Genomic DNA, 70,557 nt, shown 5'->3' on the forward strand with positions numbered 1-70,557 from the left:
TTCTGGAAGGACATGGAAGCATGGTATCTACACAAGCATCTACTGGACGTAGTAGAGAAATCTCCCACAGGGGGCAATTCTGAAAGAGGAAAAGGGCAGATTTCTGAGCAAAAGTACCAAGTTTGACCCAAGGCCAAAAATCACTTAATATGGAGTCAGTGTCAAAACCTGAATTGTGGGCAGGAATTTCTTGACCACAAGCATCAGGATTTGCATCATCATCAGTCCCCTCCCTTTCCTCTGGGACAAGAAGACAGTGAAACTCCCAAGAAAACAATGAAACTCCCAAGAAAAGACTCCTGCTACAGGAAGGGAATCTGAAGGAATCTTGATGGGGAGTTTGTTTCATTCTGTTCTAGCAGACCTGCGGTCTCCATAGCATCCTCATGCTGCTAGCTCCACATTCATGGCACTTGAAATGTCCCATTTGAGTCGTGCAACACACCTGTGGAGAATGGACTATCATCATTCCCATTTAACAGATGAGGAAATTGAGACTGTGAACAATTAGGAGGATCCACCCACTAGTAAGTGTAAAAGGACCTGAATCCAGATTTTCCTAAATTTAAGTCGAGTACAGCACAGCAGAGTAGAATTCTCCTGCCCAAATTATTTCTACAAGATAACACAATAGGTCGGCCGAAAGGTTAATACATCTTATCATACATTTGCATGGAAAACCTCTAAGCAGACAGAGCAAATGACAAACTGGTAGTGTTGTGTTTCTTCCTATTTTTCAACTCTTGGTGTGCTCCCTGCCTCCCACAGAGATGACATCACACCGCCATCCCCCTTAGGGTCAACTGGGTCTGTGACCGCTCCCCTGCCTGGGACCTTGGGACCTTTAGCTTCAGTCCCAAAGCTGGGTCTATCTCAAGATTCTACCACCTAGAATTTTGCTCTAATATCTCTTATGTTCCTCATGCTCTCAAACTCACAGGATCAAGCAATTAATTTCCCAGCTGTATTACTGAGACAATCACATGCCAAAGTCTGTGGATATTAAAACCTATTAAGATCATGAGGTTTTTTTTTTTTAAGCAATAGGCCCAAACCTTTGCTCAGGAAGGAGAAATTACAAACTCATTTTCCTCATCACCTAACAATGGGGAAACCAGGAATAAGATGATTGTTTGCAAGAAGCTCCTACAGCTCTGACTAGTCCTGAAGGGCTGGGACGATTCCCCCCCCCCCCAACTTTGTGTTGAAGGCAATATGATAGCAAGGGTGAGGCAACTAGGACATTGGCCCTGATGTTTAGAGAGCCCTGCCAGCATCATTTAGGAGCGTGCCCAGCCCGCCCGTGAGCACCGACCCTATCGTTGTCTCCAAATCTCAAACTGTCCTTGGGCATACTTTCTTCTCCCCCTCATTGGCTGTGTCCCAGCTGGTCCTGTCACTTGGTTATGCTAGAGAAAAGAAAGAAGGAAGGAAGGGAGGAAGGGAGGGAGGGAGGAAGGAAGGAAGGAAGGAAGGAAGGAAGGAAGGAAGGAAGGAAGGAAGGAAGGGAGGGAGGGAGGGAGGGAGGGAGGAAGAAGAGGAGAGGAGGGGAGGGGAGGGGAGGGGAGGGGAGGGGAGGGAAATTTCAATTGGGTTTAAAGGTCCCTGTTGGTCTTCTGGCTAGAAGCTTGACAGTGTCAAAGTTCTGTTCAAAGTGTCTTCAGGTGGGCCCTTGATTAAAGAGTCATTGTGTGAAGCCACTTTAATTCTTATTGACAAGGGTGACATCCAAGGGACTACTTGAGGCAAGATAAACAGGATACACACCAGAAAACCAGCTTCTTGGGAAAGAGAAAACATCATTTCAAAGACAAAACTCCATCAGACAAAGTCCAAGGAGGTTCCTTTGCTTCTGAAGAGTCAAGTTTTGGGGGTCTTTCTTCAGAGAAGCATCCCTGCCACATCAATTTATCAGGGAAAAGCTAAAGTCTGGCAAACTACCAATGTTCTGCCCAACTTCGTCCTCCTTCACTGGTGTAAAGACCCCAAAAAGACATCTCCAGATGTTGATACACTTATTAAGTGCCTTTGGTCAATAAACTCTTATTGTGAGCCTACTGTATGCTGGGCAGGCTGCTCAGTGCTGAGGGTTTAGAAACAAAAGTGGGTGGGTGAAACACAGGACAGCCAACCTCGGGAGTCAGAATCCTGAAGGACACCTGAGAGTAAAGTTAGATGTGAAAGGGTGCCAAGTGGTGATGAAGGGAATATCCTACCATCTGACAATGTAAGGGCTTAAAAATTACTTGGAGGGCAGCTAGGTGGCGCAGTGGATAGAGCACCGGCCCTGGAGTCAGGAGGACCTAAGTTCAAATGTGTTCTCAGACACTTAATAATTACCTAGCTGTGTGGCCTTGGGCAAGCCACTTAACCCCATTTGCCTTGCAAAAAGAAAACTAAATTAAAAAAAAAAAATTACTTGGTGAAGTGATTCATTCACTGACTGATAGAAATCATATCATCAGAGCTCTGAGGTTGACAATGAGCTTCACCCACATTATCCCATCTGACCCTCATGATAAATGGTGAGCTGGGTGCCAGGATCCCCAGGGGAGGCAACAAAGACACAGGAAAATGAAACTGCTGCTGTTCAGTTGTATCTGACTCTTCATGACCCATTCTCTTGACAAAGACCCTAGAGGGGTTTGCCTTTTCCTTCTCCAGCTCATTTTATAGATGAGGAAACTGAGGCAAAACAAGCTAAGCAATTTGCCCAGGATCACACAGCTAACAAGTGTCTGGGATCCTATTTGAACTCAGGAAGATAAGTCTAGCTCTCTGTCTTCTATACCATACAGCCAACCAAAGTTAAAATAATGACCATTTAGTAGACCCCTACCAATCTGGTTGTCTTTCTTAGCACAAATAGGCAGACATTCATCCTTCTCTCACATTCCACATGCTTCCCCCCCCCATAATGAAATAATTTGTTTAACCAAATTACTCTGAACAAAAATGCTAAAAAAACATGCTGGCAAATAGGAAGCCAGCATTGGCAGCAATCTGTGTAGGAATGCCCCAAATCCTGTGGCTATTTTGCAAAGACTATGGGATGAAGCCCAGAAAGTTACCTTGGAGACCACCTAGAACCATGCTCTCATCTTACAACTAGGGAAATGAAGGACCAGAGAGTGACCTTATGGGTAGTAAAAGTCAGGCTCTAGAATTGAATCTCCCCATGGACCCTTCTGTTAAGCTTCATCTCATTCCAGATGCTACCTGGGGCAGGTTCCCTTCTTGGAACTGGAATCAGGGCTGAGGGGACAAGTGCAGCCTCCCTAATAAAGTGTAATGAACAGCCATTGGCATGCCCAATATTTCAATCACCTCTCTGTTGCTTGTGCCTAATCTTTGGACCTCTCTGCTAAATCACCAGTAGGTTTAAGTGAAAAACCACAAGAAAAAGCAGGGTTTGGCAGCAAGGGATTAGTCCAGGGTGGCAAATTTCAAGGCTATCTACAACACATTCCCAAGATACTCTTACTCTTCTATGTAGTCTGACTCCTAGTCAAGACTTTATCTTGAAATCTTTCTCCTTTCAACAACCTAGAATTCTCAAGTGTTTTATAACTGTAGTTTTATATAGTTTTATAGGCATTTGCCCTACCCCAATCACAGCACCCACAGTGCAGCATTCTCCCCCACCCTAAAGTGACCAGTCCTATAATAGAATAGAAACTGCAGTGTCCACTATACACTAGATGAACCTCATACTGCTGTGTACACACATACACACACACACACATACACACACACACCACCAAGGCATAACTACCAATTGTTGGACCTGTCAAAGAGTGTGTGTTTGTGTGTGTGTGTGTGTGTGTGTGTGTGTGTGTGTGTGTGTGTGTGAGAGAGAGAGAGAGAGAGAGAGAGAGAGAAGGAAGGGTAGAGAGAGAGAAGCAAGCAAACAAAGCCAATAGGCAGTTGGAGAAATCTCTTTAGATTATTGAGTTGTAAAAGAGCTCAGGACAGATTTTGTTCAGTTCAGTAAGGTTTTTGAGGCACCCATTTTTGAATAAGGTGCCAAAAAGTGACATGGGAAACACCAGTTAATATAAAAAAAAAAAACCTCACAAGACTGTTAGCCCCAAAGGAAGCCTCATGGGCCTCAGAAACCCTGGGAGTTCACAGGCTAACTGTAGATCCACCCTCAAGAAAAAAAATTGTGCCCTCATCCAAACAAATCCAACCTCCCACATAAGGCTCATCATTGGGCTATTAAAAATATCAGCACTTATCCAAGTCGTATGATGGAAAATACCATCTGCTCGATTAATGCCAATTAACAAACTACTACTTTTCATAGATGCATTGAATGTCAAAGCTGAATGTGACCTTGGATATCATTTAACCTGAGGTCATCATTTAACAGATGAGGAAACTGAGGCCAAAAGACAGGAAAGGGCTCCTCTAAGGAATGCTTTTAAAATGCACAAACAACTTAAAAGGGAAAGTCTCCAATGTGAGTACACAGCCATGGCTGTCATCTCCTCAAAGACTTAGTTAAAATGATGGCTTTGGAATTCTACAGGTCAAAAGGCTCGTACCCATAGTCTACTACATTCCAGACTTGAGAGCCTCATAAGAAAGAATGCTTTGAGACTAATTCTCTGGGGGACTGAACAGGAGAGTTTAGCAGCAAACCTCCTGACCTCGGGTAATGATCTAGAGAGGTTTCATTTCTCTCCACATCCAATATTCATTCACTCAATTTAGGGGATATGGAGGTTAGTCTGCTGGTAGAAAGTACAATCGTGTCGACTCAGGTGATGGGTCCTGGCTGACTGAGTGAGAGCTTCTGGACACATGGGACAGAGATCCCTATCTTCCCAGGAAATGGTCAAGAAAGAATTAATAAGAGAGAATCAGAGATCTCAAGACCAGAGACCTAGAACTGGCAGGAAACCCAGACCTGAGTCATCGAACAAAGAAGATCATGCAAAACCAGTTGTAAAACTAGGACTTTGTTCACCATCTCTTGATTGATTCCCCCTTACACAAAGAAAGTGCAGGGTGGGGAATTTGAGATCTCTGGGTTCAAATCCCACATCAGCTATGGGACCCTGGGAAAATCATTTCATGTCTCAGCTTCCTCATAGGAAGTTTCAGATAGCAGTAGCCTTTCCATGAAAGAGGTGGTGAGAGGTTTAAAAAAGATCAAATGGATAAAGCATTTCCAAACCTTATTAAACCTGTCTTCATAACCATTCCCTCCATAGCCCACCTCATGCCTCTCCCTCAAAGGAGGGAGCAAGGGATAGAACTAAAAACACTGATTGTCATCATCTATGTAATCAGAGACAATGTAGAACAGATATAAGGACCCCAATGTAGAACAGAGATAAGAGTTCTATCCTGTGGCAGCATTCCACTTGTGGAAAGGAATCCTGGGGTTAAATCTTGATGCTAGCACTAGTCTTGTGTCTCTAGAAAAGTTCCCTGATCTCATATTCCTCATCTGTGAAATGGCTGGGATGAACGAGATGACTCTGAAGTCCTGCCAGCCCTAGATTCAAAATCAGAATCTGAAGAATACTTTGAATTTCCAGGACAATACATTTCAGAATGAAGTATTCTATCAAAAATCACCACAATGGCACTAAGAATATTCTCCAGAAAGTTGAGGTTCTTGGTCAGTTCTGACTCAGTTAAAAGAGCTCAGATATTTGTCCTTCACTGAATATCTAATCACCCTTTGATTTCTGACCAATCCAATCTTGGTCATGACCATTTTATAAAACCCCCCTGCCTTTCCTAGCTCAGCTGTTCAGCTTTGAGAATTCTCTACCCATGGAGCATTTCAGAAGATCCAGTCTAGATGGCTTATCCCAAAGAGAAGTCTCCCATCCTGCAGCAGCATCTGAGAGTGAGCCATGTTGGGAGATCCACATTTCTCTCAACTTTTATTTTGTTAGCAAAAAAGGTGCTAATCGAATGTCGCTTGTAATATAGGTCTTCATAACACCAAGAGAGAAAATTAAGGAAACAATTATGAATGCCATTTTCACAGTAGCCAGTGATATACAGCTCCAATTTAAACCACTGCCCTCCCTCTGAAGAGGCGGCATTTCTAACTTACCCATTATTCTCATTTTGTGGAGAAAAACCCTTCCTGGAGTTCATGTAAGTTACAAACACATGTATTCATGAAGACTGTCTCCCTTCTGAAAGGAAATAGGGCTGGACCATGGTCAAGTTCATGCAGGATTCTGAGAATGAGACCCAAAACCCAGCTGCCCATCTAACCTTCCATCCATAAGCCAAGGCCTGTAAGCAGACATTGGGGGCCATTTGGGGACTCCTGAACTCAGCAATGTTAGGGAGTGATCGTGTCACTTAACTCACACAGATAAATTTGGGGGAATGGAATGGTAAGGCAGTCGTGACCCACCAGTCTCCATTGAAACCATCCCCAAATGTGCCTCCCTCTGTCTTCCAGGGCTCCAAAGCATTTACAATCTGCTGTTTCCACCACTTTGCTTCCTGTAGGGATGGCAATGGATGTTAAGAACATTCATTAGCTCTTCTGCTGAATGCAAAAAGGATTTAATCAAAAATCAAGGTCCCGTGAGTATTTTGCTGAAGCGTTGCTAGCGGACCTGTTGACAGTCCAAGTTGAGAAATCCAAAGTCAGAATCGCTTCTCCAGGATCATTTGCCAAAGGATTCCATCCAAAGAAAAGAAAAACTTCCTTAAGCATGAGTGCTGGCTCAGGGGGAAGGGGCTGCCTTGGGAAGAGATGGGCTACCCCCTCCATGGGGGTTTCCACAGCCCTAGGCTGGGATGGTAGAAAAGGGATGGTGGTATGGTTGGCTATAGGATGGAACCCAGGTTTTGGAGGTTCCCTCCATCTCTGGGATTCTAATTCCACATGAATAAATGGAGAAGGTGTCCAAAAGTCTCCATCATGGGATCCCACTGAAACAAGAGAGCTTGAAATAAGAGCAGGGAAGAGACTGTTTCACTTCTAACACAAATAATGACTGTCTAGAAGTTTCCCTGAAGGAGGAGTTAGACACTTGACTCCTGCAAGCAGTCAAAAAGTGTTTGTGGATATCAGGATCCCTAGTCGGTCCACATTAACTGATGAAATGTCTCCACTGGCTAAAATCTCCCTGACTTTTCCCAGCCACAGGCAACATACATAGACAAGCCCTATCTAATTTTCCCAGTCATTTATTTGCATAGAAATCTAGCAAAAATCATTTGCAATGTATTCAATGAAGAGTATCTCTTAAGCCCTTAGACTATCCTAGGCACTATGCTGGATCCCTAGGATCCAGAGACAAAAGTGAAGCGGCCCCTGCCCCCCGGTGACCTGCACTCCTCCCCCACCTCTCTTTGGGGATCTCCACTCAGAGACTCCTCCACTGGAAGCAATCTTGCCCAGCTTCATTCATCCTCATGCACCTTCCCAAGATCCCTCCTTTGCTCACACCCATCCTCAACATCTCCTTAATTCTGGGCGTGACCTGTCCCCCAAAACCCCTTGAGGATGGAAGCTGCCATAGTTCTCATGACCCTGTCTGCATTACAGTGGAAATTTGATTTCAAGGGATATTGATGGTGAATTAAAATCAGCATCAGAAAGTTCAAAGTTTGGATTATTGCAGCACTATTTATCTGGAAGTGTTACTGTGGAGGAGGCAGAGGTGGGCTGTGTCAAGGCAGGGGACAGGATCACCCAGAACACAAAACAAAATCCACAGCCACCTGAGCATTCGAAGCAAGAGTTTCCATTGATCAGCCACACACACAGAGGAGTCTGGAACCCTCGGCTTCATTCTACCACTTACGCTATCTGTGGCCTTAGACTGTTTTCTTTTTAATAAAGTCCAAACTTCAAAATGGAACTGGGAGGGTCAGGAAGGAGAGGGTCAACTGTTTTCTTTGCCTTGATTTTCAAAGACTGCAGCAAGTACATGTGACCATAGGTAAATGTGAAGCCACGTTCCCTATTCATGTAAAGCATCAAAGTCTATAAAGCATTATCTTCTCCACATCTCGGTAAGCTCCCATTTCATAGGTGATAAAACCAAGACTCAGAGGAAGTGGGAAGCCCTGACCAGCAAGTGTCAATGATGAAATTCAGACTCAGGTCTCTTGATGTTCAAGCTCACTTCCCTCCTAACATCACTCTACTATCCTACATGCAATGGCTGCAAGTCATGAAAACCAAGTCAGGGCAAAAAACATGTATAAAACAGCTGAGGGGTACCTGGGCCTGGAAGCAGGAAAATTTGAGTGCAAATCCTGCCTCAGGTGCTTAACAATTATGGGAATCTGGGCAAATCACTTCACCTCTGCCTACCTCGGATCCTTCACATGTGAAGCAGGGTTAATGGTAGTACTGCTTCTGAGAGTAGTTGGGGTGCAAGTGAGATGTAAATCATTTAGCACAGGGCCTAACCTGTAGTAGATGTTATGTAAATGTTGGCTATAATTATTCTGAATCTCCTATCGTGAGGGCTGGAGCTACCAGAGAAGGCGAAAAAGAATCCCTGCTCTCAAGGAGCTACTGAACTAAAGGGCAATCAACTCTTACAAATAAGATAGATGCAGGATGACCTGGAAAGTAGTCAGCAGAAGGAAGGCATGGAGTTAGGGGGATGACAAAGATGCCCTTGAAGAAGGTGGATGTGATCTGACTCATGAAGGAAGCCAGGAAGGAGAGACACAGGAGGAAGAGAAAGATGGAGCTGGTTCTTACTTTTCCTACTAATTGAGGCTCTGCTCTTCTGTGGCCATTCACCACCCTCAGCCATATACCAACTTCAGTCTTTGCTCCCCACATGATCAAATTCTTGAAAGCAGGAAGGGTCGATCCCAACATAAAATCACAGTTGTTAGTCAAATTTTAAATATGAATTCCAGCTCTGTCACTTACTGCCTGGATGGCCTTGACCAAATTTCCTCATCTCCTGAGACCTCCCTCCCTCAATTTCCCCAACTATAAAATGAGAGGATTAGACTCAATGGCCCCCAACAGTGTCTCTCCTAGTACAATGATCCTATGACCAAATGAATCCCTTCCAGTTTTAAATTGAAGAATGAGAAAGAACTTTTTTTTAATACTTCTTCTGGTTTATGTTTGTAGAAAAAAATATTTTTGTTAGAGGAAAAGACCATTTAAGTCATGTAAAACCAAAACAAAATGAGTTATTAAAAGCCTAAAATTATTATTTTCAATCAACTCTCCAACATTGGCTTTTCCATCAGTGATTTTTGACCACCAAGGGTCTTGTTCCTGGGGAGCTCTTGATGCTAATGCTTTCCATGTTGCTTGCTTTGCATCTGTTCATTCCAGTCGGGGTCAAAAGGTAGGCATTAGGACTTCCTTGGGGTAGAGAGAGGAACAAATCGACACACTCTGAAACCTCAATCCTGCCCAGGGCTTAAGGGGTTACCCTGTAGGGAAGTGGGAGTGAGCACATGGGCAGGGATGAAGCTTGGAAGGAATGGGGTGGGGGGAAGCAGAGTTGGGGGGCTGGGGGAGTCTTTGTATCATAAACACCAATATGGTCTCACTGTCATCTTTCACAAAAGGAGAATGAATTCCTCCCACTGTCTTCCAGTCAGTCTTCTTCTAACAGGTTCTTTCTTTCCCATGGATGTCCTGCAACAATGACTTAGCTTGTTGCCTTGGATGAAGAGTTCATTTGTCTTTTCTTTTTCTTCCTGTCCCCTCCTTCTCTGCCCCACCCCCTTTCATAACGGAATAAACTTGCCTAACTTCTGGTACAAAATCAGCTCACAAACTTTTCCCGTTTTTATTTGTCCCAGTTGTAATCCCCAAAGTGCTGCCATGTTTCTTTAACATCTGGGGCTCATCTCATCTCCGCTAATGACTCACTCGTCTGCAGAAGAGGCCTGCTGAGGGCCAGATGCGCCACGTCACGCGGGCTTAATGGGATGCAAAGGATCCAAATAAAAGGTACGTGTTAACGATTAAGAGGGGAGGGGGCCACATGCTGCTTGGATGGAGGGGGCTGTCTGACATTCTGTCTTGAGAAAAACTAGGCCTTCAAGAGCTAAAACCTGGGGGGGGCGGGTCTCGCTTGGGGAATTCCATAAATTTTACCATTTTAGGGGGTTGGGAATAGGAAGGAACTGCTCTTGTGGATGCCGAGATAAATTAAGATAAAAAGCTTGCCCACCACTCCTAGTTTCCAGAGACATCACCCCGTCCCTTAAGGACCATGATTGACCTACACAAATAGTTTCCACTTGGATGAGCTGACAAATATATGAATAACTTAGATGTTTTCTAGCTTCTTCAGGCATAAGGACCTGTATTCAAATCCTACAGAGCTCCCTATGTGGCAGACCATGGTTTACTGCTTTGGAAAATGAGGTTAAATCAGGTGAGCTTTACAACTTTTCTCTAATTTTTTAATGCTTAAATTCTAACCATCCTCAGGGCGGCTAGGTAACATAGTGGATAGAGCACTGGCCCTGAAGTCAGGAGTACTTGGGTTCAAATCCGGCCTCAGACACTTAATAATTACCTAGCTGTAAGACCTTGGGCAAGCCACTTAACCCTATTGCCTTGCAAAAACCTAAAAAAAATTCTAACCACTCTCGACTCAAATTGTCTTATCTAAATGACACATAATGACATAGAAATTCATCTTTTCCCCTCTCTTATCTTTCCCAGTTGCTGCAGTGAAAAAAACCTACAAGTGTCCAGGAACTACCAGCCCTGACACAAACATTCATTCTTTATTCAAAGTCAACTCTCCTTTTGAAAAGATGGTTTTCTTTCTGAGAAGATGATCTGTATGGAGAGGGGTCCTGGCTTATCAGTAGCTCTCTGTATGGATGAAATTACTGGTCTAATTTAAAAATGAAGGAAAAGATTTTGAGTTTGGAATCTTGGAGAAGAATCCAGATTAGATCCCAGCTCAGTTGAAGTCTTTCCTCCAAGCCTCTGTTTCCTCATCTGCAAAATGAATGGACTGCTATTCCCATCCTCATGTTGTAAGAATCAGATGCCATTATTTATTTAGTTTTATTTTTTCAAGGCAATAAGGTTAAATGACTTACCCAAGATCACACAGCTATGTATTAAGTGTCTGAGATCAAATCTGAACTCAGGTCCTCCTGACTCCAGGGCTGATGTTCTATGCACTGTGCCACATGCAATCATTTATGTGAAAGGTTTTAATCCTAAAATGTTGGGGAAATGTCAAGTCTCTTCATTTTTAAATTAGACAAGTTATTTCATTCACAGAGAGAACTACTGATAAGGCAGTCGTAACTCTCTCCATACAGATCTTCTCAGAAAGAAAGAAAATCAATTTTAAAGAGTTTCCAGGAACCCCAAGTAACTAAATCCCAGTCATTCTGCCAGTCTTTGTCAGAATCAAGACATGAAGCCAGGTGTTTCTGAAGGACTCTGAAGCTGGTTTTCTGCCCACTCTACCTGTTACCTCAAGGGGGAATTACCTAGTAATTATGGTTGCTGTTGTAGTTCTCCTTTCCTCCACAGGGCAGTCAGATGCCAGAGTGGACAGAGCACTGGCCTTGGATTCAAGAGGACAGGAGTTCAAATTTGACCTTAAGACACTTGCCACTTATTAGCTGTGTGACCTTGGGCAAGTCACTTCACCCCAATTTCTTGGCATCCAGTGCCATCTCCAGTCATCCTAATTCATATCTGGTCACTGGCTCCAGATGGCTCTGGAGGAGACAGTGAGGCTGGTGACTTAGCACAGCCCCCTTCATTCAAATCCAATTCACATGTTTGTCATGGTATCACCTCCCTGATGTCATGATCTTCTTTGAAAATGAAGGGCAGGGGGGCAGAGCCAAGATGGCGACAAGAGTGGAGGGTGTCCTAGGAGCTCTCTCATAAATCTCTGAAACTAAGGACTTTAACTAAATTTTCAAGAGACAGAACCCACAGAGGGACCCAGTGAGGCAGTGCTCCTACTCAAGGTAACCTGGAAAAAAGCAGAAAGGCTCTGCTCCCCGGGGCTGGCGGGGTGGCCCGCTGGAGGGGTGGCTGGCTAGAGCAAAAGAACTTCAGCCTCCTGGAGGCAGCCCCAGGGTGCTGGGAGCCACTGCTCCCAGCAGCATGGGAGTTTCATGACCTGCGCCCTGGGGAGCACGGGGCACAAAGTGGGGGAGCAGCGAGGGACCTCTGCCAGAGCAAGCACGTGGAGCCCAGCCCTCAGGGCACACGGCAAGCTGCCTGGCCACTGCATTCCAGATCCAGTAAACAGAAGCAGGTGGAGCTGGTAAGCAGGAGCCCCCAGGACATGAGTCCATTGAACTGAGGGAGGGGAGTGAAAAGAGAGAGAGGAGCTCTGTCCTCCGCCCCTGGAACAGGACTCTGGGGCTCTGACATAATTCAGATCCTGATTGCAGTCTAGGCCCCCCCAATAGAACAACAGGGCCCCCCCACCTCAGCCCCGTGGCAGAGGGGGGCGCTTATGGTCATTCACAGACCAGGAGGGAGGACAGAGCCTCACACACTGAGACCCTTGTGGGAGTGCCCCAAAAGCTCAGGAAGCACGCCAAAACAGGCACAGGCTGGGAAAAATGAGCAAGCAGAGAAAAAAGAGGAACACAATTGAGAAATATTTTTCAAATGAGCCCAAGAAGGATCAAAACACTCAGTCTGAAGATGAGGAAGCACAAGCTCCTACATCTAAAGACTCCAAGAAAAACAGAAATTGGGCTCAGGCTATGACAGAGATTAAAAAAGACTTTGAAAATCAAATGAGGGAGTTAGAAGAAAAACTGGGAAAAGAAATGAGAGAGATGCAAGAAAAACATGAAAATGAAGTCAGCAGCCTAGTCAAGGAAATCCAAAAAAATGCTGAAGAAAATGGTATGCTAAAAACCAGCTTAGGTCAAATGGATAAAACAGTTCAAAAAGTTATGGAGGAGAAGAATGCTTTAAAAATCAGAATGGACCAGATGGAAAAAGAGGTTAGAAAACTCTCTGAGGAGAACAAATCCTTCAGACAAAGAATAGAATTCAGGGAGATTGATGAATTTGCCAGAAACCAGGAATCAATACTTCAAAACCAAAAAAAATGAAAAATTAAAAGAAAATGTGAACTATCTCATTGAAAATACAACTGATATGGAAAACAGACTTAGGAAAGATAATTTAAAAATTATTAGAATACCTGAAAGTCATGATCAGGAAAAGAATCTTGACATCATTTTCAAAGAATTACTACAGGAAAATTGCCCTGATATCCTAGAAGCAGAGGGCAATATAGAAATGGAGAGAATCCACCAATCACCCTGAGAAAGAGATCCCAAAAAACCAACCCCTAGGAATATCATAGCCAAGTTCCAGAACTCCCAAGTCAAAGAGAAAATATCACAAGCAGCCAGAAGGACATAGTTCAAATATCATGGAGCTGCAGTCAGGATCACACAGGACTTAGCAGCAGCTACATTGGAAGCTCGTAGGGCTTGGAATACAATATACCAGAAGGCAAAAGAGCTTAGAATGCAGCCAAGAATGAACTACCCAGCAAGGCTGAATGTCCTCTTCTAGGGAAAAAGATGGACTTTCAATGAACCAGAGGAATTTCAAAGGTTCCTTTTGGAATGGCCAGAGCTGAACAGAAGGTTTGATCTTCAGATACAGGACTAGGGTGAAGCATGGAGATTGGAGGAGAAGGGGAAAATATGAGGGACTTAATGATGATGAACTGCATGTATTCCTGTATAGAAAAGTGACACTGATAATACTCATATGAACCTTCTCAGTTAATAGAGCAGGTAGAGGGAGCTTTTATAGTTGAAGCACAGGAGAAAGCTGAATTTGAAGATATAATGTGGTGTAAAAATGGAGTCAATAGAAAAAAAGGGAAATGGAATGGTAGAAAGAAAAAGGAGAGGGGAATAGGCCAAGATATTTCATATAATAAGATTTTTCTTTATTATAATGAGCTATTGCAATGATATGGAATGGGGGGGAGGCAAGGGGGAACAAGGGAATCTTCGCCCTTATAAGAGGTGGCTAGGAGATGAAACAGCATATATACTCAATGGGGTATGGGCATTTGGAGTAAGAAGGGGGGGACAGGGGGAAGGGGGGGATGTGAGTGATGGAGGAGAGGATGGACCATGGGGGGAGAGTGGTCAGATATAGCACATTTTCTTTTTTACTTATTGCAAGGGGCTGGGATTGGATGGCCTGTCCAGGACCATAGGGCCAGGTGGATGCTGGGCCTAAGGGGTGGTATGGGGGCTCGGGGCTTCTTGGCCCCAGGACCAGGGATCTGTCTGCTGCGCCACTCAGCGACCCTACAGCAGAGTCAGAGTGAAAGGAGAGAGAAAATAGAGTACATGGTAGCGGAGGAATAAGAAAGGAGGGAGTTGCAATCAGCAATGGCAATGCTGGAAAAATATGGAAGTAACTTTTGTGATGGACTTATCTTAAAGAATGTGATCCACCGGCAACAGAGTTGTTGGTGTTGGAACAAAGACTCAAGCACATCTTTTGTTATTATTATTTGGGGGAGGGTGCAGGGCAAGTGGGGCTGGGTGGCCTGCCTGGGGCCACATAGCAGGGTGATCCTTGGGTGTCTGAGGCCGGATTTGGCCCCAGGTTCTCCTGGCTCAAGGGCCAATGCTCTGTCTGCCACCCAGCTGCCCCTACTATTATTACTATTTTATTTTATTTTGGGTCTTTTTTTCTTTTTTTTTTTTTTTTTTTTGGTTTTTGCAGGGCAGTGGGGTTCAGGCGGCTTGCATGTCACACGGCTGGGTGATTGTTGGGTGTACGGGGCCAGATGTGGGCTCGGGTGCTCGTGGCTCCAGGGCTGGTGCTCCGTCCATTGCTCCACCTGGCCATACCTACAATTATTACTATTATTTTTTTAATTTTAATTTTTTTCTCTCCCCTTTACTTTATCACTGAAGCAAGTCTATATTTATGGGGGAAGGGGTATCTCGTTCACTCTTAAACAAGAATATTTTACTAATGTAAAATAACATTAATTGTACAAAATGAGAATAATTATTAAATTAAAAAAAAAGAAAAAAGAAAGAAAATGAAGGACAGGGAGCAGCTAGGTGGCACCAAGTCAGGAGGACCTAAGTTCAAATATGACCTCAAACACTTAGCAATTACCTAGCTGTGTGGCCTTGGGCAAGTCATTTAACCCCCATTGCCTTGCAAAAAAAAATATTTTTTTTCAAAAATGAAGGACAAATATTTCCCCCATACCCCTCCAGTTCCCAGTACCCTTCTGTCTTCTCTAGTCTATCTGTTTGACTGGTTTCTCAGACTTTCCTTCACAAAAGATATAAATGGTGTTGGTTAAGGCTAACAATGGACAGTTTAAAGAGAAGTATTTCCATTTTCATAGTGCCCAGAGTCTTAATTAAGCACAAATTAGAGAATTTCAGCAGATGAGAGAAGGATCCTCAGGCCTTCATGACTCCTCTGAATTCCTGGGTCAGGTCAGACTTGTAGGCCATCTAAGGGCTGTGGTTTCTGGGACAACACTCATCTTTGTCTTAAAAGCATCAAAGGCTTAATGAAAACCAAGACCTCCATTGGTTCAGTGAGTTACCCAAGTCGCACAGGTGGAAGGGGCAGGATCTTCCAACTGGTTTATGCTTTATTCATCTCATTGTGGTTTTGTAGGCTCAGTTTGGCTAATGTCTGAAAACTCTGGGATGAAATTAGAAATTCTGATCCCAATTATGAGTTTGACTCATTAATATGTGCAAGACACAATAGAAGATTAGAAATACACAAAGTATCAACTAACAAAGTTCATGGAATATGGTGGAGGAATATTAATATTGATTGATCGACTTTTCATTGGCATCAAGTAAACGTTTCAGAATCACCAAGCTATTTGGCCATAAGATTGCCCCAATAGTCCCAACTTCTTTCCTTGATGTGAATCAAACATCTTTGCAACTTGAATAAGCCCGTTCTGATCAAAACTGTGTTATGTCCTACAATTCAAGTGGAGGAATGCTATCAGAGAATAACCTGCTCAACTCAGTCCCTCTTCAAAGAAAGGGAGCTCCAAGACTGGGGAGGCCAACCAGACTTGACCACAAAGCCCTTCTATAGCAGCAGTTGCTCAGACTATCCATATGCATCTATTAGACACCTTTGGTGTGCCAGGCTCTATGGGAGATTCTGGTGATTCACTAACTGATGTGATGCATTTCCTGCCCATCTTTCATCACCAACTGTTCCAAGGGTCTGATTCCTGACTACTCCCTCTGATAACCCAACACCAACCTGGACTTGAGTCAGATGTTACTGGTGTGCCATCTTAGAGGTGACGGGGCCACCTAGCTCTGGGCAAAGAGAGCCCCCAGGCTCCAGTGGCATGAGACTTCCTAGGAAGGGTGATGTCCTTGGTGACACATGAATGACATCATGGGTGACAGTGGGGGGACAGAAGACAGCTATCCTTTCTCTGGTGGCTGCTTGGCATGCTGGGCAGTGACAGATGGTAACTGTACAAACACCCTGGAAAGGACAAGAATTCTAAGGCTAGTCCTGTTCAGAAAATCACTCACATGAGAATTTGCTTCTTGCTCAGAGTCCAAAAGGATGGACATTCCTCCAAGACCATGTAGCCTCTCCCACAGAAGAAACCTCTCAGAGTCAACCCTTCACCTGATGAAATGACCACAAAACTCTTCATGATTGCTATCGTTTTTTGCTATTAACATCGTCATTATTATCATTTCTTTAAGGAGCTGAGTACTTGAAATCGATTTTTAATCCATTGAAAGGAGGGACTGGCATTTTCCTCTCTTTGCATACCCAGCTCTTTTCACAAAATCTGACACAATTAATAACTATTATTGATTGATTGACCAAAGATTCCTTTGGCAAAAATGACTAGATCTGATTGAAAATCCTCTTCAGGATGTGCTCTCTGGTCCAGTGGATATCCATGAGTCTCAAGCTCCCATGAGGAAATGGAAAACTTGGTTCATATTTGTCATTGGAAACCTAGCATCCACTCCCCTCTGTCCAATCATGCCTGTCCTCTCAGATGAATGTAGATGCCACCTTGATACCCCCAATCACAGCCTGAGCAAGGGGTACCTTTTAGGAGATGGACAGACTTCTTTCTATCTGAACAGACTCCCTTCTCTCTGGAGACATACTTAACTTATTTCTGCAGCATAAAGATGTTGATCTGAGAGTTCTCCTATGCATTAGAAACTGAAATTATAAACCAAATAATAGTGCCAATAGCCCTTTAAAAGTTACGTTAAATATACATTTTAGAAATAAGACTTCTACCTTGAAAGTGGAAGAAAAGTTGAAAAGAAAAAACAACTATTGAGTATCTACCATGTTCAAAGGAGTAAAAAGAAGGAATTTCCTCTCAAATAAAAGATGAATTTTATTGCTACAAACTGATCCAATTTTGCATTCCTTTTTTTCCCCTATAAAAAATATGAATCTGACCATTGTATGCATTAAAGCCAAACAGCAGGAACATCCTTTAGACTATAAACTCCTTCAGGGCAGAGACTGCCTTTTGCTTCTTTTTTGTATCCGCAAACATAGAACAGTGACTTGCCCAGGGTCATATGACTGAAACTTGTCTGAGTGCAGATTTCAACTTGGGTCTTCCTGACCCCAAGCCCAAAGCTCTATAAACTAAGCTACTTAGTTGTTCTTAGTGATTAATAAATGCTAACTGATTTATTATTATTACTGATTGAACATCCTGACAAAACAACATCTGATTAGTTTTTTAATCAAACTACCTTGTTAAAAAAAAAAAAAAGCAGCCTTCATAATGGAGATAATACATACCAGGTTGCCCTGGCACCTTCCAAGGAGACCAAAGACTTGTCCATGTTTTGTGGAGAGTAGATGAAATTGGGTCAGTTTAGAAAGCCCTGCTTCCCTGGTCATCTCCAGAAATCTCCTCTTCCTCCATCCCTAAGTTCCTTGTCCCTTGATGACACAACAGATGGCCAAGATGGCAGCCAATGGTGCTCCTCTTGCCAACCTCCAAGGAGAGTAAGGCCCACAGCAATGCCAAGGGAGGCTCTTTCCATCCCCAGTTTTTCCCTTCTAAAGATCATTTGCCAAGCTTGACTTCTCCATTTCCCCTGGGGACCCAGGGCTGTCTTCTAAACTGACAAGTCCCAATTTTGGAGGATGCTGATTTCTCCAGAGAAAGACAAATGCTCACCTGGAGGCCCGACGAAACTTCTCAGCCATGGGAGGAGGCTGCCCCAGGAAAAACCTTTCAGAAGTAGTTACAGCAGGAGTCAAACCAACTAGTCTCTTATGATTTCATTTAATTTGACTGTAACTTTTCCCTGGCAAGAGTGATTAGAATTCTGACTTTTACTAGAATTCATGCAGACTTTTTTTAATGTCATTTTATAAAGGTACAGTCGTTCAGAAAGAACATTTTCATTAGCAACTTATAATGAGAAGCTAGGTACACAGACAAGTTTGGATTTTGTCCTGGGAAAGTGCATGGTTACCTCTGAGTGGAAGAGGTCGAGACCTGGGAAGTCAGGATATCTGAGATCATTTACTAGTTGGATGATCATGCCTCAGTTTCCTTATCTATAGCATGAGGGGGAATGAAATAGGCCAGAGGAGTCCCTTCTAGCTTTAAATTTCAGATCTAACAGCACTGGTGCTTAATATGTGCTGGTATTTAGCATATAGTAGGTGCTTAATAGTCAGACTGGGAATGCAAAGATTGGTTTTCTTTTTCTTTTCCTTTTTTTCAGGTTAATATCCTCTGCCCTCCAAGTGCTTACAACCAACCACAGCTGATAAGGACACATCACAAATAAGTAAGAGTCAGGTAAAATGAGCTCAGAACCAAGGAGAGATCAAACAAAATGCTCTGGGAAGTCTAAGGGGGCCAGCTGAAACCATTTATTCATTCATTCATTCATTCATTCAATGAGTATCTTTATTTCATTTGGCATGATGATCCATTAAAAACCCTAAATTGTTTTATAAATTCAGAAAACACTTAACAATTAAGAAAATTATTATTTACAAAACAATTCTGAAAATTTAACATTAACAAAACAACCTCTGAAACAATTAAGAAAATGTTGATAATACTGTCAAAGAAATGTCAAAATTAAGCAAATTTCTAAATCTCCTATCAATAAATAAACAGTCAGATAGTGTGGATGATAAGAGTACTGGGTCTGGAATCAGAAAGACTTGAGTTCAGATATCACCTCAGACACCAGCTATGTGACCCTGAACAAGTCACTTCTGCTTGTCTTAATATCCTAAACTATACCACTGTGCTTTAGACTTTTACACCATGCCCCTGAATGACCTTCATCTCCAGTACCCATGCTTTGCAGCTTCCATTTAGGCATTGTTTTCCCAAATAGAATGTAAGCATCTTGAGGGCAGAGATTATCTTTCTTTTTACTTATATCTTTGAAAAATGTATAAACTACAGTAATGAACACTATTACACTTAATTGTACAGCCTTGGGTAAGTCACATTAGCCTTTGTTTGCCTCAGTTTCCTCAAATTACAAAATAGTGCCTATCTCCCAGGGTTATTGTGCCGATCAAATGAGATCATCTTTGTAAAAGACATAGCACAGTTTTTGTTACTTAATAATTTTTCAGTAGTGTCCAACTCTTCATGACCTCATTTGGGATTTTCTTGGTAAAGATACTGACATGATTTGCCATTTCCTTCTCCAACACATTTTATAAATGAAAAAAAAAAAAAAACAGGCAAACAGGTGAAGTGACTTGTCCAGGATCACACAGCTAGTCAGTGTCTGAGGCGAGATTGAAATTCAGGCAGAGGAGTCTTGCTGACTCCAATTCTGGCACTCTACCCACTCTGTCACTTAGCAGACAAGCAAGAGAAGTCATCCTGTCAAGTCAGGGAAAAAGAGGAAAAGAGCACCTGGTCTGGCACTAGAGGATCCGGGTTCAAATTCTGCAGCTGCCTCTCATTAGGGTGCACTGTGAGGTAGGGCCCACAGTGAAGTAGGGTCCGCAGTGAGGTAGGGCCCACTATGTGGTAGGGCCAACTGTGAGGTAAGGCGCACTGTGAGATAGGACCCACTGTGAAGTATGCCCAATTGACCATCTGGCCAGAGCCATGGGCACAGTCAAAGGATAAATCTAACTACTCTCTGTTCTAACTACTTTACTGCAGAGATTCTGTCACCTGTCCTCTCCCCTCTTTCCTAGAAATCTTTCATTTAGATTTTTTAAGAATGGGGAAAATTACCAATAATTAGTAGCACTCTCACATTTCTGTATCACCATGAGACTTACAATTTTATAATAGCAACAGTGATAGAGCAAATATTACTGTGATCTCCATTTTACAGATAAAAAACAGGTTCAGAGAGATAAAGGGATTTGTTCAAAAGACAATAATAATTTTTGGTGGATGAGAAAAAGGAGACAGAAAATCTTGCCACAGAATACAACACCAAATAGACCAACAAATGGTCTAGTTATTCTGAAAAACAATTTAGAATTATGCGGACAATATTGCTAACATATCCATGCTAACTCAGAGATTCCATGACTGGAAATACACTCTAAAGATAAAAAAAGAACAAATGATAGCATATATCCCCTTTGAGTGGTGGTAAAGAAATGGAAAGTAGATGCCCATCAGTTGTAGAAGGCTAAACAAATTGTGGCCCATGAATACAATGGAATATTACTAAGACATATGAAATGGTGATTATGAAGAAGTCAGAGAAGCAAAAAAAAACTTATATGAACTGATGCAAGTTAAAGTCAGTAGACACAGGAGAACAGGTTGACTCAAAGGAAGGGGAAAGAGCAATACTGGCTTGGTAGGAAAAGTCCTTGTTCTAGAGTCAAAGGTCATCCATTCAAATTCTTCCTTTGCTTCTCATTGTTCATATAACCTCAGGCAAGTCAGGAAACCAACCTGAATCTTGATTATTAAATTATCCTTGAGGCCCTTTCTAGCTCTTGGGTGTGAGTCTTTGAAACTAAACATTGGGTAACTACAATGATCGAGAGAAGAGATAAGAAACTGGACCTCTCTACCTTACTAGGTGGGGTGAGGAATGATTGGTGTGGAATGTTCCATGGCACAGCAGAAGGTCTTGCTTTCTTTTTATAATCTTTATCAGGAAAACTGTACTGGGTAGTGATGGTAAGGGTTGTGTAGACATACATCTGAACACACACACACACACACACACACACACACACACACACACACACACATACACATACACAAGATAATGCTTGTCCAGAAGACTATGACATCGGGGAGATGTTGCCATGTCAATCCCATGAATTGGATTTGAGTGAAGGTGGTCTGTGCTAAATCACTAGTCTCACTTTTTCCTCCATTGCCATCTGGGTCCAGAGACCACATATGAATCAAGATGATAGCAGATGCTCATCACAATTCAACTTAGATCAATTCATACTCTGGGAATGATGTAAAGACTAACAAACTGCCTTCTATGGGGGGTGGGGGAAAGGAAGCAAGATTGGGGGAAAATTGTAAAACTCAAAATAAAACATTTATAAAATTTAAAAAAAGATGACAGCAGATGGCCCTGGATGTGAGGCAGTGAGGGTAAAATGACTTGCCCAAGGTCACACAGTAGTGTCAAGTGTCTGAGGTAGGATTTGAACTCCCAGCCTCCTGATTCTATCCCCTGCACCACTTAGCTGCCCACACATATTCAAAAGTGAATGTAATATAAAAGCAAAGGTATCAGTAAAACTTTAAAAAATGGCATAATCTTTCCCCTGAAATCAAGGCTCAGAGGAGTGGTCAGTTCAGAAGCAAATTTCTTAAGGGCATGAACTACCCCTATTGCTGAACCAGAGACTATTGATTAAGATATGATGGGGGATGACAACAGCTTATGTTCATAGAGTATGTTAAGGTTTCCTTACAAAAACTCCCGCATTTCCGTAACCCTTTAAAGGCAGACAATATAAGTATAATATCCCCTATTTTACAGATGGGAAAACTGAGGTTCAGGGAGATAAAGTGGCTTTTCTAAGGTCACATAGCAAGAAACAAAGTCAAGACATGAACTCAAGTCTTCTAGTTTCAACACCCAAATTTGGAAATCTTTGTCAAGTGATCAATGAACTGTAAACTGATACAGACTTTCCAGAAAATCCCTTTTCTCTGTGTAAGTCTGAGAAGCAGAAGAAAGCCTTGTAGAGAAGAATCATGCAGGAAAAGAAGATTCCATACTGGGAAGATCACAGATGGATCCGAGGATGAGATTCCTTGGATTTGTCATGCAGAAAAAAAAACATTAATCCCAATTTATCCATACTCCAATATTTATCACCAATAGAATGTTGGAGCAGACCAGTGCCCTAGAATTCCATGCTCCTACCCTCATATGGAAGGAAATGCACAAAACTGATGTTGTAACCCATAACTGTAAGAATAAAAAGACAAAGGATGGATAAAATCAGACCAAATGAAAAAAAATCAGTCTTTGGATGCTGAAGCTTGTTCTAGAAAAAAATGGAACTCAATGTAAACCAAAAAGTTGTTCCCATATTTGGATTTATGAGCTGGAAATTATTCTTCTCATACTCCTTCACTCTCCTGAGCCACCATGACCCAAGTCCCAAAGGACTCAGCTGAAAATATCCAAAGCACCAAAGATTCCCCAAAGGGTCTATTCCTTCCAGACTAGTATTGGACTTTGTGATAAAGCAGCGGTGTCCAATTCCTATGAGCTGCATATTGCCTTTAAAAACCACAAATTAACATTAGCCATGCTGTGGTGCGTTTTTATTTATTTGGTGAAATATTTGCCAGTGACTTTTTAATCTGGTTGGGTCTGAGAGTTTTGCTTCTGAGAATTTGATATCTCTGCAAAGGAGACTGAAAAGATTCAGCCTTCTCTTCATCTCCGCACCATACCTTAAGAAGAAGCTACAATGCTTGGCTTCCCAAACCAAATTTTCTCCTAGAGGATTGACAGATCTTTCAGGTGTCAATATGTCCACTTAAACCAGGAGTTCTTAACTTTTTTGGGTCCTAGACACCATCACCAATCAGCCTGGTGAAGTCTCTGAATTCCATCTCATAATAATGCTTTTAAATTCACAAAATGAAATATTTAGAATGACAAAGGAGGTCAAAGGCTAATAAAAAATAGATATATAGATATATTTATATATAAATAAAAATATATAAGTAAATAAAAATAAAGATATATATACCATCCAAGTTAATGAACCCCCTGAAATCTCTTCATGGATTACTTGGGGGATAGGACTTCTGGTGAAAACTACTGTTTTAAAAAGACCAAACAAAATTTGTAAAGGTCTCAGATTATGTGGGGAATGAATAGAAAAATCTAATACCACTCCAGGACCCTTATTAGAATGGAAGGATATTTAGTTACCCTAGACATTTCATTCTAGACTGTCACATATTTAGTAACCCAATCTCTCTAAGGGCTCCTGATCCATCCCCTGAACCTGGGCATCAAAACCAAAGTGAGCCTTACTACAGTAAGAGAAGAATTGAAGAAACACAGAATTACAAAAATATAAGAGACCACCTCATATCCAATTAGGAATTCCCCTGCTAAAGTCTCCAGAATTGTTCCATGATTCTTAGAGGTCAAAATGGACAAAAGATGCAAAATGCTTGGGGTTTCAAAGGGCCATCTAAAGTTTAACTTTCAGCACAACCTCTAAAATGTCACACATGTCTCCTGCCCTCTGCTGAGTCACACCATCATGGAGGTGAAGTAAACAATTAGTATTTTCCTCTGATCCATTTCCATTCAACCTTGGGGGAAAACAAGTCTCTCTACCCAGATGGGTGTTGCTTGGAATAGCACTTTTATGTGAATTTAAGCTGGTCTATTAATGCAAGAAAAACCCCACTGTCTTTAGCACATCCACTTGAGATGTCCAGAGGGAGTAGTCAATTAAAATTAATTGACGCCACCCTTAAAGATATCGAATTACGACATCCGAGGTTAAAAACAACAACCTGAGTCTCTTAATGAAAAAGTTTCCACTCCCTGCAAAGCAAGTCTGTCCTCACAAAGGTCCCCAGCCAAAAAAGGTCTCATTTATACTTTCCCCCCCTGCCCTTGCCCTTCCATCAGAAAGCCCCCAATACTTTCTCCAAGTCCATTGACTCATGTTGCTGTGAAAGTGACCCTGGGTTCTCAGAAGGTTCCCTGGTGGAGAGAAACCTCAATTTAGGCCAAATGACAGCCTGGCCGTCTTCTAACAAAAAATACACCTTACAAAGGAGAGGGAAGCTTATGGGCAGGCTGGTCAGGGGGTCATGCATTCTCTGACCACAGCAACCCATTGCTGAGCACTTACAATGAATTTGCAAGACCATGCCAGGTACCAATTCCACGTGGCAAAAGAGTATCATAGGATCCTGAGTCAGAAAAAAACTTAAAAAATCATCTACTCTCTGGACCCCCAAACTTGATTTAAAAAAAAATTCTAATAACTATTTCAATGTAATTGGTTTCCCTTCATTTTATGCTTTGAAAAATAAGATTCTGAGAAGGGGTCTCCAGGTTTTACCAAATTTCCAAGAGAACTAATCACATCACATCTTCAACTAGTCTCCTCCACTTATTTTTACAGATGAGGAAACTGAGGCTTACATAGGCTGTCACTTGGGAAAAGACACACTAATAATACAAAGTAGACTAAGAATTTGAATCCAAAAATCATTCCTTGCACCAAAACAACAGAAAAAGTGCTAAAGTTGAAGTCAGAGGACACAAGTTTCAATCTTCTCTTTGTCCTGTATGACCCTGGGCAAGTGGTTTAAACCCTTCTGAGCTCCACTTTCTCATTTGTCAAAGCCATAATCCTTCTTGGCTCATGCTTCCCTTTCTTCTCCTCTTCCCTACAGCATCAGGTGTGACCCTCTCCCCAAGACCAGGTAGAGAGCTGCCCACTTGTTTGTAGGTCTGCCAGATTGTGGACCCAGATGGTAAATGAGGTGATTTTGGACATCCTTTCTAGTTCAGATTCTAAAAACAGAAGCCTTGAGGTAAAAAGCACTCCTACATATCCTTAGAGATCCCCCTATACCCCTAGAAAAGATGATGGAAAGTATTCTATTGGGTAAATAGATCAAGTCAGGCTAAGAAGGGGTCAATTTATTTTGTTTGGTTTTCTAACCCAGTCCTTAAATTAGTTTAAAGACTTGTTAGAATTCCCCTGACCAGACTTCCCTTTATAAAATCCATAAACCTATCTATGTTGGTCGAGGAAAGACTGCAAACACAATATACATCCCATTTTAGACCTATGTGTTGCTCCTTGAAAAAGTAATTTCTTTACCAACAAGAACAGAAATTACCCCACAATCAAGGAAGTTCCATTGACCTTGAAGGGCAGACAGATTTTCTTTCTTGCTTCCCCAATCCCTCAAGTAAGGTCAAAGAGTGAAAAGTGATTAGTTGGGTACCCCTGGGAAAAGAGGCTCCTTTAATGAGGAACAGGGGAAGAAGCCAAAAAGCTAAGGGGTGAAATTGGAGGATCCCCAAGGCCAAGCATCAGGAATTAGAGACTCGTGCTCTGCTCATCAAAGACAGGTTAAGGAGCCTCATTTGCACAATCAAATCTCAACTTTTCAAAGAGTTTCACATGAAGCCATACACTTCAGGGGCAATCTCCAAAACCATCTCCCTCAGGGAGCCCTCTGATTAGCCCAAACCCTCTCCCAAACACCCCATCACAAACTTCAGCCTGGCCAAGGCTACAGCCTCAAATCATTGAGTTATGTGAATAATCTTTGCATGTAGGTGTGTCTATGCTGTCACTACTGGGCAAGCATCTAACAATACTTGCTGACTAATCCACTGTAGCCTCATTAGATGGGAAGCTCTAGGTGGGCACCCTAGGATACCTGATAGAATAGCAAACACCCTGAAGACATTCCATAAACATTTATGTGTGTGTGTGCGTGTGTGTGTGTGTGTGTGTGTGTGTGTATAGATATATATATAGATATATATATATATATATCCCAAAATTCAGAAAAGTCAAGTGGCAGGATTGGCCCTGCCTTCAAACTTTGACATGACCCTGGGCAAGATTTTTTGTTTCTTAGTAGCCCAGGTTACTCTCTAAGAGAAAAGAAGATTCAGAGGAGTGGGGGGTGGGAGTGGAGATCTGAACAAGCAGAGGGTTTTTCCTCATCAGGATGTTTCTATACTAATAAAAACCTAAGTCTTTCATAAATTGAATTAGTAATTCTCTTCCAATTTCTGAACAAATAATCCAATTTTTCACAAATCAATGACACAATTCAGAATTTTCCTTCAAAATGTTTATGATCATATCTTTCTACTAATCATGGCTAGCAGATGATTTCCAGATATATCTGTCCAACTCTAATCATTTAAAACTAGTTGCATTTTGGAAATCTCCAATCATATCATTTTTGGCATCTCAACCTACCACATCCAAACATGTTTTACTTTTCACCTAAACCTTCCCTTCTCCCAAACTTTTCATTTGTCATTCAAGACAGCACCAACATCCCAATTCCCAAGACTCGTAATCTTGGCATCATTCTCTTACCCCATACAGTCAATCCATTGCTAGATCCTATCATTTTTCCCTTCACAGTCTCTATTGTCTATGCCTGCTCTCCATGGGCACTGTTGCCACCCTAGTATAGACCACCATCATCATCTCATGCCTGCTCTCCATGGGCATAATCATCATCCTGGTATAAACATCTCATTCCTGGACCATTCCCTTGGTCTTTTGGATCATGCCTCTACACTCAAGTCTATCGTCCCCTCAGACGCCAAAACAGTTTTACCAAAGTGCACACCTGACAATGGGTGCTCCTCCCCAACACTCCTTCTCAGTGAGTCTTAGTGGTTCTCTCCCACTCCAGATTCAGAACAATACATTTTTTCCTATTTAGAATTTAAAGCTCTTCACATTCAGGGCCCTTTCTGATTTCTCATATTTTCCTTCTTCCACATACTCCATCATCCAGTAACAGTAACTTATATACTACCCATCATACAGGATATACCTTTGAATAAGCTGTGCCACATATCTGGTACAGCTTCCTTTCTCATCACTACCCCTTGGCTTCCTCCAAGAATTAGTTCTAATTCCACCCTTTGCAGGAGGCCTTTCCCAGGGCCTTCTGAGAATGCCTTCCATTCATACTCTCTGTATCTTGTATAAAACCTAACACTCTCCAACCTTTCCCACTCTGACACACACACACACACACACACACACACACACACACACACACACACACACACACACAAAATAAGTCACCAAGGTAAGTCGCATGTAGACTTGTCCAGGAGACACAATGGTATATGGTAGGGCATTAAGTGCCAGAAAAGGGTGCTCTGAGCCTGGGGGGTGGCAGATGGGTAATCATTCTGGATCAGGGGTTCAGGGAAGGCATTTACAATGGGGTTTAAAGGACTAGTAGGTGGGCAGCAAATCAGAGAGGAAGAAAAAAGGACAAAGTAGCCCTGGGGGCTGGAGGAGGGCCCCTAATTCCATTCCTGTTGACTTCACCTGGAATAGCTGTTTTCTATATACTATTTTTCCATGGATAAGATGTACCTTAATTTAGGGACCCAAAATTTGAAAAAAAATGTATTCCATAAAGTTATTGAACTCAAGTTTTATTCTTCATCACATTCCTACAACTCCTCATCACTGTCAAAACTCCCATCCATGAGCTTGTCTTCATCTGTGTTTAATGACAAATCACTGTCTTAGGAGAGGCTCTGCTTGCTCTCCTGCCTGTGTCCTGGTCTGTGGCTGACCACAAGCTGCCCCTGGGCAGGTCTGGAGCATGCACACAAGCTCAGACCATTCTGTTTCATGAACCTGAAACACCCATTGTGTCCTCCTTGGAAATCAGTGGCTTCTTTTCCATCAGCAGTTCTTCTGGCCTCATGTTGAACCATCTTAGTAGACACAGGAATTCCAGTGGCCCTTTGCTCTTCCATCCCTCTCTTCAATTCTCTCTCGAGCTCAGGCCATCTAGCTGCCTTGCCTCTCATGGCCTTCTTATGCAGGGACATTTTCAGTCGAGTTTCTTCTTCCTGGAGCCAAACTCAGATTGATGTTCAGCAGCATGATTTCCATTCACTCTTGCAAACTGGATCACTTTGAACTTGAATTCAGCACTGGACAAAAATCTTTTCTGAGCCATTTCTGGGCAGAATGTAGCAAAACGTCACCTCATATACCAGGAACAAAAGCAAAACAATGAGTACAAAGACAAGAAGTGCAAAAAAGGGGGAAAGGCAAGTCAAAAAATCTCCAACCACTGGATAAGATGCTCCCAGTTTTGAGACCCCAAATTTTTTGAAAAAGGGTATATCTTATACATGGGGAAATACAGTAAACCCAATCCCTAGGACCCAAGCTCAATCATTCTATTCAGAATTGGGTCCCCAAAGCTGTACCTTCAGGCTGAGTAACAAGAAATCCAGTTTGCATGAAGTAGCCAGAAGACTCTTATTATTCATTATATTATTATTATTATTATTATTATCATTATTATTATTATTTCCATTAACAATCACAAGAATTCAATCCCCTTGAAAGTTTTGGTGAGAAGGGAAGTACGCTCATTTCAATTTAATTCAAATCCAGGCTTAGAGTAAATGTTTCCTATGTTCAAAAAACTTTCCTAGAGAGATAAAAACAAATGCCTGTCCTCAAGGAGCTTACATTCTGGTGATTTAAGGATTCTGGGATCCTAGTTGTTTATCTTGAAGCAACTCCAAAAGTCATCTAGTCCAACCCTAACATTTTATAAATGAGGAAATGGGTAAGATGTATTGCAGAGCCAGAGAATAAACCTTTGGTGGAGCTCATGGAAGGCTTCCTGGAGAAGGTGACAGTTGAACTAAGCCCTGAAGGAAGATAAGGGTATGGTGGAAAAGGTGCCTGAGTGGGAGTCAGCAGATCTAATCTGAAAGCTGGTTTTGCTACTTGGAAGCTATATAAGCTTATGCATATATATATATATAGTTATTTCACCTCTGAATTCAGACTCTCATCTGAAAAATAAAGGTCCTTCTGCTTTGAAGGCTGATTTTACTGGTTATAAAGGTGGTATGAAGAGAAAGCACATATACAACACTGGAGATAACCTAAGTAATAAAGAACATTTATTTATTTTAAAACTAACACCTTAGGATTTGCAAAGCACTTTACAAATCCACTCTTATTTATTCTCATAACAACCCTGGAAGTAGGGTCTAGTATTATATCCATTTTATAGATGAGAAAATTGAGGCAAATACAAGTAGTGACTTGCCCAGGTTCATACCCACTAAGTGTTTGAGGAAGGTCTTCTATTGACCATGTGAAAGAAAAAGACAAGGGGCTGCTCTCCCAGAGGTTGTAGGGACCCATACAAGATTTTTGCACATGGGAATGGCATAATTCAATTTGTGCTTAAGAATGATTATTTTGATTGCAATATGAGGGAATCTGTTGGAAAGGGGAACTGATAAAATACTCCAGATAAGCATTAACGAAATCCTGAACTAAGGTATGGTCTATATGAACAGAAAAAAAAAGAGAATTGCTACAAAGAATACCTAAAATTTACATGGTGATTTAAAGTTTGCCAAGCATTTTACAATTGTCAAATTTTATCTTCCCAGATGTGACCATGTGAAGTCAACAAGACTTGGCAGCAACTGATGAGATATGGGAAATGAGAGAAGAGAGAGTAAAGGATGAATTACAAGGCTATATACATGAGGAAAGAGGAAACAGGCTAATGGTGGCCCCAATAGAAGGCCCATTATAAAAGCTGCCCATATTTCTAAACACAATAAACTCCAGTTGCCCTTTCTGTAAAATGACCATTCACACAGTAACCCCAGGTGCCTGTATACCTTTTGTATAGACTGCATTATGATAAATAAGTATTAAAACATGTTCTTGGGACAGGCTGATCTCAAAATTGAGAAGGAGCAGAATGTGCTGGAATGCCTGTGGAAAGTTAAAGTTATTTTAACAATCCTGAAACAAAAATCCATCTTCCTAATATCAAGATCTTATGGTGATTGATAGCTTTGATTCTGAGAAAAGACTTCAAAAAATTGAAGATGAAGGTCAACCAATGAAGGACCATGTAGAGGTGCCTAGTGGATGTAATGCAATGCACACCAGCCTGCATACCTGTCCAGAAAGGAAAAGAGGTTAGTCTGGTATGACACATGCTCAATGAATCTAGTTTCTGGTCTCTCCAAAAGTCATAGAGAATCAATGGTTAAGCATGAAATGGAAGCCAGGAATTTTGACAGCTAGTCCATACTCTTTCCTCCACAGTATATCTCACTGATGCTTTCAGGCCCCTTGGGTGAAGTTATGCTGAAGAAATAAACCCTATAATCTCAGAGCTGGAAGCAGCCTCAGAAGTCACCCAGTGTAATCCATCCCCTGACCAAGAATTCTCTTTACAATGCCCACCCCAAGTGATCCTGAAAGATATGCCTCCCTTTCCCAAGTGAAAATGGTATAATGACATTTCATTGCCAGAATTGACACAAATAATGTCAATAATATATGACTGTATATTGAATAGAACTGGGTTTCTTAGCCAGGCATGTTGACTTTATCCTATTAGCTCCATAATGGTCTCAGAGGTAAGGCCTCTAGATGGCAACCATGCCCAGGGACAAGCTCTTAAAATGGAATACATACCACTCTTACTGGGAGGTATAAACCCTAGTCCTAAAGGAAGAATGATGGGTAGGGAAAAGTCATGGAAAGTGTGAATTCAGAAAATATGGTCGACTTGGAAGGGGATGGACTAAAAGATGAGATAAGGATAGTTGAAGTAAAAGTAATAGAAACTTCATTAAATGATCATACTAGAAAAAGTCCTTGGAAGAAAAGGAGGGTTTAATTGTAAAAATCGATAGGGAGCTGAGAAACAGTTGTGGAGCTGCAAAGAAAGCCCTGAATGGAGAGTCAGGGAAAGAAAGGATTATATGGGCTCTGTCATTTTCCATTTGGGTGAGCTCAGATATATCATGTAACTTCTTTGGGCATCAATTTTCTCAATTGTGAAATGAGTAATTAGACCCGATGGTTAACAATATGACTTGGTATTCTCTCTGTACATATTGTATATTTACGTATCTGTATGCATGCTGGTCTTGTTCAGTAGAATGGAAGCTCCTTGCGGGCAGAAGTGGTTTCATTTTTGACTTTGGGCTTTTAATCAATCAATCCTAGTTATGATATGAAATAAGTGTAGATATTGAGGTTTTCCTTTGTTCTCAAAGAAGACCATGACATCAGAAAGATGGTGCCATGACAAGCTCATAAAGTGGTTTTGAGTGAGGGGGGTTGTGCTAAGTTATCATTCTCACTTTCTTCTCCAGAGCCATCAGGATCCAACGGCCAGCTATGAGTCAAGACAACTGGAGATGACCCTGGATGCAAGGCAATTGGGGTTTAAATGACCTGCCCAAGGTCACACAGCTAGTAAGTATCTGAGGCTGGATTTGAACTCCTGTCCTCCTGACATCAAGACCAGTGTTCTATCCACTGTACCACCTAGTTGCCCTTTGAACTAAGTGTGAACAAGGGCTAAATACTCCACTCCACTCTGATCAGGCCGTTCTACTTGAACACACTTGATTCCCTACTATCTCGGCATCTTTGCTCCTTCAGTGTCCCCCCTGCTGGCATGCCCCTTCCCTTCTTCCTCGACTTTCCAAACCAACCTATCCTTCAAGGTTCATCTCAAGTTTGACTTCCTCCATGAAGTCTTCTCTGCCCATTTCAGGCCTGGAAGGTCTCTCTTCTCTCTGAATGCCTGTGGCCATCAATTCATTTTCTTACATAATCAGCCACTGGCCAAAATTTCAGACATTTTTATGACCCTGAGCAAGACTATTAGTCTAAGTCTCCTTCCTTTTTTTTTAAACTTTATATTTATCTAAGGCGATGGGGTTAAGTGACTTGTCCAAGGCCACACAGCTAGGTAATTATTAAGTGTCTAAGGTCAGATTTGAACTCAGGTACTCCTGACTCCAGGGCTGGTGCTCTAGCCACTGCACCACCTAGCTGCCCCAGTCTCCTTCTTTTTAATCAAAATGAAATTATATCAAAAGAGATGATGCTTGTAAAGTACTTAGCCTAAGGTTTTCTATAAATGTTTGTCCTTTTCCTCCCCAATAAAATGGAAATGACAACAGCTACAGAACCTCCTTTGCAAAGTTGTTGAGTTGTGTTGACTATGCTGCTTTCTTATGGGAGTTTTCCTTTTCTTGTTTACTCACTAGGGGATTGGGAAATAGGAGAGAGGAAAGTCTGAACTTCATTAAAATAAAATAAAATTTAATTTAAAAAACAAGGTTTTGTAAGGATCGAGTATGAAAATATATTAATTGCTCTGCAAACCCTGAAGTTGTTTTAAGATGTTTTGGCTCCCTTAGTATCCCACATGGGATCAGGCCCACTGCCAATGATAGTAATGACAAGAGTGGTGTTGTGAGTCATACTTTATGAAGAATTTTGCATTTCTCATCTACTGCTGATTCTCATTACAACCACAGGACGAAAGGGCTGGGTTCCCATTCCCATTTCCCATTTCCCAAACTGGGGCTCCCAGATTTTTAGAATTTTTTTAAGATTTTGAATCATCTCTTTTTATTTAGAACTGGGAGAAACCATGTGGCTCATTTTCACTAACCTATCCACTTTGCAGATGAGAAAAGTGACCTTCATTGAGCTGAAATGATGACAGTTGCTCAACAGCTACCAAGTTACAACACTAGTTATGGGTCGCAGAGGGTAGGAAAGTTTGCAGGCTACTTTATATAGTTCACTGGATCCTCCCAAAAGCCTTAGGAGTGATGACTTTCAATTCTGAGAACCTTTGACATCATGGACCGTGCTCACCTGAATGGAGTTTCTAGCCCCCATGATCACCGGCTGTGGGAAATGGGTTTCTTTCTGTCAGTATCTGAGCTCTGCTTTGCCATCTGGGATGTAGCTGACCTCGAGAATGTCTTTCTTTCCTAAGTATAAGAAGTCTTAGTGAACATGACTTCCTCCAAAGTGATTATTGGTGATTTCTGAAAGTTCACACACACACACACACACACACACACACACACACACACACACATCTACTATACGCATGCAGACACACACTACCAACATACACACATTAAAACACACAAAGGCACACACACTCATATATACCAGTGGGCATCTAACATCCTCCTCAGGCCATTTGCCTCTACTCCACATGTGATACAATCCCTTGACCATGCTGGGAAGTGGGGAACTTCTCTTCAGTGGCAGGAAGAGGCTCCTTCCATCTTTGCCTGAATCATGACTGTTGGCAGGGATCTCTTCTGAGTGATCCCTGATCCCCTCCGAGTGGCTCCTGTGGAGCTGATGGCAGGGCAGCACCATGGATCAGCTGGGGGCAGCAGCCCTGGCAGTATCTTGGTGATGAGACTGAGTGCCCTGCTTTCAGCCCAAACAAGGAGGTGCCCACTGGCCAGGGATCCAGGCTCTTTTGCTTGGCTCCTTTGCTTGGCTCCTCTAGCTGCCAAATCCCAATTAGATGACTTTCAATGCCCTCAGTTCTGGCTCATTATCTGAAGAGAACAATAAAAATGAAGTCAAAGTCTAACAGGGCTTCCCCAGACTGATGTGTTTGGAGAGGCTGAGAACAAGTGCCTCATTCTTATGGTCAGAAACTCAATGAACCTGTTTCCCTCCCTCCAAACTGTTCCAGATAGCACTCCTTAAGAAACCTCCTTAGGAACACAAGGAGCAAACCCAGGTAGCCATAAGAGGAGAATCCAAACAAAGGGGAAGGAAGGGAGTAAGTAAGCTTTTCTGAGTAACTGGGACTGTCTAAGGACTGTACAAACATGATCTCATTTAACCCTCACACTAACCCTGGGAGGAAAGTGCTGGTATTATCTCCAATTTTCAGTTGAGGAAATTGAGACAGTTAGAGGGGCAATGACTTGCCCAGGGTCACACAGCTAGTATGTGTCTGAGACTGGATTTGAGCACAAGTCTTCCTGATTCCAAACTACTTAGCTATCCTACACACACAAATACACCACATACACATGAAATACTATGATAACAATATGTTTCTCAACTTATAGAGTAGTAATTTTAATTGTAAACCAATATGCATGTTCTATGTGTCATATATGTGTGCATATGCATTATACATTTTTTCACAACAGAAGGTCCACTCCATGTGCTGGATGGTTTGCAAAGAGTGTCTATTTGAGTGTTCTAAGTTGAGGAGGGTATAGATGAGGAAGAAAGAAAAAGACAGAGGAACAGCTAGATGGAGATGGAGGGAGAGTGACATACATAGACAGGAAAGATGACATGATGAAGGCACAGAGGGAAGATGGAGAGATATATAGGATTATGTATGGAAAGAGCTGGTGAGAGTCAGGGACAAGACTCCCAAGTCTTCCAGGGCCAAGACCAATGCTCTCTCTATTTTTCCTCAACATTTTGACCTTCATGTTTCAAAATGAATTAGAAATCTTACTGTTAAAAAAGCTCCTATATTTTATTTCTTTCCCTATTATATATTTCTATCTGCAATCCTTATAAATATAATGCCAAAAGTCATTTTCCTGCTCAAAAAAGGGGTTAGAATATAAAAGAAAGCTGTGAATTTTTTTAGTGTGCAAAAATATACACTTTAATTTCACAAGTTAGTAATTAGTATATTACAATAAAGTCATAATCCAAAACAATAATCTTTATTACCAAAATAGAGATTAAACACAATTAAAATGAGCAATATTACCAACCATAATTGCTAATCAATTAGCTGAGAAGCGATATTACTACAACCTTCCTAGTCCCCAATTTACCCAGCCCATATTCCTCACTCCTGACAAGAGACCATGAGGATAAGGAAAATAGATGGTCATCCTGAATGGTCAGCCAAGTCATCTCTGAGTCCAGCTACCTGGACTCACACAAGGATCTGAGAAAAACCAATTACCGTAGGAAGAGCACAGATAGAATGTGGCAAAAGGTCCAGTTTTCGTACTTCACTGGCACTGGGGCTGGTCAAAGCCCCCCTGTCCCTCATGGACGTCCCAAATGTAGGTAAGCTAGAGGTCCTCATAGGGTTTTAACAGCCACAATCCATGTGGACCCCAGCCAGTGTGACCCCAGCCTCCACATTCCATTAGCAAGCATTTATTAATCACCAACCATCTGTGTATGTCTCAGACACTAACTCTATAACCTTGACCAAGTCACTTAGCCCTGATTACCTCACATCCAGGGCCATCTCCAGTCTTCTTGATCCATATCTGGGACACTGGATCCGGATGGTTCTGGAGAAGAAAATGAGGCTGATGATTTAGTACAGCTCCACCTCACTCAAATCCAATTTACACACATGTCATGGCATCACCTCCCTGCGGTCATGTTCATCTTCTAAAGAAGGGCAAACGTTAGCATAATCACCGCATGCCAGTCAGTCATATGTCACCTCAAACTCTTAGGAAAAATAATTTCACCTATTACTGCTGATTATCTGCAAATCAGAGGGCCTAGGTTCAAGTCCTTGCTCTAATGGTGCTTTCCCACCCAAGTCATACATTTCCTCTCCTACAAAAGGAGAGGGCCAATCTTAGCTGGCCTCTCAAATTTCTTCTATGCAGGGTATCCCTTCTATGAAGCCAATGTCCTGTGATTCCTGTAGGACAATGCACCCAATGTCTCTCATTCAAACGCTTTGAGTCAGTCTTCCCCTTTTCCACTGCTAAAGCCATTCTCCCTCTAAAACCCAATTCAAATACCAACTCCTCCAGGCAGTCCTTCAAGATAGAGAAAGACTTTGTTGGCCTCGGGGGTTCCATGTTTTACACATCCCTGAAGCTCTTGGGGACAGTTCCATGGTGCAGAAGATAGAGCACTGGACACAGAGGCAGGAATATTGGAGTTCAAATCTTGCTTCAAATACTTGCCAGTGTGACCTGGCCAAGCCATTGAGCCTCTGTTGACTCAGTTCCTCATCTGTAAAATGGGGACCCAGTAGAGAAGGAAATGGCAAAATGTTCCAATATCTTTGTCAGAAAACTCCAAAGAGTCAGACATGACTGAACACCTACCATCTCCCCATCTGAGGGCAGGTTGCCCTATTTTTGCTTTCTTTGCATCACCAGTAATCAGCCCAGTGCACTAAATAAAGTCTGTTGACCACCCAGAGGACTCTTGTCACCCTTCGGGATTCAGCCCTTCTCCAGGAGGCATTTCTCGATCTTCACTCCCACCCACCCTTCTGGTATATGTTCCCCATCCAGGTTATTTTCTATCTCCTTTGCATGAGTTTTATATGGATTGATGCCTGTATATTTAGTCCCTCTTTAAAACAAAGTCTCCTTGAGGGTAGGGACTGTTTCCATTTTGTCTTCCTGTCCTCAGCACCCCCTAGCCCATAAGTAGTTGCTGATTGATTGACTCATCCATCCTCCATTTAGGCTCAAATACACAGGGCCTTTCACATATTAAACACTCCAATTTTATTGAATAGAATCAAGTTCACAGAGAAGGAAAGTGATACTAGGAAAGAAAAATTACAACAAAAATATGGGGAAAAGTACAGAGGATTGAGCATGTAGGAAGAATCTGCAAACCTCTACTTTGTGAAGCATGTTTGTAGGCATGGGTTCATCTGGTCATGTTACTAAGCTCTGAGGCAAATCTAAGTATATGCTACGATGTCCATCAGAAAAGGAGGGAACCATGCTGCCCATGACCGACCATCAGTTACCAGTTTAAAATGTAACTGGGGGGCAGCTAGGTGGCACAGTAGATAGAATATTGGCCCTGGAGTCAGGAGGACCTGAGTTCAAATCTGGCCCCCGACACTTAATAATTACCCTAGCTGTGTGACCTTGGGCAAGCCACTTAACCCCATTGCCTTGCAAAAAAAAAAAAAACAACCCTAAAAAAATAAAAATAAATAAATAAAATGTAATTGGGAAACATATAACAAACTAAATAGGATGACAATAGAACATTGATAGAATTAACATGTGTTGGGGGTTTTTTAAGTCACTATACAGTGGCAAGTGTCTTTGTATAGGGTTGAATCGTCCCCTTTTTATTGAAGTTTGACACTGCTGATGTGGAGGACTGTGGAAGAAGTTGAAAACAGAAAGATCTGTAGGTTGTCAGCACAGAGAAGAGATGGTGGGAAAAGGCCCTTCTCCTTTTGCAAACAACATCTCCTCAAATTCTTCTTCAACTGAGATTGGATTTATTTTGCCAAAAGCAATCTCTCTTCAAGAGAAGACTCCATGCTATCAGGGGAGAAGTCCCTGCTGGCCTTGAGAGGGCCTTGTATGCCCAGGGATGGACTGATTACACCTCTTTAAAAATTACTTTTATTGGGGCAGCTAGGTGGTGCACCCTGGAGTTAGGAGGACCTGAGTTTAAATTCAGCCTCAGATACTTAATAATTGCCTAGCTGTGTGACCTTGGGCAAGTCACTTAACCCCATTGCCTTAAAGAAATAAAAATTTTAATTACTTTTATTTCAAATCTCCTGATTATTAAATCCATTTCTTCATGGTGATTTGGGGACATCACTGATCAAGGTCATCTATTTGTCATTGGGCATCACCAAAACTCTCTGGGGCCTTAGTCTCCTTTTATATAAGTCTCCTTGTTATGGCATCTCTATTTCAAAAGTTGGTCTAAAACCCAATGAATTTTCATTAATCTCTGAAATTCATTAAATTATTTTCCTGATTTGCTGGACCATTCCTTTCCCCCCACCCACCCACCCACCCTTATGGTCCTTGCCAATGATTTCCAGTGGGGCCTTATGTAGATAATGCAAGGCTTGATGAATTATAAAATCCAGGGTATTTACTCTTTTTTGTATGATGGACCCCCTTGGCAAACTGGGGAAATCCATGGATGTATTCTCACAATAATTTTTAAATGTCAAATAAAAGAAAGACAAAAGGAAAAAATAATAAGACTAAAGTGGAAACAAATATTTTCAAATATAATTTAAAATTTTAACTTCATAGATGCCAGGTTTATAAATCCTTGATTTGTAGTCTCTTCCAGTTCTAAAAGCTATGATTCTTCGACCCCCTAATGGGAAGAGGATGAGAGAAGGGATGGTGTGGAAGAGAGCAGCCTGGGATCATTTTCCAGGCCAGCCCTCAGGGACCACTAAAGATGGAAAACCTTGGGGTTTTTTAAGACCCATAAAGAGGGTATCATGATCCTTTTAAGTGGCGAGGGTGTGGCTGAGTTATCATTCTGGAACCTATCTCCTATCCATATCCCAGAACCAGGTCAAGATGCAAAGAGGAAGGAAAAAAATGAGAAGGGTGGGGGGGGAGAGGATTGAAAACTTTGCTCATAGATATTCTTCAAGTGGTGTTTAATAGCCGGGCCCTTTGTCTGCTCGACAATGGATCTTATCTGTCAGCGAGGGCTGTGTTGGGCCTATTATTGCCCTGGATAAAGGATCCTCGTCTTTCTTTCCCCTTGTTCAGCAGAGGCACCAGAGTAGGGCTGCAAATTTAATCGAAGAGCAGCCGCTCCAGGGAGAGTCTTCGGAGACTCTCCCCTTTCTCCTAATACCGTTATCTCCCCTTCCTTGTGTTGGGGATGCATAAAAAGCACAAAAAAGTCATTCTGAGTATATTCTTCCTGATAATTATTGTCAGACTCTGAGATAAGTACCCTACGTGATGTAATGTGTGTTAGAGGGGCCTCTGTGAATGCCAATCCGCCACCAGCTAGGGGCCAGACAATGGGCGCCCGGAATGCGGGGCAGCCCGCCTTGTGAGCCAGACAAGAGCACGCTTTGAGTTTTTTGTGTTTTGATAAGGCCCAATCTGGGCGCTTTTATCTTGCCTGTTATATTTAAAGATGACATTCTAGCCCTGCTGCAAGGACTATTGTTTTGACCCTGATTATCTCCAAATGTTGTTGTTTAGTCCAACTCACCCGCTAATGAAAGGCCTGCTCCCAATTTAAGGGGGATGATTTAAATGCTGAGGATCCTATACAGTGTGGCTTCCCAAAGAACTAGGTGCTTAATCAAAAGTTAATTGTATAATTCTCATGCAGATTAGGGCCTCTTGCAAATGAATCCCAGGTTGTGATTATTAAAAAAAAAAAAATGGAGGCAAGGGCTCGGCAATGCACAGGGGTCTCCAGGCTGGTAAACAACAGAGCCGCTTTAATTTGTGGTAAACAGAGTGAGGATACACTGGGGTCTCCGAAGGAGAAAAAAAGGTGAAAATAAATTAAAACGCGGCGCACAGATCCCATCTTTTTGTTTGGGCCCATCGTTCAGAAGCACAAGGCGGAAGAATGAAGAGCAATTGGCAAAGAATGGCAGGCCCATAATTAGACTCCAACTTAGGAAAGGACTTTGGGCAACAGATGGCTGACTGCCCTCCTGGCCCAGAGATACCTGAACCCTCCCTCCCAAACACTCAAGGATCAGGGCATCAGGACTCAAGGGCCACCTGGAGCTTCAGAGATCAGGAGCGTGAGCCCTTTCTTTGTCCACCGGGAACAAAAATGAGACCAGAGATGAAGAAATGTACCCAAGGTGAGCCAAGAATAAATGGCAGTTAGGGTTTGCCCCCCAGTTCTGCTGCACCACACGCCAAGGCGAGAAGGTAGCATAAATGGACTACTACACAAACAGGCCTAAGAAAGGCTGCAAATATCCCCCCATTGGCACATTCCAAAGTGTCCCCGATGTTCGGCAGAGCCTCCTTCCCCAAATCGTATTCTGTCCGTTGGAGTTGAGGATGCTTGGTGGAGAAAGTTTCCTGGGAGTCATAGAGAGAAACACCAATAATGGTGGGGAGAGGCTCCAAACCTGTGGGCCTTCAGGACCCTCCAGGAGGTACAGAAGGGAACGGGATGGGGTGTCAGAGACCCAAGTGCCTCAGAGTTGGGTGGGAGGCTAGGGCAGATGAGATTAGGTGGTAGAAGCCAGAGACAGAAAGACTGTGAGCTCTAGCGCACACATGACTTGCCATTCCAAGTTGGCTGGGTTTTTTTTCCTCTAGGATTCTAAAAAGACAGAATAATGTAATAGGTTTGGGGCATTATTATTTTCCAAAAGAAGCTGTAAAAATCAGTGGCTGTATCCATACAGCCTTGACAGTCTCTCATCGCACGCTGCATTAATTAACTCATAAGTTTCAGTCCTTCCAAGTTGGATGATACAGGAGAAAAAATGCAAGTCTGTTGGATCCCTGCCTCCTTTCTTCTGCAGCCAGCCTCCTCTGCCCCCTCTTTCCCTTTTGACCTCCCTGGAAATCACAGCACCCTAACAACTGTAGACATAAGACCTATCAGAACCATCTAGTCCAACCTCGGCCTCACTATAATCCATTCAACGTGTGGTCAGCCAGACCTTCCCCACCTCCTGTGGTGACCCAAACTGCTCTAGGGAAGTTCTCCTGGTTTGGAAGTTTGGCCTCACATCTGGTGGATCCTGGCTCTGCCTTCTAAGACAGAACAAAATAAATCTAGGCCCTGCCCCATATCACAACCTCCCAAAGACAGTTATCATGTGTCCCTTAAATCTTCTGTCTACATACCTCCCCTCCCCAGTTCTGCAGTTAAAGCCTCATGATCCTTCATCCCTGTTGGCCTCCTCTTAATAGCCCTACATTTATCAATGTTTGAAGGTAACTTGGACTGATCTCAGGACATCAAAAGAGGTTTGATGAGGATAATGGGATGATTAACTCTTTATTTCTGAGAACTCTTTTCTCTTATTACAGTGTTATAATCCACTAAAATGAAATGGTAAATGGGTAGCTATTGGGGCCAGTGTCACACCAGTCCCACATGAGGAAAATAGGGATCCATCCACAAAGCTCCTGCAAATTCCCACCCTGACCCTCTGGAGGAAAAGGAGGCAGTCCTGAATTCCTGCACTGAACTCAAGTCTTTGCAATTTATCTCCAAAAAAGGAAGCTCACACAGTTAGGACCTTACAGGACAGATCAATGGTTTTGCTGAATAAGACTTTGCTAGACCCTAACACTTCCAACTCATTTGTTCTCTAATCTTAGACTGCAATGGGGTCATGGACCCCTGGAGCAGGCAAGCTGGGGGAGATGGGGGGACCCCTTCTCAGAATCATATTACTCAATGCACAAAAGAAATACATAACATTACCAAAGAAATCAATTATACGGAAATAGAATTATAAAAACATTTTAAAACAAGTTCATTGACCTTTGTATAATAGTCCTGCACTAGAAACAAACTTTTGAAACAAAAGTGTCTTGTAACTATGGACTGAATAGAAATAAAGCATTTCCATCAGATGCCCTTTAGCAAATGACACTGCTGAACTATTGACAACAAATGCAATATTGATTGACAGATAATAATAGTGACCCCAGTAACAAAAAGCCTTCAACCAAGTCTATGAAAGGACATTTGTCCGGGGTCATTCAGAGAGACAGATGCTTGACCTTACTTCCCAGTAAATATCCAATATTGCCACTCCTTTTAGAATGCCTTATATGCCAGAGAAACAAGCAGCAACATGAGAACTAGGCATAGAAATGGCCCTGCAGTCAGAGGACATATCCCTCTCAGCTTTGTCTCAGTTTCCTCATCTACAAAGTAAGTGCCTCTGAGATTCCTTTCAGTTCTCAATCTAGGATCTGTGCTGCAAGAGAAAGCAGGATAGAAAGATCAAAAAGCATATGGAGGGTGGGAGAACATAGGAAGGACTTGTTCCACTCCAAGCATCTTGAAGAACCAGGACCATGGCCACAAACACCTGATTCCACCTGTCAACTGGAGGAGAAATTTGTCTGACACTCCAGGATTTGTGAGGTATCTTCAAACTGAGTTTCTGAGATTCTTGGATTCTTTTTTTTAGGTTTTTGCAAGGCAAATGGGGTTAAGTGGTTTTGCCCAAGGCCACACAGCTAGGTAATTATTAAGTGTCTGAGACCGGATTTTAACCCAGGTACTCCTGACTCCAGGGCCAGTGCTTTATCCACTGTGCCACCTAGCCACCCCAGATTCTTGGATTCTTCTGAGTTGTACATAAACTTACAAAAATAAATTTAGTGTCAAACTGAGAAGCCTCTATATTAATTAAAACTTCATATATTCTGCTAAGATTTCCAAATAAATCATAGCATCCAGAGACATTTTTTTAATGTTCTTGCATCCTACAAGTCTATTTTCCTAAAGCTTTCTATGAGTCAAGGAGTCAGAATTATAAAAGCCCTCACCCTCATGTTGAGGTGGGCATCTCAGGTTATTCCTCTTTTCATCATTTTTTGAAAGAAGACACTTCTCATCCATCTGCTTAGTGGAAGTTCTGGGAAGGTTGAAAGCCCCTGAGGCAGGGTGAGAGGGAGTCAGATGCAGGGGGAAATAACACTCTTTCAGATGGTCCTTTGAGGTTGGCAAGGTTCTTTCCTCCCAGAAAGCTCAAGAGTAGGTCAGACTACCAGCATATAGTAAGTACCTACTGTATATCAGATATCATGTGAAACACTGAAGATTCAAAGAATGGCAATAGAAAGTCCTTTTTTGATGGAGTAAACAGTCTAATGGGGGAGACAAAATGATGGAGAACAAGTTAGGGACAAACAACATATATATATATATATATATATACAAAGAAACAAGATATAGATATATATGATATATATATACATATATGTATGTATATACCAGAAAGTCTGGGGGGAGTCTCAGAAGGAAGAGATCAGCAAGTTTTGTTTCTCCCATTTTACAGATGAGGAAACTGAGGTACAGGATGTTTAAGTGATTTACCTTCAAGTTGAAAACTCTAAGATTTGAGCCTGCACAATTTACCAAAGGCACCCCAGTCTCCTCTTCTTTAAGTTTGGGCTCAGCTCACTTTCCATGAGCATGGTCTGTCAAATAGACTTTTGCTTTTTTACAGACAAAAGTCTTTCTAGAGGACTTTTATTTGCAAAAAGTGCACTAAGGGATAGAGATAATGTTGTTCAGTCCCTTCAGCCATGTCTGACTCTTTGTGGCCCCATTTGGGATTTTCTTGACAAAACTAATGGAGGGGTTTGCCATTTTCCTTCTCCCATTCATTTTACAGATGAGAAACTGAGGTAAATGGGGTGAAGTGAATTGCACACAGTCACCCAGTTACAAAGTGTTTGAGGCTGGGTTTGAACTCAAGAAGATGAGTCTTGCTGACTCCAGGACTAGTGATCTATTTAGTTGTTCATGGACTACAGAATTGGCTCACTAAAAGGGAATCCCAGTCAGCTACTGTACAGGAACAATTAGGGAACCCCTGAAAGAAGCAATTATAGAGAGACACAAAATGGCAGAGGAGAAGGCCTAGATCCCTTGAGATCGCCATGAGTGTTATTCAGCAGCCTATTTCACCTGGAGTTTGTCGGAAGGATGCCGGTGATGGCTGAGCCAGTGAGATCCAGCAGGCAGAGGCAGCATCTATATGCCTGCTGACTTGACTTGGCCTGACACATAAAATGACAGCAAGCTATTATACTCTGGAAGCATGGTCTAGGGGCCAAGGGGAGTGAAGGACAGAAGTAAATGAGCTGGATGGGGATTTCTCTTTAATAATCAATGACACATCATTAGTCCTTGGAGACTCACAAGCACCAAATGGGCAGGATCTCACTCAATCCTCCCCAACAGGGTCTAGGAAAGAGCCAATGGGCCCTTTGGCATAGGGGGTTAATTGGTGACTTTTGACCACATTATACTGGAATCCAAGGTCATCACTGCTTTCAAACGGCCAGGCACCCGGAAGGTTGGAGCCTCTACTCACAAATGTCTTTCCCTATGGCCTCGGACAGTGCCTTGATGCTCACCCTTATTATTTTCTTATTGTTTTGGCCCAAGGGATCCAAGGCCGCTGCTGGAATGTAAATGCTTTGAAATTGGGACTTGGGGTATGCTTGGAGGAGATCAAGAAAATCCCAGTCTGTCCTGTGCATTGCACAAAATTAGGGAAGGACTGGGGAGCTGTTGAAGGATCCTGGGTCCCTGGGAAGGGGGAGGAAGTCCCAGAGGAGGGTGCCATTCAAACTTTCCCTGCTTCTCCCTTTGGCTAGTGCTGGGCAGTCTGGACCAGAGTCCAGTAGTTCTTAAAACAGGCATCCAGGTCTAGACTCTCCCAGATGAGATTCAATCAAACTAAATTCAGATTTAAAAAATTAAGATGTTTTCATTGCGTGAGAGAATTTCAATTCCCTTGAAAGTAAAGATTCTTTCTTTCTTTGTTGTTTGTTCATTTGTTCTTTGTTTCTCCAGGACTTTGGAGTGTACTGCATATGGGAGGTGTCTAATAGATGCTTGTTGAGATATCAGATTAGATTACCCCAGCACTTGAGATTATTTTACCACCCACACACACACACATACATATATGTATGTATGTATATATATATACATATATATACATGTATTATGAATACACTCTACAATGTAAGAAAAAGCTAGGGGATAAGCCCCAAAGTCAGAAGGAATTCGATTTCATTCCCTCTGGTGACTCATACACTTGTGCAGCAGGTATTCTGATTACTCAATGCTCTGGAGAACCTATTAAGACTATAAATGGAAAAGCAAGTGAGTCTCTACATCGAAAGAAGTTTCCTTCATGTGAAATCATAAGTCCTGTCCAAAAATTGGAAAAAACACCAGCAAAGCTCTGTATAGATATGTAAAGAAACACGTGCATCTCTATCTCCTGCACCAAAGCCCACCTCTACCATCTCCAAAGTCACTGAGGGCTGGTCTTGGGTTCCTGAAGACTGGAACCAACCAGCACCATCCTGAAGCTGAAGAAGTTGAGTGTGGACCCCAAAATAGTCTACATGCTTGTCTTCAAGACTAACCAAAGGGAGGCCCGTTGATGAGGATGTGCCAAATGGAAACTGGACTACTGTCATCATCGGCTGTCTTTGGGGAATGAGCATCTGCTTCTATGAAGAAGCCAATCAAATTACAGAACCTTGGAAGATTGCTATAGATATAAATCTACACACATACTGGAGATGGATGTAGGGAAATCCCAGTGTGGAAAGAACTTTCACTGAAACTGAAGAGTGGTTCTGGGTCAGAAGCAAGATGTGATCTCAGGTGTGTGTGTGTGTGTGTGTGTGTGTGTGTGTGTGTGTGATTAAGACCTTACAAATTTTCCTCTATTTCCCTGGGCAAGAAAACAGCCTCATTACCAATTCTCATGATCCTGCATCCCAGTGAGTTTCTTGGAGAGCTCTCTGGCAGCCCAGAGTTACTCAATGAAGTGGTGAAGGTGCAATGAAGATAATACTCCAAAAGTCCTGGGGTTCTTTTTTGGTGACAACAAGCTGCCGCCTCCCCAGTCACTCCAATCATATTGCCTCCATGTCCCTTATACATTTGACCTTATGATACCATTTAAGAACCATAGAATTTTACTGATTTTTACCTTTGTTCCCATATTGTTTTCTCATTTAAAAGTAAAGTTCCTTCCCAACTCTCTCTCTCTCTCTCTCTCTCTCTCTCTCTCTCTCTCTCTCTCTCTCTCTCTCTCTCTCTCTCTCTCTCATTTTTAAAAAATAATTTGAAAACTGCATTTTTAACCTCAGACACCATTTCCACATTTCCAACCTTTTAAAACTCAATCTTTGTCCAGGACAACATCAGCCTAAACTCCTGTGATTTGACCAGAAAAGCTGCCTTTTCTCTTAAAGCCCAGTGAGTTCATTACCAGTGGGGTTTGGGCCTGTGGCAGGAGAAAAATGGGGGAAATTCAGAGCTGCTCCCCTGGAGAAGATTTTCACACTTTAAGAAATAACCTCTTAGAACAAAACCATGTGGCTCATGGGAAAAAGTCATTTATGAGTGTGTGAGCATTTCAATCCTAACAATATTGTAAGAACTTGGCAACTAAATAAGCTTTATTCATCATCTCTACTGGTCCTTTTCCTTTCATCGACAAACAAATCTCCCCTAATCAAAAAAAAATTGTTAAAGAGAGACCAAAAACTGACCATCCTTGGATCCCACACTCCCCTCAAACAAAATGAGATATTTGTAAGGTCTTAGCATTGTGCCTGACTCTTGGTAAATATTTAATATTAATAAATATTAAATCTGACAACTGGACTCAGATGGCTCTGGAGGAGGAGAAAGTGAGGTTGGGAACTTAGCCCAGCCCCGCCTCACTCAAGTCCAATTGTCATGGCTTCACACACACACACACACACACACACACACACACACACACACACCCCATGACATGGTATTCTTCCTGATAAAAGTATCATCAATATTTAATAAACTCTTGTTCTCTCTCCCTTCCCCACCCACTCAATTTATCAGCCTCATCCTTTTGCCCCAACCTAATTTCTAGAAAGTATTTGACTTCTGATTTGATCTCCTTTGATGTTTAGAAGGACTAGCACCTCTGCTATGAGGGATGTTGAGACCTTTTCAGAGCTACTCAGTTACCTTGGGTATCCATCTATCACCTGACTCTCACCTGTGGTTCCAAGGAGCTGTAGCAATGACAGCAGTCACACCCTGGTAAAACTAATTCCTTGGGCTAAATCAGATAAGGGTAACCAACAGGTTGCAAATCCTTCTGTGAATTAGGGCATGACTACTCTAGTGGAATGGGGAGATGAGAGCAATTTCTTCTAACAACCAAGAAGGAGGCTGAAGCAGTTACTCACTCCCATAGGGAGGAGGGAAGGAAGAGAGGGAGAGAGATAGAAAAATGTGCAACTCAAAATCTTGCAGAACTGTCGGTGGAGTTGTGAACTGATCCAACCATTCTGTGCAGCAATATGGATATGGCTAAAGAACAATAAAACTGATTATTCCCTTTGGCCCAGCAACACCAATACTAGGCCTATATCTAGAAAAAAAATCATAAAAATAGAATAAGTCCCACATGTTCCAAAATATTTGTAGCACCTTTTTCTGTAGTGGCAAAGAAATGGAAATCGAGGGGCCACCCATCAATTGGGGAATGGCTGAACAAGTTACGGTATATGAATGTTATGGAGTATTATTGTTCTATAAGAAACCGAGAATGGTCAAACTCCAGAGAACCATGGAAAGAATTACAGAAACTGATGATGAATGAAGAAAGCGAAACTAAGGGGACATTGCACACTTGTGAGTTGATCAGCTCTGATGGATGCAGCTCCCCTCAGCAGTTCAGAGAACTAGGACTGCCCTGGGAGACTGTTATGGACAATGCTATTCCCATCCAGATGGGGAGAAAAAACAAAAATCCTCACAGAATCTGAATGAACACTATATCCACTTTTTAAAACATTTCTCTTAGGTTTTTCCTTCCTATCTTATGTTTTCTTTCCTTTCCCTTAATCCCAATTCCTCATACACAAAATGACTAATACGTAAACATGTTAAACACAAATTTACTTGTATGGTGTTCACTAAACTATTTGCCATGGAGGGGAGGGAAGGAAGGGAAGGTAGAAAAAAATTGTTTAACTTATAAATATGCAAGTGTATGAATGTTGAAAAACTTTTATATCATGTAACTGGAAAAATAAAATGTCAATCAAAAAAATCTTGCAGGAAACAAATGTTGAAAACTATCTTTACATGTCATTGGAAAAAATAAAATAAGAATTAATAAAAAGGAGACAGCGGTGGAATGCTTAGAGCTTGGTCAGACTTCAAAGATGCCAAGGTCTCCCACTGGCCATCTCCAGTCATAATGGCTTTTTTCCTGCCACTGGACTTTGATGATTCTAAAGGAGACAGTGAAGCTCATGATTTTGTACAGTTCTGCACTTAAATCCAACTCCTGAGCTAGTCATCATCCTCTGATGTCATTGTTTCTGAAAATGAAAGAGGAGCTACAACTCCTCCATCCCTCATAATCTGACCTTCATCCTCAGCCCACTGCTGAAATGATCATGTCCAAGACACTCATCAGCTCCTGAACTGTTCTAATGGACTTTGTTAAAAAATTTTATTTAGGACACTGGGTTTAAGTGAGTTGCCCAAGGTCACACAGGCAATTATTAAGTGTCTGAAACTGAATTTGAACTCAGGTCTCCTGACTCTAAGATTGGTGCTCCATCCACTACACTACCTAAATGCCCCGATATTCTAATGGACTTTGAGAAATCCTCTTCTCCTTGACTTCCCCAGTGGTCCACCAGCAAACTGCTCTTACTCCTCAACACTTTCTCCTTCTTTTGGTTCTAAAGCTCTGTCTTCTCCTTCTTCTATCCTACTTCCTTCTCCTCTCTCCAAATGTGAGTATCCCCCTCATCCCCCCTTTACTCATGTCTGCATTTTTTCCATGATGACTCTAAGCTTTTCCAGGACTCCAATGATGACTTCTTGCTCAGAAAACTCTAAGATCTGCATATTCAGGCCCAGGCTCTCCACAGACTTCAGTCAACATCTCCAAATTGCAATTGGACATATCCAACTATTGGAATGCCCCAATGGGGCCATCTGATGGCATCTCAAATTCTACATGTCCAAAAAACCAGTATCTTGCCCCCCAGAAAATCTGGCTCTGTTCCCAGATTCCCTGTTTGTATGGGGGACAAACTATTTATTAGTACCTATTTATTAAGTACCTACTATCCCTGGATTCTATGCTGTGAACAGAAAAAGGAAAATGTACAACATGGACATAAAAGGATGGCACCATGGTGACCCCTCTCTTCACTGAGTCCTTTCTTAGACTAATCTTCCTGCTTCAGGACTGGATCTCATCAGTGGAAAGCTTCACTTTAGATCAAAGTGATCAACCAATACATTTGTCAAATCTTTCCAGGGCAGGAGAGGCCATGGACAGGACAATTACAACAACTCTATGTCTCAGAATTGCCCAGTTCTTAATTCTAAAGGTCTTCCATGGGTCCCACAGAATCAAACTTCTGGAAAACAGCCTTTTCCCTGAGTAAGTGCATTCTAACTGTAGACTACTTTCTTAGTGTTTTCATAATCAAATCACATTTGTTTTAGTCCCTTTCACACAGCAAAATTGCCAGAATATGAAATGGGCATGCTTTTATATAAGAATATATAAAATAAATGCAAAATGATTTAGGATCAATTGCTTTAGGAAAGCACCACCTTCTAATTTCTCCTGCTCCAAATTTTGACATCTCTCCACCAGCTCAGAATCATGCCTCTCTCATCCCACACCCCACAAATTAGGTGGCTCTTCACATCTTGTTGAGTTTACCTTCCCAATATCCCTCTCATCCATTTCTTCCTTTCTGCCCCTACTGCTAACCTTCTTTCCATCATTCAACTCAGGTGTTTCCTAAGTTACCTTCTATGGGTCGAGCCCTGGGCTAAGAACTAGGAGTACAAGAGGAAAAGGCAATTCCTCCATGCTACCTTTGCCCCCTTATTCTCACCTAACCCTCTTTTACCTCTTTGCCTGGGCATCAGGCCAGATCATCTGATGAAATTCTTCCCTTCCTTCAAGAACCAGCTCTCGAGTCAAGCCATTTCAATCTTTCCCTGGTTCTCTCCAGTTAAAGAAACCCTCTTCTTTTTCAAATTTCTGATCATATCCTCACTAGACTAGGGACTTCTTGAGATCTTCTCTTGGTGTCCTGCACATAGAACCAACTACTGATTTCTCTTCCCTCAATTCTTCTCTCGCCCCCCAAAAAACAGCTTTGTGGCTTTTATGTAGGAACCTATTTTCATGTGTCCATTTTCAATGTCTGAATTCATGAGCCTCCTCTGATAAATGGTGTCTGGGGAACCCTTGGAAAGTTGCTGAATCTCAGAGTCCCCCCACCATTCTCTAGGACTCAAAGATGGAGAGCAGATGACAATTTGCAGTGACAGAAGGAAAGTCCTTTGTGAGAATCCCCTATAACCCTGAAAATACAGACCCAGTCCCTAGTTTACACTCAGATCTGCATATACAGAAGTGGTACAGTTGAATGGTACAGGACAGAGAGAACTATATAAAAGTCATAAAGGCCTGAGCTCCAACCTGACCCTGCGAAAATCAGTTTACCTCTCTGTGCTTCATGAGACTGGACTTGATGGCTTCCAGAGCTAGAACCCATTTGATTTTGAAGCACAGAGAGAGGGGTATAGATAAGAGAAACCTTTTAGAGCTTATCTTAATTGACTGTCTCAGAAAGTCATCTTCCAAAAGAGAGAACCAAACATCTGGATTTCCTCTCTGGATAACTCCTTCATTTCAAACCAGCCTACTCTCAGGACCTGTTATGTATAATCCAGCTGATATCTAGTCCCCAATATCACTTGGCCCAGACAACTCAGCAAACCAGTCCAACCACTTCCACCAGTTTCTGCTGGAATCTCCCCGGGCTGAAGTTGAAAAGCTGATGATTCCAGAGTCCAAGCTGCCAACCTTCATATCCCTTCAGAAAAACATGTTCATTCAAACAAATGGACCATCATGGCTGGGCCTTCAGAAAACTGAGTAGCATGACCAGCTCTCCCATGGACATCCCAGAGGATTGAGGCTGCCCATGTGTCAGCCCTTGTGACAGTCAAATGACAAGCTCTGAGTTGGGCAGACGCCAGGTGATTTCTCTATGTGACTACGCTGGGTCTCTGCTCCCTGGCTGTTCCCATTTATATCCTGAACCAAGTCTGGGAGTTTTGTCAGCTCTTGGGCTGGCTTTCCTCCCAGACCTAACAGGCAAATGGCAAAGACTACGCAAGCCTGGGGAGAGCCTGGGTCTCTGTCACACAGATTCCTACAGCTTTCAATAATACACTCCATCTTTCTCCCATTATTGATACATTTGTCCTCCAAATAAATGGGAGCCAGAGTTCATTGTTGGAGCCCTCCAAGTCTGCAAACCTCACACTTGTTGATGTGGAAGGATTTGGCCACTCAGGCTAGTATCGCATAACTATTAGATACAATGAATATTTCTAGCTCTACTGAAAAAGTAAATCCATTTATTATTATGAATTAACATATGTACCCACTGACAAACTTTTTTTAGAATGCCCAGAGAACCCATACTCTCCCTAGATAAAAGATGACCCTGAAATCTAAAACCAAAAAACCTATTCATTGTACAGTATCAGGCAGCTAGGTGGATAGAGCACTGGTCCAGGAGTCAGGAGGACCAAATTCAAATCTCATCTCAGACACTTAATAATTACCTAGTTGTGTGATCTTAGGTAAGTCACTTAACCCAATTGCCTTGTCAAAAAAAACCTTAAAAAGCATTGTATAGTATTTAAGTATCAGCTTCTAAAATTAAAGAAAACCTAAAGTATCACATCTTACTCCCACCTACCTCCAAAAAAAAAAAGCACATACCCAAAATAGGAAAGGATAAAAATGAAATAGAAAATTCAGTCATAAACCCTTGCCTTAAAAAGATCATAGATGCCATCATATATATTTCTCAGCTATTCCTTTACATTTATGAGGACTTTTAAAAACTCATTAAAAACAATAGTTGAGGGGATAGAGCACCAGCCCTGGAGTCAGGAGGATCTGAGTTCAAATCTGAAATCAGAGACTTTAATAATTACCTAGCTATGTGACCTTGGGCAAGTCACTTTACCCCATTGTCTTGTAAGAAAAACAAACAAACAAAAAAAAGTTGATTTCTCTGCAATACAGAGATCCAAGACAATTCCAGAAGACTCATGATGGAAAATATCATGCACATCCAGAGAAAAAATTGTAGGGTTTGAATACAAATCAAATCACACTATATTCACTTATTTTTAAATTTGTTTTTGTTTTTTCTTCCTTGTGATTTTTTCTCTTTTGTTCTGCTTCTTTTACAATATGACTAAGATGGAATTATGTTTAACATGATTGAACATGTATAACCTATATCAGATTGCTTGTTGTCTTGAGGCAAGGAAGAAAAGAAGGGAACTCAAAATCTTACAAAAATGAATATTGAAAACTATCTTAATATGTATGTGGAAATAATATGCTATAACTTAAAAAATAATCGATGAACTTTGTTTAAAACCTTTTGGTTATGAAACCCTTTATACCCATCATCTGGAATCAAGAGAGGAGAAAGACTTGCTAAAGACCACACAGAGTAGAAATAGCAGAACTGGGAAATTAAACCAAAGTTCTTTGACTCCCAAATACCAATGATCATTCCGCCCCCATTCCACAAAACAATTTCAGAAAGCAAAAACTAAAGGCCAATCACTATCTTAAAGAAGGGAAATACCTTTTTGCCTTCACTGCCAACAATTGGAGGAAAAGAAAAACATTATCCATGAATATCATTGGATTTCAGAACTGAGGAGTATACATCTTTGATCCAGCCCAATCATTCTAGAAATGAGGACAATGAGATCCAATGTAAAAGGGGTCAAGATTGCGCTGTCCTCTCCCCATCCTAGAGTGAAGACCAGAGATTCAAGGACTGTGGAAATGCTTAGAGAGATAGAAAGAGCTACGCTCACAGTTGAATATGAACACTCCCTAGGTCCTGAGAGGCCTCTTCCCTAGACTGGACAGTAATTTGAGAACTGCCTCCCTCACAAGAGGGATTTCCAGGGCACTGTTTGGTGACCCTTCGAGTTCCATTGAAATGAAGTGACAGAGAGGTCACAGAGGAGTAGGTTGTCGCCAGCCTAATAGCAGCCCTTTCATTTACTACCTGCCTGAAGCATTCCCCAGTCCATTCCAGTCCTGGCCTTCAGTTTAACCCGGTATCATTTATCCTGGATTTCCAGTTGTCCTGGAATTGTGGGTCTGAATTTTTTTCATCTACACAAATTTCCTATTCCCACCAAAAGTTACCTTTGAGCATTAGCTTATATGGGATCATGACCTGGGTTCTGGAGAAAGAAAAGGAGACTCTCAGTTATTTGATGGTCTCACTTTGGTATCTGATATATCAGAATATGCAACTAAACGGAAATGCCCATTATGAATCACAGTCCTTGATGATAATAATACTGGGCAAGTCACATAAGCTCTCAAGTCTCAGTTTCCCTGTCTGTAAAAAGGAGATAACAATGATTTGTACCTCCAAGTTTATTGTGAGGATCAAATGAGGTGACATAAATAAACAACTTAGCAAACCCACTATAAATTCTAACTCTGACTAGGTCATCTGTTTTTCTCCTCTGGACAGGGTAGTGACTTGCCCAGGGGCAGGATCCAAGCCCAGACTCCCGCATACTGTACCAGTCTCCATCCCCCCCACTACCAGCCAGTGAGGTATTGCTTGGGACTCGGACAAACAACTGCAAACTCATTTTTACCAATCAGAGAAGTCCAAGCCATCCAGGTCCATGTGCTCGCTCCACTGTACCCAGTAAGTAGGTGGTAGAAGCAGGCCTTGGCTGAAGCCAGAGAGGCCCCGCCCCGGCTCTCCACTGGCATCAGAAATGGCATCTGAAAGTACTTTGAAAAATTCACTGAGAAGTACTGAGAGCAATTCCCCTCTTCCCTGCAGCAGATGTCAGAGGGAACAAGCGGCCGCCCCCCCCCCAGCTCCTGCTGCTCCCTGAAGCCCAGCCACAAGATTGGAGGTGCAAACCTGGGAGCATCTTTTAGAAAGATTAACAGAGAGGGGCCCGAGCAGAGGAAAGGCAGCCAATCATGCTGGGAGGGCCCCCAGGCACTGCTGCCCATTGTCATGGAAATGAAGGAAGGAACAAATGGCTGTGATGAAGACCAATGGAAGCCCAGTCTCTCTGGCAGAAGCAAGGGGGAGGGGGGCCCAGCCTTCGCCTCCAGATGCCCCTCCACCAATGGGTCTGGGACCGTCAGACATCCTTCTGGGAGCCCACTGGGCACTGACCAAAGAGTCAAGAAGTTCCAAGCCTGTGGTTTGTCTTCAGAGCATCCCTAAGGATGAGGAGTGGCTGTGTGATCTGGAACAAGTCACTTCATCACTATTTGTCTCAGTTTCCTCATCTGTAAAATGGGGATTACAAAAGCACCCCGGTCCCAGGATTGTCATAAGGATCAAATGAGAGACTCATTTGAAAAACTTTAACACATTGTCCAACACATATAGAGGGCATCATAGGATTAAGCTATTATCATTATTATTATTATTATTATTACTATAATTAAAATTGCCTAAGATGTTTCTAGGGTCTCTTCCTCTTATATCCCTAATTCATTTCAGGACTGAGATGAGAACCTGCCTCCTCTCCATCTCCCAGTTCTTTTTGTCATAGGCCCTTGGCAAGACTGGGAGTGAGGCCAAGGACAGGCAGGCAGTCATTCAACATTTATTAAGCACCTTCTGGATAGCAGGCATTGTAGTTCAGCTCCAGGACCACTTCTCAGGTTTCTTTTCACCACCATGAATACATGACACTCATAAATGCTACAAGTCAACACAACCAAGGTTAAATCAAGTATGATCCAAATTGGTTTTCTTTCCATCTTGATTTTTTGTATCCAAGAGTCCAAAGGCAAAGAATGAATGCTTCATTTCAGATAGATGTATTAAATGCTCCCAGTGCTCCAGACTATGCTAAGTGCTGGTGAAAGATGATTGGATTTAAAATGAGAGATTCTGAGCCCAAGTCAGGGCTTGTCCCCTCACTGAAATGATCATCCTCCACTGAGGGACGTCCAACCTGCCAGTGAGCTTCCTAAGTTAACATTCTAAATGGGGGCTGACCAAGCTGGGGGATGCTCATCTGTGTCCTAAGCCTCTCTTGCTCTTAATTCATTATCCTTAATGGGGACTCACCAGAAAGGGAGCTGCCCCTGGAGATTCATCCAGGATGTTCAAACTCCAGGAAACTTGGACCAGGATAGGTAGACAGGGAAGTAAATGAAGAAGGGAGTAGAAGGATTGTGGAAGAGATAGGAGCAGATGAGCCAAGCCAAAGATAGTCTTTGGGTGAAGGGCTAGAAATTACCTTGCATCCTTGAACCCGGTATGTCCTAGAACCAAGCCATGAGGTTTCAAGAGAATGCTGTACAATGGGGACTGGAATTCTGGCCAAGGCCCAGTTTCTTCTCCCATCCTGAGGGAGGATGAGTAAAGACTAAGTTACAATGAACCTAGAAAGGTTCTTGCAAGAAGTCGACCCATTTGTGCATGGGGTAGAAATGATCTTGTTACTTCATTTCCTTTTAGTATTCACATTGTTTTACATCTTAATCAAGTGGGTTTTTTAGGTAATTGTTGGGTTTTTCTGGGGTTTTTTGTTTGTTTTTGGCTACTCATTAACTATAAACAGAATATTGACATGGTGGAGATTCAGATTAGGATTCACAGAAGTGATTTTCCAAAACAGTTGGATGTGACTGAAATATGACTCAACAGCAAAACCATGGAAGGATTAACAAAGGCCCCCAGAGTTAGAGCTCTCAGAAGTTACAGGGGCCCAGCACAAAACAAACTAATGGCATTAGCATTTAGGCTGCCATGTTGACTCATTTTGAGTGAACATACAGTCCCCTAAAACCCCCATGCTTTTCTCTCAAGACTTGTTTTCCAGCTTTGGGTTTCCCATCTTGTATTTCTGGAGATGATTTTATTGACTTCAAATGGAAGACTTTCAATTCTTCTCTATCAGATTTTACTTTATTAGATTTAGCTTTAAATAGTCAAGATCTTTGCAGATCCTGCCTCTCAAGTTGAATCCGTCAGTCATGCCTCCCATCTTGGTGTCATCTGCAAGTTAAATGAGTGTGCCTTCTACGCCTTAATTTACATCCTTGATCAACATTACATTACTCAGGGCTAGCACTGCATTAGAGACATTTTTACTAATAACCATCAAACAACTAACAATGGCTCTTTGGGTTTATCCATTTACCATCCATTCTACTGGCAATAGCACCTAGTCAGAATTTCTCCATGTGCTCCACAAAAATAATATGAAAGATTTAATTAAATGTTTTGCTAAAATCTACTTTCTCTGCAGTATTACCCTGATTGGAGAACCATTAATCTAAGTCAAGCTTACTTAGTGACTATAAAGGAAAGGAGAAGAATAGAACCTCCTGATCACTCCACGATTCTTATCTCTTTTGGTCCTCAGAACATGCCTGGGAGGTAAGCACTATATTTCTAAACTGAAGAAAATAGGGGTTAAATGACTTGTCCAGGATAACACAACTAAAAAGTGCTCAAGACCAAATTTGAACTTGGATCTTCCTGGCTCCAGACTCAGCAGTCTATGCACTGCACCTCCTACTAGGTGGCAGCTAGGTAGTGCAGTGGATAGAGTACTGGTCTTGGAATCAGAGGGACAGGAGTGCGAATCTGACTTGACTCTTACTAGTGGTGTGACCCTGGACAAAGCACTTCACCCTGATTGCCTCATATTCAGGGCCATCTCCAGTCATTCTGATTCATATCTAAACACTGAATCCAGATGGTTCTGGAGGAGAAAATGAGGTTGGTGATGTAACACAACCTCTCTGCACTCAAATCCAATCCATGTGCTTGTCATTGTATCACCTTCCTGATGTCGTGGTCATCTTCGAGAATGAAGGACAAGCATTATTGTTATTACCTGCTACACTATAACTTACGACCTCCATTTTCTTCTATTTGTGGAAACTGGAATAACATTTGCCTTTCTCCACTACTACAACACCACTTCCAATCAGCAATAGAAACTCAGATAATCACATTCTATAAGGTCTTTTAGGACACTAGGTTCCTCACTATCTTAGGGCCTAAGGACTTGAATTCATTAAGTGCCCTTTTCTCATCTCTTCACTTACCTTGCATCTGAATTCTCTTAACCAATCTCTGCTCTTACTTACCCAGTCCAGAGATAATTCTCTTTAAAAGAGAGAAAACAGGTGTTAAAATGAATTGAATGGTTCTGCCTTTTCACATAAGATCATCTCCAAAATCTCTTCTGTCTGTCACCATCATCCTCTCATCTCCAAAGACAATCCTACTCTTCTTTGATTTTCCTCTTGCCCCAAAACAGCTAAAAATACAAATAAATCAATTCTTCATATTATCCTCGGCATTCCCTACTTAACCTCAGCTCCTCCTGGGTTTTGGTGCTCTTGCAATTTTTCCTATGGGAATATGACCCAGTTTTATACTCTTCTTTCTTTCTTCCATAAATTGATGCTTGACTTCCCTCAGCATCAACATCAGTCTTTTTAGATAGTAGATTCCTTATCCTTAGAATTATTTCTGCATCTTCCTGATTTCACTTTGGGAAAATTTCCTATCCCTCCTGGACTTATTGCTACGTTCCTCTTTGGAGGTCAAGATTTTCTATCTGTCCATCTCCTGAATCCTCTGAAGTTTACTGTCTGCAAAAATAGGGTTTGTGGCAGACTCTATCCAGTTTTCTTCTCCTTTTTTTTCTCTATGAATTCTAAAGTGATCATAGCCTCATCCCCAAAATCCCATTGTTTCTGCTTTAACACCCAGTCAGTCCAAGAATAACAATTCCCTTGGTTATCCTTTCTACTTAGATAATTACTAAAGCAAAGCAAGTGATATTAGTGATTCATCTTTTTGACAGAAGTTGCCAAGATAAGTCAAGCCCCCTAACTAATGTTGATCCTTTCATTCTCGGTGACAAACTCCCAAATGTTTCATCTATTTACTCCTTCAGTCCAGGTGGCCTATAGTAAGGATCGATGAAAATATTTTGTCTTTTTCTAACCTTCATCTAAATGTTTTCTGTCATCCTCTTAATATAGCAAAGTTAGACTGTATCCTTTTGAATAAGGCAAATTCAACATGAGCTATACTCTATTCAGAAGCCCCATCACACCAAGGCTCAATTTGCTCCTTGCATTAGACTATCTAGCTCACCTAGCTTATTAGTCTGATTTTGTGGTTGTTAGAGTTAAAAGGGACTTTAGAGATCATTAATCCAACCCCCTAAGTTGAACAATGATGAAATAGAATCTCAAAAGAAAAAATAACTGGTCCATGAGCAAGTGGGAAAGGAAAGATTCAAACCCAGACTTCCAGCTTCCAGCTCCAGAATGCTGAGCATGTTCTCCCATCCATCAAGTCTTCTCCAAATAATTCTATTATCAAAATAATAGTAGCTTTTATTTGGAGTCTTCTTTTCCTGCCATGAAGACAAAGCCAGTAAGCAATTCAAAGTTATTCACATAGGACTTAGTTTGCTAAAAATAGAATGGAGCTGGGGTGGCTAGGTGGTATAGTGGATAAAGCACTGGCCTTGGAGTCAGGAGTACCTGGGTTCAAGTCTGGTCTCAGACACTTAATAATGACCTAGCTGTGTGGCCTTGGGCAAGCCACTTAACCCTGTTTGCCTTGCAAAAACCTAAAAAAAATAGAATGGAGCCATACCTATAATAATTTTTAGCAGATCAGATTAATCATATAAAGGTGCTTTGCAAACCTTAATACACTTATATCACTGTGGGCCACTGCTATTGTTATTTTGTTCTTGCTACCATTGTCGTTATCTTTTTCTCACCCTTTTTGGTGGAGTTCAGATAGAACTGGTTCTGGGACAAGACCCTACCTGAACTATTATCCACATAAATAACAACCATTGAATGTAATTGAATGAAAGTATTAGGACAGGATTAGGTAATCGAGGCAGTAATCTGGAGTCAGAAAAAATCAAGTTCAAATCCAACCTTGGAAACTAGCTGTGTAACCTTTGAACAAATCATTTAACTTCTGTGCCTCAGTTTGCTCATCTCTAATATGGGTCCGATAAGATCACCCAACTTGCAGGATTGTTGTGAAGATCCAATCAGATGATAACTATAAAGTGTTTAGTAGAGTGGCTGGAACAGAGTAAGAGCTGTAGAAATATCAGCTCCTATTTTATTAGAGTGGTGTTGTGCTGTTGATATTGTTATGATTCCCTATGAAAAATTCACCACCCAAAAACAGGAATTAAGCTGAGATGCACTGTCGATTCTCTTCCCAATAACAATGGTCCACGGTAGAGCAAGCACCCGATTTTGAAGGAGGTTCCCAAGCATTGAGAGGACTCACTTTTAGTCATACAGTCAAGATCAGAAGCCTGTTCTGCTCAAAAGCTCAAGCATCTTGAATTCTGAAAGCTATTCTTGACCTTGACAATGGAAATGAAAGAAAACCATTTGGTCATCCAGAGGGAGGAATAATAGCAATCATAGCTGCCACAGAGGTAGTGGTTTACAAAGAACCACCATGGAGTGTCCCAAGAACAGAGCTGAGTACCACCATCACCAATATTCTCTTTTTACAGATGAGGAAACTGATGATGAGAGAGGATGAGGAACTTGTCCAGAATTGCATGACAAAGTATCCCATGAGAGATTTGGACCCATATCTCTCCTGTGCTGCCTCTGTTCAAGAGAATGATGGAGAGAATGAAAGAATCCCACCCTGTGAGCAAACAGGAAAAAATGAGAGCACAGTCCAATTTCTGTCAGGCAGCAAAAGAATGGAAATCCTGGCCATCTGACACTGTGTGGAAGCAGCCGTCTTGTCCTTGGAGAGCCCTGGGAGCCCACAAGCCCACAGGACCCCAAGTTACTCTGGCAAATACTGGCCAAGTGCTGCCAAGGACTAATTGGGATACTTGTAGTTCAATGAAAACCGCATGGGAGAGGCCACGTTGGACCAGGCCTGGCTTTCTCTTGGAAGAGTAATGTTGATCACAGGTTTCCATGGACTTGGAGAGCTGTGTCCCTTATATTGGTGTGGGATATTTTCTGTTCCAATCAGCATGCTGCCATCTTTGGTATCTGGAGCAGAGGAACTGATGTGGGTAGAGCCCAAATCTTCCCTCCTTCGGGCTTTGTTCAGTCTTTTTAGACAGGATTTGTCCTCTGATGACATACCCCACATCTGCCTTGATAACGTAACACTGAATAATAGGATGTTCTCATCTGATGTAGTACTGAAGTATGAGAATAAGACAAACTCATGTTTCAACTGTGTTTTAAGGTAAACTGCTTTACCTGTGTTGTCTCCTTTGGTCTTTGCCATGGCTGTGGCAGCTCAAGGTGCACAGCTCTCTCTGTCTTGATTCCAGGACATACTAGGTACTAGGATTGCTTTTTCCCTCTTTCTCAAAACTTTGACTGCATGGCCCCTGACTCAGAACTGATTCCTAGGTTCATAATGAAGGAATCTCCATAGATCAAGGGCCAGAAAACAGATGTTAGAAGCCTTCTGACCTCTCATTTTACAAAAGAGGAAACTGAGAAAGGCAATGACCAAGAGTTGAACCCACTCTAGGCATTAGGTTGCCTCTCTTTCTCTCTCTCTCTCTCTCTCTCTCTCTCTCTCTCTCTCTCTCTCTCTCTCTCTCCTCTCCTCTCCTCTCCTCTCCTCTCCTCTCCTCTTCTCTTCTTGGGCTGTTGGAATAAGAAAGGTACTTAGAGAAAACAGCATCAGGGAATTATAGAGGGAGAGCTGAATGAGCATCTCCAAGGCTATTGGGTCCAACCTTTTAGTTTCAGACTAGAGAAAATTAAGACCCCCAGAGGTAGAGGCAGATCAGTTTGTCCCCAGTTAAGAAGGACAGCAATGAAATTCAAATCCAGATTTACAGCCTCCAAGTTCAGAGTTTTATCCATGACACCAGAGCTTTTGGGCCCCCAGGTCTTTTTTGTGCCCTTGTCCACAACCTTCCTCCATTTTAGCACAAGAGCTACTTCCTACTTCTGTCATCGCTGACCTTTGTCTAATTTACAAACCTCAATCTCTTTTGATCTATACAACTCTGAAAGAGTAGCCAGCACAGGAGGAGGGAAGACCCAAGAGCTCATCAGCAGATGAAGAAGCTCCCTCTTTCCATGAAGGTTGGCCCCTTCCATTGAATCAGGGCTAGAGTCAATTAGGTCAGAGGTGTCGAACTCATATGAAACTAGGTGACAGCTGTAATGTTGTCACTGAATAATTATTTATTTTGTTAAATATTCCCCAAGCACATTTAAATCTGGTTGGGGCTACTCTCAGGAGTCTTGTTGAGGTTTGCAGACTGGGTGGGAATGCTTACACCTCTGGCTCACAACGTTAAAAAGTTGAGTCACACAACAAGTGTGGGTCGCAGGTAGTACATGAACCCAGATTTCCCTGGCTCCAGGCCCAGCTCTCTATCCTCATTGTTATGCTGACTTTTAAGAGATGTGGAATAGGGCTTCTTTTCCTCATTTTTACAGATGAAGAAACTGAGGCCCAGTAAGGTTACCCACACAATTAGTAAGTTTTAGAGGCTGGATATGAATGCAGGTCTCTCTTTTTGCCTCATACCTTTCTCAACTACAGAAAGCTGTTTCCAAAGTCATCTGCCACAAATGATGATCCGTCACTGAGCATCTGATGCCAGAAAATCATCTGAGGAAAAAGGTGGCTGCTCCTCCCCCAGTCGGGCCCAAAGTGGCAGGGAAGGGCAAAGCCTGGGGGGCAGGCTTAAGTTCTGGGGAAGGCCTAGGCTGTCTGCTGGGAGATGCTTTCCTAAATTCAGGAGGAGAGGAGGGACCAGCCCCCACACATGCACACACACACACAAACACAGACACATAGACACGGACACGGACACGGACACACAGAGACACACACACATACATGTACACATGCACATGCACTCCTCCCAACCATCCCTCCTCTGGCCAGCTTCCTTTCTCGGGGCTCTCCAAGACAGAACCGTTAGCTCATGAAGCCTTTCTTCCAGTGTGCTCATTTGGCACTTGGCTGGCGCTTTATGACAGAGAAGCATGTTTGGGACAGAAGAGAACGGGAGCCATTGGCAGGAATCACTCCCCTCAGAAGCAGGGGCTTCTGGCAGAAATCACTTTCTCAGGGAACTGGTGGCCCCTCCTGCAAGTTAATTTGTCCCATTCCACTCCCAGACAAACCCACTCTAGGCATCAGGTTATCAGGTTGCCTCTCTCTCTCTCTCTCTCAAAATTCAATTCATCCTGTCTTTATTAAGCACTGGGGCTGTACTTGGCCTCAGGTTTGTGAGAGAAGGGGAAAGACCCTTCCAGAGGGACTCAGTATCTTCTGTTCTCTAGGAGGGAACATCGGAGGAAAGAATTAATGATTCAGGTTCCAGGGGGTTCTTCTTTGATCTTTATTTGCAAAATACACAACTGTTTTGTAAGAAAACTGGAAGAAGGGGGGGGGGGTGGCTAGGTGGTGCAGTGGATAAAGCACCAGCCCTGGAGTCAGGAGTACCTGGGTTCAGATCCAGTCTCAGACACTTAATAATGACCTAGCTGTGTGGCCTTGGGCAAGCCACTTAACACTGTTTGCCTTGCAAAAAAAAAAAAAAAAAAAAAAAACCTAAAAAAGAAGAAAACTGGAAGGAGGAGAGAATGCATTCAGCTGCAGCTAGATTGGGGGGGGCGGGATAAGAACCTTTCCTGCCCAGTCCAAGGGTGCCTGGTCATCAGGTTTTCTCTTAGCCACCCCTTATCATCACTGATGATGTGAAATACGGTGGAAATGCATGTTTTTGACAGGTTTCAAAATCCCAAGATGAGAGCCAGGACATGAATAAATGGGTGAAAGAAAAATGGAATACGTGAATGAATGGACCTCATTTGAGAAACTGAACCAAACCCTGGGCAGGGGCAATTAGCTCAAGGACAGATTGTAAGGTCACTTGGTTATGTTCAGGATCCAAGTCTCCCCTTTGGGTGCCCTTTTCCCTCCTTCCAGATGCCTCTTCTCCCTTTCCCCATTGCAGCCCCTGCTGCCTTCCTACAATCTCAGGAGTCTAGTGAAGCATGGGAGATGGGAGCACTGAGAACTGGAAGCTCCCTGGAAGATCAGTCTCTTCATGTGACAGATGAGATGCCCAGGTCACCAAAAGTAAGAAATCAGAATTAGAACCCAAGTCTGCTGACTTCTGAACTACTCTTCTTTCCACTTCCATTGACCTCTGTTTCTTACCATGCTAACTTTCCCTTTGCCCCTCTAACATCAGAGTTTGCTGTCCAGAGTGTTTTACATCAGTCATTTACACCTTAGTGTGAATTTAAGTCAACAAAGCCCCTTTCCAAGGATATTTATGGGTTATGTCTTGCCCCCTCCATTGTTCAATGGCATGCTTTGTACCTTAAAAGAACTCCAGGCATTTGGGGGGCCAGTGTCAAAGGCCTTTCGTAGACAAAGGCATCTTTACCCAGAACACCCTCTTGCCCAAAGACAACTACAAAAGGTAGCCTCCTTTCTGCTCTATTCCTAGAGCTGGCCCTTGTTCCAGGGCAGGTCAGGAGGGGCATGACATGGCCTACCAGGGAGATAGGGAATGCAGAATGGAATTCTTTTGTCCTCCAGTATTATGCAAATAAGCAATTCAAATTAAGTACCTGAGCATTTTTTTTAATTAAGGGTTTTGATTAGACCCAGATCTGTTATAGACGGAAGAAGGAGAAATGTTATTCCCAAATCCCAGATACCCTGGCTACTTGAGAGGGCTTCAATCAAGACTGAGCTCCCCGAAGGGCAGAGGGGAAGCCTTTTGATTTTCAGGTGGGCACCAGAGACCCCGGGTGAGAGCCTGCCCTGGGAGGGCAGGAGGGAAAAGAAATCCCTCCCCTCCTTGAATTGTAAAGCCCAGCTTGTCAGCCTCTCTATCACACTCACCAAAGCCACTGGAAACAAAGAGTACTCACTCAACAAATGTTACCCCAAAAAGGGCACAGCCATTGAATCCATTTTGTCAGGGAGAGAGAAATTCATCTGTCTCTGACCAAACCTTTAACCCCTAAACCTTGCTGACACCTTACTTATCATGATCAGGGGTCTGGCCTTGGACTCCAGTCCAGTTGTTTTATTCTGTGAAGACCAAAGGGCTTTGACCGTTGAGGCAGTGAGGTACAGTGCTAAGAGGGCTGGGTTTGGAGTCAGAGGACTTCTGGGTGACCTGAGGGTGCAAATGGTCTGCAAATGGCAAACCTTTTCACTCAATGATATCATTACTAAACTTACACTCCAAAGAGAACAAAGAAGGAGGGCAAAGATCTATGGGCACAAAATTCGACCTAGCAGCTCTGTTGGTGAGCAAATTAGGAAATTAGGAAATGAGAGGCCAAAGGACTAATGGCACCTGGATGGTAAGAATATTATTGTGCCTATAAGAAATGTTGAAATGGACAATTTCCAAGAAATCTGGGAAGCCTTGTATGAAGTGATACACAAGGAACCTGGAGATCAATCTATGGCCAAGACCACTTGTAAAGGTTAAGAGCTCTGACAGATGTATTGACCAGGCATGATTCCAGAGGACCATGATGAAGCCCACTATCTGATTCCTATCAAGGCAATGGCTAAAAGGTGCAGAAGGGCACAGAGTTTCAGACAAGAATGTGTTTTATTCAACTAGAATTATTAGCATAACAAGGAGGGATTGGTTTTTCTTTCTTCCCATTGGGGAAAGGAGTTATTATTGAGGATGAAGAGGAAACAATAAGATGGCCCAAATGAAAATTAAAAAATAAATAAGATCAGAGAATCATGGAAGCATTTTTTTAATTCATAGAAGATCCCAAAAGAAGGGTCAATGGGTCAGTGTCGAATACAACCAAACAGAGCAGCTTTGGAAAACATATATTGTCTTTTCACAGCAGGATAATCCCTCCCTCCAAGGTATCAAAACAGGAATCAGATATAGAATGTACAGATGCCATACAGAATCCTCTTTGGTCTATTCTGTTTTGTACATGATTGTGTCCATTTTATTTGGAATCTAAGGGCAGAATTTTTTTAAACTACCAAAGAATGTCACAGATTGACACTCAGAGGCCCAGACCCCAAGGAAGGCGTCTGTAGGAAAGGGACCAGCAGATTCCTTTACATTGTATTAGAAATATCTCCTCTTTTCTGATTTTGGATCAGACCTGGGATTTCATCCATAGAAAATGAGTGAAAAAAGCCTGAACTAAAGCAACCCCTAACCCATTTAGAGGTGTGACTGGATGCCTATGGGCTTCCCTGATTCTTCCAGAATTACTTGGCCATCCTGCAAGGGGAGCAGACCAGAACCCTGATCTTTTTGACTCCAAAGTTATCTCTGACCCATTATGTTTGTCCTTATAATATGGAAAAAGAGCTGCTCTTGCTGCTCTTCTCTCTAACCCAGAAGTTTGAGGTAGAGGACAGAGCTAGGATAGGAGGGAGAAGACAAGGCTTAAATGCTGGCTGAGGTTCTCAACACTCGATGAGCTATTCCTCTCCTTGGACAATCAATTTTCTTGTCAGTAAATACCTAGGTCAGGCTGGTGCATCCCCAACATCTTTCCCTACTCTAAACTCAAAGATCCTGTAAATCTCATCTCTCTAGGACTCGGTTTCCTCATTTGTAGAAATGAGTCTAGTAAGGCTGTCTTAGCCATTCCATTGAGTTTCTGTGAGACTTATATGTATCAAAAATGTTTTGTAAATATAAAATAATTGATATGTAAAGATAAGGAATTATTTATATGGAGAAGATAATTCCAGGACTCTCTTCTCTCTGCTCTGCCATTGGTGAGAAGATACATTTTTTTCCTTCCTCTTTAAAAGTCTGCTCTAATATGAAAAGGAGAGGGGAAAAAACAGGGAAGACATTCACCACAAGCACTTTCTCGTGAGAGAGAAGGGTTGTCCTATTTTCCAGAAAGGGAAGACAGTGGAATTTGAAGTTGACATCAGACTTAGAAAGTCTCAAGTGTGGAGCCCCTACTTTTTTTCTAGGTTTTTTTTTCCTTTATTTGGTTTTTGCAAGGCAATGGGGGGTTAAGTGACTTGCCCAAGATCATACTAAGAAAGTATTAAGTGAAGAGGTAGGATTTGAACTCAGGTCCTCCTGACTCCAGGGCTGGTGTTCTATCCATTGTGCCACCTAGCTACACCCCATTTAACATCAAAAATAAATCAGTGATTCAGATAAAGACATCTGTAAAATGATAAATGATAGTGAGGATCCAAAAAGTTCTGCAAGCAGCTGAAAGTCCAATACAGAAATCTGTTTAACATGATTGTGTGAATGCACGTATACAAATATATTATAAATATATGCAGAACACCTCTATTAGATTGCTCTCTATCAAGGGAGAGAGGAGGAAGAGAAGGAGGCAGAAAAATGTGAAACTCCAAAAGCTTACCCAAAATGAATGTTGAAAACCATGTTTACATGGAATTGGAAAAAATCAAATGGAAATGAAAAGTCACCATTAAAAAAAGAAATTAGAAGTCCAATAGGCCAAATTAAATAAGGTCAAATTTGGTCAGGTCAAATAAACTTCTCCCAGGTTCCAAATATGAACTGGACAAAGACAAGATGGTGGATTCATGGATAAACACAATCTCATTCTGTAAACAGTCATGCGGTTAGGCCAGCAAAAAGCATGGAAGCAAGGGGAGTGCAGACATCCTCAGCAGAGGAATCAGGAGGGGGTTCCTCTCATTGTCTGCCCTCAGCCCCACCCAGCCAGTTCTAGAGTCTTCCTTCTCCTGGCAAGGAGACCCTCCCTAGAAGGCAGAGAGAAGTTGGCCAGGACCCCAAGGCGAGGAGGGAAGGAGAAAAAGAAGCCACCCTGGGATGGAGGGGGGCTAATATCCTCCCCATCTTAGAGATGAGGTTCCTGAAGCAGAGGTTTAGTGCCATTCTCAAGGTTACACAGTTAGTGAGCATCTAAATTCAAACTCAAGTCTTTCTGACTTCAAGTCCAGCTCTCTGTGAATTGTGGTGTTCCCAGCTGCCTTTAGAAGTGTGGCTAAGATGGGAAAGGTCTTGAGGCTGGGCTATCTGGAGCCTGACAATGAATGGACAGGGGAGGGGTCTTGGTGTTTGAAGGGTTGTTTTTTGGCTTGGCCTGAGAGGGCAGAGCCAGGAGCCAAGGGGACAAACTGCCAAGAGGAAGATTTAGGCCACACCAAGCATTTATCAGATGCCTACAGTATGCCAAGTCTTTGGAAGGTTGGGGGGATTGGGGGAGTTTAGCTTGGAGCCAAGAGGAGAAATTGCTGGGAAGCAAACTTGGAATCAAAGTCAAGGAAACTTTCCTAGCCAGGAGAGGCACACCAAAGGAGCACAGGCTTGGGGGGGGGGGGCGGTTCATGGGGGAGGGACCCCTGGCAGAAGCTGTTCCAGCACAGTCTGGGTGATGGGGAGGAGCTGGGGGAGGGAGTAGGCAGAGTTCTTGATCAGGTTCAGGCTGGGTCTAGATGTTCTCCAGGCTCTGGACACCAGGATCCCATAAGTAACATTCGGGCAACAATGTTTTGAATGCCCACAATAGACAGGACAACACCTGGGCCTGTGACTTCAACAGCAAAGGGAGCATCCAGTACCTTTCACCACTGCCAGCTGATGCCCTCTCTGCCAGGGTCAGTCTTAAAGAGATGCCTAATACATTAAGAGATTTGGCAGTGAAGTCACACAACCCAGGTGGATCAAAGGCATCACAGAGAGGTGTTGTGGGACTCAAAGGAGGTCACCTCTGTAAAGCTCTTTTCAGATTTGAAAATGCCCAGTCACATTATTATGATTCTAAATGGAGCTCAGGGCTGGAATTTTGCCTTCTGGGCTGGTTTGCTGGAACCCAAAGCTTCCATAGGAATCTAGGGATTCTTTTAACTAACACCGGGCATTGTACTGGTCCCTGACTGGATGGAGAAGAGAATGGATGTGTTTAACATGGTGCAGCAGAGGATGGGGACCCTCCAAGATTCATTCTCTAGGTGGGATGGCTGAGCCTCGGTTTCCCCAGGTTAGGAGAATGACCCAGTGGGGCCAACTCTGAGGAAGACACTGAAGTCCTTCTTCCATCCTCCTCCAGTCACCTATTCACATGTAAAGTGTCCCTTCTCCTTAGTCCTAGGCTGACCAAAAACTTCAGGTTAAAGCTCTGAGGCTAGGGTGGACCTACAGGTCCAAAAGGAGCAGAAGCTGAATCTGTGGGGAGTCTGGACTCCTAGAAATGTCTGGGAAAGGGCAGGAGGATTCAAGCAGATAAAGTAAATAAATAGATGCAGCTGTGTGTCTGCATGTATGTGTGTGTGTGTGTGTGTGTGTTTATGATGTGTATGAGAGTGTGGGTATGGATGTGTGATGGGTGTGTATGGGTTGTGTGTTTGTATGTAGTGTGGTGTGTGCACATGTGTATAGGATATGTTTGTGTATGTGTGGTGTGTGTGTGTGGTGTGTGTCTCTGTGTGTGGTGGGTGTATGTGTGATACATGTTGTGTGGGGGTAGGGGGGACTAAATCCACACACCCCCAGCCATGAGACCTTGGGCTAGTCACTTAACCCTGATTGCCTTGCATCCAGGGTCATCTCCAATGGATCTGATTCAACTCTGGCCACTGGATTCATATGGTCCTAGAGGAGAAAGAGAGAGGCTGGTGACTTGGCACAGCCTCCCCTCCCTCAAATCCAGTTCATGAGCTTGTCGTGGCCTCACCTCCCTGATGTTGTGGTCTTCTTCAAGAAAGGAGAACAAACCTCATCATCATCATCATCATCATGTGCCTAGATAATTGTGAACAAGGGAAGGTCATGGAGCCTCTGCCTCCTCTAATTTGTAGAGCCAGCAAGGGCTGGCCTTGGAGTGGATGGATCTGAGGTCACACCCGTCCTCTGACACATCCAAGGAGAATGACCCTGGCCAGAATGCTGGCCCTCTCTGGGACCTAGGCAGAGGACATGGAGGGAAGGCAGGAGCTGCCAGCCTCCACTGGTGGAGGGAGCTTCCACACGAGGAGATCCTCATATGGATGACATGACAGGTCAAAATTCATGTCTATGTGTGTGTATTATATGTGTATGTATGCAATCTACTTGTGTGAGTCCATATTCTATTTGTGGGGGGGCCTAGGCAGATGTGGGTAACTAATGGATATATGTCTGCATGCATATTATGGATGTGGGGATAGATATCATACATAGATATTCTCTCTCTCTACACACATATACATGTATGTAAATGCACACTCCTCTATTCATCCCTAATCCCCCTCTTACTCTCTCTCTGACCAATGCTCCTTCCCCTTCCCAAAAGCACCTGAGTCCTGCCCTGCACACTTCCCCATTGTCTTCTCCTCCCTCTCTCCAGCCCAATTCCCCCTCTTCCTACCTCTCCCTACTAAAGGCCCTGTCTCCTCTCTCCCTCCTCCCTTAGGCTCCCCATCCCCCACCCAGGCTCAGCTCAGAGGGCACATGCTATGTGGAGCACCCCCTGATCCCACCTACAACCCCTACCCCAGGACAATCCTGTAGTTATTGTGCAGAACCTGTTATCTCCCCCTCCCCCCCCCCCAATGGCCAGAAGTTTCCTGGAAGGAGGCCTCTCTTGGATCTTTACTTGTCCAGGGCCTGGAACAAAATAGGCTCTTAATGAATGATGATGACAGTTTTCATTCGTTCTTTTTTTCTTTTTGCTTTTTGCAAGGTTTAATGACTTGCCCAAGGTCACTCACCTAAGTAGCTATTAGTTATTAGTTATTATCTGAGGTCACATTTGAACTCAGGTTCTCCTGACTCCAGGGCGCATGCTCTATCCACTGTGCCACCTAGCCGCCCCTTCTTTCATTCTTGAAGAAGACCGTGACATCAGGGAGGTGAGGCCATGACAAGTAAATGAATTGGATTTGAGTGGGGGCAGGGCTGCCCCCCGCCCCAGCCTCACTGTCTCCTCCAGAGCCATCTGGGGCCAATGGGCTGAAGATGGCCCTGGTTGCAAAGCAGTCAGAGTGAAGTGACTTGCCCAAGGTCACACAGCTAGGTACTTGAACTCAGGCCCTCTTGACTCTAAGGTCGGTGCTCTATCCACTGCACCACCAAGCTGACTCGGATCCCCAAGGGAAGGGCAGGTGTCCCTATTGGTCCCTTATGTCTGCTCCTGACTCCACTCCTCTCCCCTGCCTCCCCTCCCCCAGTTGTGAGGCAGTGGTGGTTCTGTCTTCATTAATGTCGCAATTCCCTGGCTGATGCAAATGGACTAGAAATCTCAACTGGTGCAGCTAGGTAAGCCATTGCATTTAGAACTGAATCTGGGATCATTTTGAATCTGAGTTCAAATCCCAGTCAACTCACTTACTGACTCTGTGACCCTAGGCAAGTCACTTAATCTCTATTTACCTCAGTTTCTCGACCTGTAAAATGAGGCTGCTAACAGCCCCTTCCTCACAGTGAGATCCTATATTCAAATCACTTTACAAATCTCCAAGTCCTGTTGAATGAAACAGGGTGGCTAGGTGGATAAAGCACCAGCCCTGGAGTCAGGAGTACCTGGGTTCAAATCTGGTCTCAGACACTTAATAATTACCTAGCTGTGTAGCCTTGGGCAAGCCACTTCACCCCATTGCCTTGCAAAAAAAAACCTAAACTAAACAACTAAACTGAACTAAAATAAATAAATAGATAGATAGATAAACAAACAAACAAATAAATAAATAAATAAATAAAATAAAATATAAAAGAGAATGAAACTGTGATTCTGTGGAATCTAATTTCCAAACTTTCCCCTCTAAAAAATGGGATCTATTCCACTGAATTGCTGTGGCACAAACCTATGGCCAAGGCACAATAGAGAGAAAATAGAACAGCTCTCAGCACAAGCTTCATACTTTGTCTCCAGGGCATTCTAATTTCTAAGACATTTGTGCTGGCTCAGACTCTTGGCCTCC

The 70,557-nt window shown here is 42.6% G+C and overlaps 1 long non-coding RNA gene across 1 annotated transcript; it reads right to left on the minus strand.

The window, feature by feature from the left end:
• Positions 1-32,862: 32,862 nt before the first annotated feature.
• Positions 32,863-55,090, minus strand: LOC141522951 (uncharacterized). The gene is made up of 4 exons (XR_012478262.1): positions 54,884-55,090; positions 35,287-35,349; positions 33,212-33,615; positions 32,863-33,024 (listed from the first exon to the last, which is right to left on the minus strand). It is a non-coding gene; the product is annotated as an uncharacterized LOC141522951 (long non-coding RNA).
• Between the last annotated feature and the right edge of the window lie 15,467 nt (positions 55,091-70,557).

The sequence above is a fragment of the Macrotis lagotis genome, chromosome 4 (genome assembly GCF_037893015.1).
Source record: "Macrotis lagotis isolate mMagLag1 chromosome 4, bilby.v1.9.chrom.fasta, whole genome shotgun sequence".
NCBI classification, from domain to species: Eukaryota; Metazoa; Chordata; class Mammalia; order Peramelemorphia; family Peramelidae; genus Macrotis; species Macrotis lagotis.